At 46.1% G+C, this 72,089-nt stretch overlaps 1 protein-coding gene across 1 annotated transcript; it reads left to right on the top strand.

Annotated features, from left to right (window-relative positions):
• The first annotated feature begins 11,833 nt into the window (after positions 1-11,833).
• Positions 11,834-70,959, top strand: LOC140209582 (CD48 antigen-like). Its single transcript, XM_072277852.1, has 6 exons — positions 11,834-11,991; positions 34,948-35,271; positions 60,690-60,728; positions 65,292-65,435; positions 65,601-65,689; positions 68,821-70,959. The coding sequence occupies exons 1-6, from the start codon at positions 11,931-11,933 to the stop codon at positions 68,929-68,931; spliced, it is 768 nt and encodes a 255-aa protein (XP_072133953.1). The 5' UTR covers positions 11,834-11,930; the 3' UTR covers positions 68,932-70,959.
• The last annotated feature ends 1,130 nt before the right edge of the window (positions 70,960-72,089 follow it).

Raw genomic sequence — 72,089 nt, 5'->3', positions numbered from 1 at the left:
AAAAGAGTTGGTGCCTCGCTCTCACCTCTTCCTGTTACTGCCAAAGCCAGTTGAAGCCAAAGCCCTACACTCTGCTACCACTCACTCCGTTGCCCGCTCTGACAGCTGCCCGTTGTATAGGGTGGTCTCCTTTTTAAACTCGCCGCGCTGTCCTGTTACATCACACGCCTGCACAGTCTCATACTTCTTGCGCTCAAAGAAGTTTTTAAAAAAAACTGCCTTCCTTCAGAATTCAGCTCCATCTCTCCATCTTCCCAGGCCAGGCCATTCAGAACAATATCCACTGGTCCTAGGAGGTTACTTTTTTCTCTCTTAACCAAGAGAAGATGGCCCATTTTGGAATCAGAATCAGGTTTATCATCACTACCACAAGTCAGGAAATGTGTTGCATTATGTCAGCAGTGGAGTGCAGGCATGACAAATTACTATAGGTTACAATCACAATGAGTGCAAAAGAGGAATGATGGGGTAGTTTTGATGCGTTATGACAGTTCAGAACTCAGACAGCAGATGATAGAAGAGGAACTTCTAGGCTGTTCCTGGAACGTTGAGTGTGGGTCTTCAGGCTCCTGTACAGTAATAATGAGAAGGGTCAAGTTCCAGATGAGGAGGGTCCTTAATGATGGATGCCACCTCCTTGAAGCACTGCCTTTGGAAAACATCCGGGATGATGGAGAGGGGTTGTGCTCTACTGGGTCTACAACCTTCTGAACCCTTTTACACCCCTGTGCACAGTAACCTCCATACTAGACGGTGACACAACCAGTCAGCATGCTCTCCATGGTACAACTGCAGAAATCTGCTGGAGTGTTTGGTTTGGTGACATAACTTCCTTATAAAGTACAGCCACTGGCACACTTTCATCCTGATTGCATCAATATGGTGGGCCTGGGGCAGACAAATCCTCTGAGATGTTGACAGCCAGGAACGTGAAGCTGCCCACACTTTTCACTGCTGATCCCTCAGTGAGGACTGGACTGTGTTCTCCCACTTCTCCTTCCTGAAGTCCACAATCAGTTCCTTGGTCTTTCTGATGTTGAGTAGATGGTTGTGATTGCAAGACCACTCAAACAGCTGATCTACTTCACTCCTGTAATCGCCATCTGAGATTCTGCCAACAATAGCTGTGCCACTGGCAATTTATAGATGTGGTTTGAGCTGTGCACAGTCACACACTCACGAGAGGAGAGAGAACAGAGCAATGTGGGAAACTCCGTCTGCACCAGTGAGGGGTTGAAGAGGGGACAAGCCAGCAGAGTCCCCATTCAAGGTCTTCTTTTCCACTCCCACCCAAATGCATCTCCATCTCCTGTGCACTTGTTATTTTTGAGCATAGTTTTGCTTCACTTTAATTGTGTAATAGTCTGTGCAGGAGTGATCTGTGTCTCTGATATCTCCTGTGGTGGGGCTCTTAGTTGCATAGCTGTAGTGACTCTAGCCACTCCTAAAGTCCCGTCAATGTTCAAAACATTGACAATCCGTGGGGTGAAGAGCTACAGTATACGCATCCCAACATGAATACTGAGGCCTGTAGGAGACAGTGGTCAAGGTTGTCGGCCCTTCTGCCATTGTTACACATCACAAATGTACAGGGAGCCTATATGTCTACCCCCCCCCCCCGTGCTCCACCAACATCTTCTGGGGTAGGTGTTGGGCATCAGCCTAATCCTTGGTCTTTGAGATGACAGCTTCCATTGTGTCATCTTCTGCAGCCTGATGTTCATGCAGAGAAGCGGAAGTTGAGAATAGTGTTACGTAAACAGCAATAATGAATATCAATCGAGACAGGTTATATAAAAATAACCAAACATTTATTAAACACGGATAAACGATAAGGTAAAAAAAAACAAATGAAAACTTTAACCAGAAGTTAACAGACATGCAGCCGTTCACCAACTTGCCACTCAGCTCTAGTTCTGAAAGCGTTAAATGCGAAAACGGTTCTTAAAGCGTTAAATACGAAAACAATTCTTAAAGCCATAACTTCGAAAGTCCAACAGATTTACACGTTCAATTGGGAGAGACTTCTCTGGAGAAGGATTTCTTCACAGACGCAACTTTACTGCTGGTTCTGTCCACAGGATTCACGATGCCGAAAATAAACAGTTTAAATCAACTGACCTTAAATTCCTTTAGAGAGAGAGAGAGCACCTTTTTGCATGAGCTCCTTTCTCTTTCTGGCAAGAGTTATCTCGATGCAGGTTGCTACTCCAACGAAGACTCAATAAGGTCGATCCTTTATTAAATTGCCAAACGATGCCGACTCCTCTCGATCCTTTGATCCTGTAACTTCGATAAATTCTTCACTCTCCCTTCTAATGTTGGAATTGAGTAAATCAATACATCTAGCAAAAATTTCCAGTCCAAATAATAATGGTATCTTGCAACAGAACGCACAACCGTTTTAAAAAATGAAACTGTGTCACAAAAACAAACACGCAACAGAAACGGAGATACAGCACATTCTACCTGGAATCTACAAACTCAAAAACCAACTGCGTCACCTGAGTTGACCCTTATATAGTCATGGGTCACATGTCATCACGTGACCTCACATCGGCCGGAAAATCACACCAGGTGACCTCCAAAAGACCATTACATCATTCTCACAAAAAAAAAACAGATCTCCTTGAGCATGTAACAACTCCCTCCAGAAAAAAAAATGTTGGTCTCTTGAAGAACAAAATTTTAACAGTTTATACAAAAAAAAATACAAATGTATAAAATTTACAAAATACACAATACATACAATCTTATCTTTCAGCCCTTTACAAACTAATGTACAGTAGGAGTGTTACAAATGTTAAAATATTGCTCCAAAAAAACAAATTTTCATTGTACATTTAACATCTAGACAAACAATCATTGATTGACAAACATTGTCTTTACCCTTAATAAGAGTGATCAAAATATTGTACTCCTGTAACATTAAACTGTGGTATTAAATTGGAGTCTAATTTCCCTAACCTTTTTCCTTAACTGTCACAGTGGCATGACCAAATTCACTTTCAGCTAAGTTAATAGTTAAGTTAGCTTTTGAAAGTCTCTCAAATAATTTCTCCACCACCATAATATGTGCTTTCTACATGTTATTTCCTGTAACCAAATCATCAATATAGGCATCTGTATCTTTTAATCCCTGAATCATGCTATTAATCATCCTCTGAAAAGTACCTGGTGCATTCTTCATCCCAAATGGAAGAACATTATATTCATATAACCCAAATGGGGTTACAAATGCTGAAATCTCTCTACCTCTATCCGTCAATGGAACACACCAATAACCTTTTAATATATCAATTTTTGTAACGAATTTGGCCTGTCCAACTTTATCCACACAATCATCTACCCTAGGGATTGGATATGCATCAGTCTTTGTCACAGCATTCACCTTCCTGTGATCCGTACAAAACCTAATACTATTGTCTGGCTTAGGCACCATAACATATGGTGAACTCCAATTCAAATTAGAATGTCTAATAATATCATTCTCTAACATATACTTAATTTCTTGTTCAGCAAGTTCACATTTTTCCCTGTTCATTCGATATGGATGTTGTTTTATGGGTTTTGCATCTCCAACATCTACATCATGTGTAGCTACGGTGGTTCTTCTAGGGATGTCTGGAAATAAATCTCTATACTTAAAAATTAACTGTTTCATCTGTTCTCTCTGCTCTGGCTGTAAATGAGCTAATTTCTCATCAATATTTTCCAGAATTTTTGAATTTGGTAACCTGGCTGAAATAATGTTGGGTTTAACATGAGTTTCGGATGAATCCTCCAGTAAGTTTTCATCAAGATCAGACTCATTATCGATCACCACAGTCATAGTAGCAACTTCTCTCTCATAATACGGTTTTATCATATTTATATGACACAGCTGTATTGTCTTTCTCCAATCTGGGATTTTTACCACATAATCCACATCATTTACCTTAGATTTAATCTCATAAGGACCATGGAATTTGGCTTGCAATGCATTTGTTTGCACTGGGAAGTGAACCAACACCTTACCTCCAGACTTAAATGACTTCATCCTAGCTTCCTTATCATACCACGTCTTCATCTTCTCTTGAGCTAACTTTAAATTTTCCTTGGCCAAGCTACAAGCTTTGTACAATCTGTCTTTAAATTTCAAAACATAATCTAACAAACTAGTGTGCACTTCTTTATTAATCCACTGTTCCTTCAACTAAGCTGAAGGTCCTCGAACTCTATGTCCAAACACAAGTTCAAAAGGACTAAAACCTAATGATTCCTGTACTGCCTCCCTTACTGCAAAAAGTAGTATATGTATACCTTCATCTCAGTCCTTTTCATTTTCCACACGATATGTCCTAATCATAGTTTTTAGTGTAGAATGAACTCTCTCCAAGGCTCCTTGTGATTCTGGATGATAGGCTGAGGAAATAATCTGCTTTGGTCCCAGTTTATAAACTATCTGCTGAAACAACCCAGACATAAAATTACTACCTTGATTTGATTGTATTTCCTTAGGCAACCCAAAATAAGTGAAGAATTTTATAAGAACCTTTGTCCCAGTTTCGCCTGTTATATTCCTAAGAGGTACGGCTTCTGGATACCTAGACACTGTACACATAATAGTTAATAAATATTGATGTCCAGTTTTAGTTTTTGGCAAAGGGCCTACACAGTCTACAATGATTTTTGAAAACGGCTCACCAAATACTGGAATTGGTTGCAGTGGGGCCACTGGAGTAACCTGATTAGGTTTACCAACAATTTGACACGTATGACACATTTTACAAAATGTCACCACATCTTGTCTTAAACTAGGCCAATAAAAATGTTTAGAAACTTTGTGCATAGTTTTCTTTACACCTAAATGGCCACCCAAAGGAATACTATGAGTCATAGTTAAAATCTCATTTCGGTAAATTTTAGGAACTACTACCTGATTATTAACTTCCCATTCCTCACAAGCAGGAATTGTAGGCGATCTCCACTTTCTCATTAATACCCCCTTTTCAAAATAATATCCAACCGGTACTTTTTCAATTTCACTATCTGGAAGAGCTTGTTCTTTTAATTTAACTATCTCAGGATCTCTACCCTGCTCTGCTATCATCTCCTTCCGAGATAAAGACAAATCTTCCTGGTCAGGCTTACCCCCAAAATCCTGATCAAATAATGTAGGTAAGAAAGTTTCTGATACATCCTCAATACTTGAATCCTGATTGGAACTGTCATGGGTAACAACCTCATCCTTTACATCAGTCTTTTTAGCCATAGCTCTTGTTACAACACAGGACGAATCTGTGTTAGAATCCCTCTGTGGTTCCTCAGAATTTGAATTTATTGTCAAATGCACTTCAGGAAAAACTTGTCCATCTGCTAAATCATTCCCTAACAAAAGAGAAACATCATTCACAGGTAAACTGGATTGTAGCCCTACTTTAACAACCCCTGTAACTAATCCTGACCTTAAATTTACTCTATGTAAATGTACTGGCATAAGGGCACTCCCTACCCCTCTTATTTAGTTTACCTCACAAATGTCAGACTCATCACTAGACCTTAGCACACTCTCTAATATTAGTGATTGTGAAGCTCCAGTATCTCTAAGTATCCCTATCAGTACTGCATTGGATCCTTCTTTCAAGGATACAAATCCTTCTGTTATAAAAACCTCATATTCCTTCTCAACTTGGTCAGACTCTGACACACCTTCATCAATATTTTCTAAACCCTGTGATTTTACAGGTTTTTCAATATGCTGCACACAAGCATCTGGGGCCACTTGTTTCTCTTTCCGTTTCAATCGGAAGCAATTAGCTACTACATGTCCAGGTTTCTTACAATAATTACAAATAAGACCAAAATGTCTTTCCTTCATGTCTCCCTTCATCCTTACTTTTCTCACTAACTTCAGATTTAATGTCTGATTTACTTTGACTCTCTGTGCTAGTTTTCCTTTTAAAAATTTTACCTGGAGAAAATTTATTCTTGTGAATTAAAACATACTCGTCAGCCAACTTAGCAGTCTCCTGCAATGTAGCAGTGTCCCATTCATTTAAGTATGTTCTCACTTCAACGGGAATGCTTCTTTTATATTCCTTCTGCAAAATCAACTCTTTTAATTAATTATACTCCCCATTCACATTTTTAGAGGAAACTCATCTCTCAAAACACATAGATTTCTCATAGGCAAATTCCACGTAAGTTTTTTCCACCGATTTCTTCAAACTTCTAAATCTTTCTCTATACGCTTCTGGAACCATCTCATGTGCCTTTAATATGTGCCGTTTAACAATATCATAATCCAGTGTTTGTTCAGCATTTAAAGCTGTATAAACTTGTTGTGCCCTGCCTTTAATTACACTTTGTAACACCACTGGCCATTGCTCTTTCGGCCACTTTAAACTCAGAGCAACTGTTTCGAAATGTTGGAAAAATGTGTCCACAGCACCTTCATTAAATGGAGGAGCCAAAATAACCTCACGACTAGCAATAAACTGTTTCATAGAACCAGAAGACTGACTCTCGAACTTTAATTTCTGTATCTCTAACTCGGAATTCCTCTGGTTTTCAGCTTCTCTTTCTGCAAACTCACTTTTTTTAAGAGCTTCTCTTTCTTCAAATTCTCTTTTTTTAAGGGCTTCTCTTTCTTCGAATTCCCTTTTTTTAATAGCCTCCATAGCCTCGAATTCCTTCTGTTTATTTACAGCTTCTAACCGACTCTTTTCCAAATCAGCTTCTAATTGCTTTAACTTTATTTGTTCAAGATGTAAATGCATTTCCAGATTACTCATTGGAAACTTATCTAACACCTCCTCATCAAATAAATTCAATGTAATATAATGTTCAGCAATTTTTCTTTGTATGAAAGCCTTGGTAGAATTTCTCGTAATTCCTTTAATATCCAACTTTTTAGCAATCTCCAATACCTCAGGTTTTCTCGCATTCTCTAAAAATCCCGAGTCAGGCGTCTTCAAAAACCTGTCAATATCCATTGTTGCTGAATACAACACACACAGCAATCAAACCAAAAAAAAATCGGGTATTCCCCTTATCCAAATCAAAATGGCAATTACCAGCACTTAAACTCAAAATCAGAACATATCCCATGAGCCCCAACATTTATGTTACATAAGTGGCAACAATGAATATCAATCAAGACAGGTTGTATAAAAATAACCAAACATTTATTAAACATGGATAAACGATAAGGAAAAAAAACCAAAAACTTTAACCAGAAGTTAACAGACATGCAGCTGTTCACCAACTCGCCACTCAGCTCTGGTTCTTAAAGTGTTAAATGCAAAAACAGTTCTTAAAGCGATACAGTCAGATATAGTTCTTAAAGCGATAACTTCGAAAGTCCAACAGATTTACACGTTCAATTGGGAGAGACTTCTCTGGAGAAGGATTTCTTCAGAAACGCAACTTTACTGCTGGTTCTGTCCACAGGATTCACGATGCCGAAAATAAACAGTTTAAATCAACTGACCTTAAATTCCTTTAGAGAGAGAGAGCACCTTTTTGCGTGAACTCCTTGCTCTTTCTGGCAAGAGTTATCTCGATGCAGGTTGCTACTCCAACGAAGACTCAATAAGGTCGATCCTTTATTAAACTGCCAAACAATGCCGACTCCTCTCGATCCTTTGATCCTGTAACTTCGATAAATTCTTCACTCTCCCTTCTAATGTTGGAATTGAGTAAATCAATACATCTAGCAAAAATTTCCAGTCCAAATAATAATGGTATCTTGCAACAGAACGCACAACCGTTTTAAAAAATGAAACTGTATCACAAAAACAAACACGCAACAGAAACGGAGATACAGCACATTCTACCTGGAATCTACAAACTCAAAAACCAACTGCGTCACCTGAGTTGACCCTTATATAGTCATGGGTCACATGTCATCACGTGACCTCACATCGGCCGGAAAATCACACCAGGTGACCTCCAAAAGACCATTACATTATTCTCACAAAAAAAAAACAGATCTCCTTGAGCATGTAACAACTCCCTCCAGAAAAAAAAAATGTTGGTCTCTTGAAGAACAAAATTTTAACAGTTTATACAAAAAAAAATACAAATGTATAAAATTTACAAAATACACAATACATACAATCTTATCTTTCAGCCCTTTACAAACTAATGTACAGTAGGAGTGTTACAAATGTTAAAATATTGCTCCAAAAAAACAAATTTTCATTGTACATTTAACATCTAGACAAACAATCATTGATTGACAAACATTGTCTTTACCCTTAATAAGAGTGATCAAAATATTGTACTCCTGTAACATTAAACTGTGGTATTAAATTGGAGTCTAATTTCCCTAACCTTTTTCCTTAACTGTCACAGTGGCATGACCAAATTCACTTTCAGCTAAGTTAATAGTTAAGTTAGCTTTTGAAAGTCTCTCAAATAATTTCTCCACCACCATAATATGTGCTTTCTACATGTTATTTCCTGTAACCAAATCATCAATATAGGCATCTGTATCTTTTAATCCCTGAATCACGCTATTAATCATCCTCTGAAAAGTACCTGGTGCATTCTTCATCCCAAATGGAAGAACATTATATTCATATAACCCAGATGGGGTTACAAATGCTGAAATCTCTCTACCTCTATCCGTCAATGGAACGGGGGGGGGGGGGGTACATGTCATCATGTGACCTCACATCGGCGGGAAAATCACATCAGGTGACCTCCAAAAGACCATTACATCATTCTCACAAAAAAAAACAGACCTCCTTGAGCATGTAACAGTAGAGCTAGAATAGAGTTGTGGACCTAAAGGAATCAATGACTAGGATTGTTCTTTTACTCACATCAGTGAACTCCGTCCCCATCCCAATTGCTCAGCGCAGGTCAGCTGGGGCTGTCTGAGTGAGAAAAATGTATTCAACATCTAGAATGGTTGACCTGGGTGAAGAGGCGAAGTGCCCAAAATGTCAACTGATTTTTTCTTTTCCATTAATGCTGCCTGACCTGTTGAGTTCCTCCAGCATTTTGTGTGTGTTGCTCTGGATTTCCAGATCTACAGATTTTCTCATGCTTACTCCACTGCAAAGTCTCTCTGAGGGATGCCTACCCTGAAGAAATTTAAATCTTCCCTTCAATGAGAGTTCAGTGAAACCCTCTCTCACTGGTTCTGCTCTGTGGTCTCTGCTGCCCTCCAACTCTTCGACCACATGCTCACCCAGACCGGCTACCACAGCCATTTATCCTTCCTGGGAGCTCGCCTTCGTCGCCATCTTGTGCCACATGACTTCCAGATCTGCTTTCGGCCTTCTCTGTTCTGATCCACCGAGGACCCCAGTCACTCACATTCAATTGACTGCTTCTCCCTTTCTGCCACCCTTTCTGCTATTTGGAGATATCTGGTGGTCCTATCTTAGTCTCTTACGCAACTCTGGGCCTCTTTTTCCTCCGCCTGCCATAGACCTCTCCAATATTTTATCCTCTACCAGATCCATGCCTTCAACCGCCGGTTCTTTTCGCCCCTCGCATCCAGCAAGGATCGGATGGTCACCCGTCCCTAGATCTCAGATCCCACCATCTGCGATTCCGACGGCCCTGGAACACCCCTCCCCCCCCCCAGATCACGATCACTGCTGACTCCCAGTCAGAGCTCAGTTCCATCCGACGTCCCCAGATGATGAATCTCTCAGACTCCACTGCTTGCTCTGACGGCTCTGGGCACCTCTGGAGCACGACACTACCATCACCAACACTAGTTCCAATGAACCTGAACAGATTTAGAACCAGGATTCCATATAACCACGTGACCATGTTACAGTTACAGCAGGGAAACAGGCCCTCGCGGCCCTTCTAGTCCGTGCCAAACTCTTACTCTCACCTAGCCCCACCGACTGGCACTCAGCCCAGAACCCTCCATTCCTTTCCTGTCCATATATCTATCCAATTTAACTTTAAATGACAACATCGAACCTGCCTCAACCACTTCTGCTGGAAGCTCGTTCCACACAGCTACCACTCTCTGAGTAAAGAAGTTCCCCCTCATGTTACCCCTAAACGTTTGCCCTTTAACTCTCATGTCCCCACTCTCAATGGAAAAAGCCTATCCACGTCAACTTTATCTATCCCTCTCATAATTTTAAACACCTCTATCAAGTTCCCTCCGCCAACCTTCTACACCCCAAAGAATAAAGACCCAACTTGTTCAACCTTTCTCTGTAACTTAGGAGATGAAACCCAGGTAACATTCTGGTAAATCTTCTCTGGACTCTCTCAATTTTCCTGACATCCTTCCTATAATTCGGTGACCAGAACTGTACACAATACTCCAAATTTGGCCTTACACCACTATCAATGCCATTCCTACAACCCCGGGCTCCTTCAAACTGCTAATTGTGTGACCCCCTAGCTCCAGTTCCAGCTTGGACTTTGACCACCAGTACCTCCAGGTCGAGACTTTACATGCTGCCACTAGACGTCTAGAGCCCCTTCCCCCACCACAACTCTGCAACCCCGTATCCCTCAAACCTCACTGTCAACTCTTGGGTCCTCAGAACATCTACCTCCCTCCCACCCTACCTTCCCTGAACACTCCAGCCTTCCCCTCCGCTCTAATATCACCAGCTCTTGGGAAACACTCCTGAAGTTGATCTGGGGGGACTGTCCCCACACAACCAGTCACTGGGGTAAACTGTCCCTCCCTCCACACACAGTCATTTGGGCCACTAACCCACAGACACCGAGTCACAAAGGTACATTGAACCCACACAACCAGTTACTGGGATACACTGTCCCCTCACACAGTCACTGGGATACACTGTCCCCCCCACACCCACAGTCACTGGGGTACACTGTTCCCCACACACCCTGTCACTTGAGTACACTGACCCCCACACTTAGTCATTGGTGTGAACTGTCACCACACACCCAGTCACTTGGGCACACGTTTCCCCCACACCCAGTCACTGGGATACACTGTCACCCCCACACACCCAGTCACTGGTGTGCACTGTCCCCACACACACAGTCACTGGTGTGCACTGTCCCCACACCGAGTCACTGGGTACACTGTCCCCCCCCACACACCCAGTCACTGGGATACACTGTCACCCCCACACACCCAGTCACTGGGGCACACTGTCCCCCCACACACAGTCACTGGTGTGCACTGTCCCCACACCCAGTCACTGAGTACACTGTCCCCCCCACGCCCAGTTACTTGGGTACACTGTCACACACCTGTCCCTGTGAGGCCATGTTATTCCAGTGTGTCCTGCCTGTTGACCCCATCTCACTGTGATCCCTGCTGCCTTCTTGTCCTGGCAGTAATGGCTCTCAGGGGATATGATTACATCCCCTGCCTCAGTTGATCTAAAATCTTTTAACATCCAGAGAAACACAGCAGGCGATGAGCACAGTGAGATCCCACAAACAGCATTGTGCTAATACATTCTGTCCCATGGAGAGAGATGAAGCAGGAGGTGACTGTCCTCTCTGTAATTTTGAAACCCGAGAGGTAATCTCACTGAAGCATCCAATCTCTAGGCCTTGAGACGGTGTGTCTAGAGGGAATGTTTTTCCTGGCAGGGTTGTCTAGACTAGTGGTCACACTCAGAATGAGGGGTTGGCCGTTCAGGACAGAGATAGGGAGCGTTTCTTTTTACACCCGGGATGGTGGAGGGTTGACTTGGAATTATCTCCCTAAGATACTGTAGAATTTTATTTCTGAGTGGGGTGGGGAAGAATAATTAGTTCCTCTCTCAGAAACACTGTCGTCAGATAGTTTGCTCTTGACATCCAATACTGTGGCTTTCTACTTATGAACACACCTCCTCCAGCTCACTTCTCTGCCTCACACTGTGCCTCTACGTTCTTGCCACACAAGCGAGCTGCACACCACCAGGGACCCACAGCGAGAAGAATATTCCTGCGGTCGCCCACCAGCCGCTGACCCTTCCCTGAGAAAGATGATCACTGGGCCACTGCTGATCTGTTCCTGCCTGACTCTCTCCATCTCCGTCTTCACATGTGAGTTTTATTCATAACATGTCTTTGTGTTTCATTTCCTTCTCTCCAGGGTCTGTGTTACTTGTTGGCTGGGTATTTCTGCATCACAAATTCCCAGGGAGAGACAGAGCGGGGTAAATGGAGAGTGAAACCCCTGTACAATGTCTACTTCACACAATGTAGACAATATCCCATTGTTGTTGCCGATTAACTGGACACTGAAGATTCAGTCGTTCTTCAATCACACTGTGCCTCTTGGAGAACAACACGGGTCCGTCACTAAACCTTATCAATTCAATTTATAATGAATCAACAAGCAGTTACAGATATTGACCATTTGGTAAACTGTGTCTGGTCAAGCTCCTTATCTGCAGGATCAATCACCATCCACAATGCAGATGCTAAAAGTTAATGAGAACTACAACCGAGAAACTGATGAGACCTTGATGTTAGTTAAGTCGTCGTCCCCTAGTTGATGTGTGTGCCTTGAATCCTTGTGCCTAAGTGGCTCTAGCTCCCTGTATGCAAAGGGAAGCTATGACCTTCAATGATCTTTCTTGCCTGGGCTGTTTGCACACATCTGCTTAACCCTCACCTTGCCACAACAGTCACACTATCACATTCCGAGGGCACGGGTTAGATCCAAAGTGCAGCTCCCTCTGTGCTGTCAGGGTAGGGGTTAGACACAGAAAAACAGAAGCCTGCTTATCAGTGACTACGAGGGAAGAGGAAGTTGCTCAGGCTGTAACCGCAGAGTCAACCTGTTGCTAATTCTGGAAATGGAGCAGTCCAGCTGTTCAACTGTTTGGAAGTGTGTGGCCCAGGACCCTTCCAGAGCCAGCAACTGGGATCAGGTCCAGGGCTGTTTTGTGGGGAAGGAAGGAAGGAAGTTGACGAGGATGCTGAGTTGGAGGAAGGACAAGAGGGAAGAAAGGGGATAGCGATGAATTACCAGGCAACATTAGTTGGGCACCTTGGATCTGGCTCTCTCTGTTTCTGTGGTGAGGCATGAGAACCTTATCAAATGGTTTATCATGATCCATGTAAACAGTATTCACTGCCCCACCATCACCAGTTATCTTCATAATCCCCTCTGAACACTCAATGCTTGTCTTCTCTGTTTGAGCCTTAGAGTCATACAGAAGTACAGCATAGAAACAGGCCCTTTGGCCCTTCTAGTCCATGCTGACCCATTTAAACTGCCTACTCCCATTGACCATAGCCCTCCAAAACTCTACTGTTCAAACTTCACTTCAATGTTGAAATCAAGATTCTGGTTGTGAAAACTGGGAAATCATGTTGCAGCTGTATAAAACTTAGTTTGAGCCCCATTTGGAAGATTTGTGCAGTGCTGTTCACTGCTTTACAGAAAGATGTGGAGCCTTTGGAGAGGGTGCAGTACAGGTTCACCAGACTGTTGCCTGGATTAGAAAACAGAAGGCATAAACAAAGGTTGAACAAACGGGTTGTCTGGGGAGTGACGATTCCTCACACAAGTATTGTCCTCATTCCCCTTAACAGTTTCAATCTTTTGATGTTGTAATTGCCCGAAGCAATATTGCAAAACACTCACAATTTTATCAAACACTTCTCATCTCACAAAAATAACAGTATACATTTCCTTTAAAAAAGATTCCAACAGATTTGCAATAACATTTATCAAAACGGAGTCCCTGCTTTCAGAGTGAACGCAGAAAATTCTTGTAAACGTTACAGATGTGTTCTACATCTTTATTCTACATGTTCATTAATCTCATTGTCTTTTGTACAACACTGTGTATATTACACCAATAACAGAGTGAGCGAGATGTTTTCTTAGACCTTCTGCTAGTTCAATTCAAGGTACTTTTACATCAATTTTTTTCTGATCCCCTCTGCGTCAGCCCACCTTCCGTCTCCCATGGTGCTACTGAGAGCTTCCATCTGTGGCAAGGCACTGGCTGATTTTGACCTCAGCGAGTACCCAGGAGACGCCATTTGGCATGGGCATTGTTGAAACCGTGCCTGAGGAAGGCAGGGGTGGAGCAGGTAATAATCATCTTGTTCATCCTGAGACTCCATAAGACCATATGAATAGAATTGGGCCATTCAGCCCATCGAATTTTGTCTGCCATTTCAACATGGCTGATATATTTCCCCCTCAATCCCATTCTCCTCCCCGTATTTCTTCATGCCCTGACTAATCAAGAAACTATCAAACTTCACCTTAAATACACTCAATGACTTGGCCTCCACAGCCAACTGTGGCAATGAATTCCACAGATTCACCACTCTCTGGCTAAAGAAAATCCTCCTCATCTCTGTTCTCAAGGAACACCCCTCTATTTGAGGTTGTGCCCTTTGCTCCTAGACTTCCCCCAGCACAGGAAACATCCTCTCCACATCTACTCTCTCTCTAGGCCTTTCAATATTTGATACATTTCAATGAGATTCCCCACTCATTCTTTTAATTTCCAGCGAATACAGGCCCAAAGCCAACAATTGCTCCTAATATGAGAACTCCTTCATTCCCAGAATCATTCTTGCGAACCTCCTCTGAACCTTCTCCAATGTGAGCCCATCCTTCCTTAAATGAGGGCCCAAAACTGTCGAATTGAATTGACTTTATTACTTACATCCTTCATCTACATGAGGAGTAAAGTTCTTTACATTTAATGTGCAATGTGCAATTTATAGTAATTTACAATAAATAGTACGGACAACTGGATAGTCAATATAACATAGAAATACAATTGTAGCAGCATGAGTTAATCAGTCTGATGGCCTGGTGGAAGAAGCTGTCCCGGAGCCTGTTGGTCCTGGCTTTTATGCTGTGGTACTGTTTCCTAGATGGTAGCAGCTGGAACAGTTTGTGGTTGGGGTGACTTGAGTCCCCAATGATCTTTCGGGCCCTTTTCACACACCTGTCTTTGTAAATGTCCTGAATAGTGGGAAGTTCACAAGCTGGGCTGTCCACACCACTCTCTGCAGAGTCCTGTGGTTGCGGGAAGTATGGTACCTGTACCAGGCAGTGATGCAGCCAGTCAGGATGCTCTCAATTGTGCCCCTGTCGAAAATTCTTAGGATTTAGAGGTCCATACCAAACTTCTTCAACTGTCTGAGGTGAAAGAGGCACTGTTGTACCTTTTTCACTACACAGCAGTGTGTACAGACCACGTGAGATGCTTGGTGCCGTGGATACTGAGGCACTTAAAGCTGTTCACACTCTCAGTCCCAGATCCGTTGATGTCAATAGGGGTTAGCCTGTCTCCATTTCTCCTGGAATCCACAACTAGTTCCTCTGTTTTTGCAATATTGAGGGAGAGTTTGTTTTCTTGACTCCACTGTGTCAGGGTGATGACTTCTCTGCAGGCTGCCTCATTATTATTTGAGATTAGGCCAAGCAGTGTAATGTCATCAGCAAATTTAATTAGCAGATTGGAGCTGTGGGTGGCAACATGGTCATGGGTATACAGAGAGTAAAGGAGGGGGCTTAGTACACAGCCCTGAGGGGCACCTGTGTTCAGAGTCAGAGGGATGGAGGTGAGGGAGCCCACTCTTACAACCTGCCAGTGATCAGATAGGAAGTCCAAGATCCAGCTACAGAAGGCAGGGTGAAGGCAGAGGTCTCTGAGCTTCTTGTTGAGCCTGGAGGGAATTATGGTGTTGAATGCTGAACTGTAGCCGAAGGACAGCATTCTCACAGAAGCATCATTCTCCAGATGTGTAAGGACAATGGTTAGAACTGTGGCTATTGCGTCATCTGTCCATCAGTTGTGTTGGATGGCCAAATGTAGGAGGTCCAGTTTGGGTGGTAGCTTGCCGCAGATGTAGTCCTTGACCAGCCTCTCAAAGCATTTGAGGTGCTCATTATTGAGGTGAGAGCGACAGGACACCTGTCATTAAGACATGTAACCTTGGTCTTTTTAGGTACAGGGACAATGATGGATGGTTTGAGGCAGGAGGGCACTCTACACTGGGAGAGGGAGAGATTAAAAGTGTCTGTAAACACACCTGACAGTTGTGGTGTGCACATCCTGAGTATCTCCCCTGGGAAGCTGTCTGGTTCCGCAGCCGTGCGACTGTCCACCCGTTGGAAACACCTGTGTACTTTAGCCTCAGAGATGACCAAGCTGCTGGTTGTGTCATCTGCGTGTCTCCCCAGGGGCTCAGTATTGGCAACATTGAATCACGCGAAAAAAGATTTAGCTCATCTGGGAGAGGGGCAGCGATGTTAGAAACCCCACTGAGTTTAGCTTTGAAGTCTGCGATGGTGTGCAGATCTTACCATAAACTGCGTGTGTTGCTGGTGGAAAATTGTGTCTGGATCTTGTCCTTATTTTGTTGTTTCGCTGCCTTGATGACTTTGCGCAGATCATTTCTTGAGCTCCTGCTGATTGCTGGCAACGTAAGCTCTGCGTCGTGCGGTAAGTGCTGCCCGTACGGAAATGTTGATCCAAGGTTTCCAGTTTGGAGAGACCCTGACCGAGTTTTGGGGGTCAACGTCCTCGATGCATTTCCGGACGAAGCTTGTGACCGCTTCTGTGAACTCGAACACGTCCTCATCATGGAAGACATTCCAGTTGATGCTATCAAAGCAGTCCTGTAGCATGGAGTCTGATTGATCTGACCAACAGTGGATGGTTTTAACTACGATTGCCCTTGTTTCAGCTTCAGCCTAGACTTTGGCAGCAGGAAGATGGAGGAGTGATCCAATTTTCCAAATGGGCAGAGCAAAGAATTGCTTTGTAAGCATGGTGGGAGGGAGAGTATCCATGGTGGTGTATGCTTCCCCGACCCCCCCCCCCCCCACCGTGTGCTCACCTGGATGTGTTGGCAAAACTTCGTAGAGACTTGTTACGTGACCACGGTTTCGTTTACTGTGGGTGTCACTTTAAAACACCTAAATGAGGCGGAACTATGACCTCAGTATAACAAGCTACATGCAGGCCACTGGGATTTTCAGAAAGAAAGGTGGGGGGGTGGAGGAAGGAGGGAGGGAGGGGGAGAGAGAGAGAGAGAGAGAGAGAGAGAGAGAGAGGAAGCTTTGGATTGCACACTGCTGGCAGTAGCTTGCTGCAGCAATGGATAAAGTCTGATACTTCCCCTTGCCCTGAGAATTGGGTTGATCAACAGCACCCAGTGCAGAGTGAACCTGTGACTGTCACTTCGTATGATCCACACGTGGATTTTGTTGGAGTACCCTGTGGCGACCGCCTTTGTTAACCCTTACATGTTTTGGGTATGTTATGTGGCAACCACTTATGCTAAGGAATATTTCGTGACTGTTACCTTGTGATATTTCTATGTGGATTTCGGAATGACTCGATGGATAAGATCTTCGGTGACCGTTACTTTGTTTTCCCAGTGTGGAACCTGTGGAATTCTTCCTAGTCACCTCCTCTCTACATTTTAATGTGGATTTACAAGCTTCTCCCCTCACTTACTCTGTGGATTACTGGACCTTTTGTAGTTTGCCATCTTAAGACTTTAAGAACTGTTTCTAAGTTTGACAGTTTGTGAGCCACACACACACATAACACTGTTAACTTCTGTTTACTTCATTTAATTTTCTATATTTTTGAGTAGATACTAATAAATATAGTGATTTTAACATTAAAATCTGACTCATTTTGTCAACTATTGCTGCTGGTACGTAACATAAATTGGGGGCTCATCCGGGATTTGAACAAAATTGGAGCTTATTGATTGATTGATTATCAATTTGATTGGTTACTTCCCTTTTGATTGACTTGTGTTTGGAAACCAGCAGCAATGGATATTGATACATTTATGATATCACCAACCTCTGAGGCATTAGTGGAAGCCAAAAAGAAAGACTTGCTGCTCATTGCTGAAAAGCTGGAACTTACTGCGGTAAAGTTGGCTATGAGAAAGGCAGAGATTCAGAGGAGAGTAGCTGAGATTTATGTATCTACAAAGGTGTTTGAAGAGACGGTGTTAGAATTGTTTCCTGAAAATAAACCAGATAACCCTGAGCTCCAGTTATGGCTGGAACATTTAAAGTTTGAGCAGGAGAAAGTTAAATTAGAGGACAAAGGCGGTTTGAGATAGAGAAGTTAAGGCTCGAGAGTCAAAGGGAGTTCTGGATCTAGGGATAAGTTTGTTGCCAGTCGGGAAGTTAAATTGGTCCCTCCATTTGATGAGGCTGAGGCTGACAAATATTTTCAGCATTTTGAGAAAGTTGCTCAGAGCCTACAGTGGCCAAGGGGGTGTTGGGCTCTCCTGTTGCAAAGTGTAATTAAAGGTAAAGCTCAGCAAGCTTATTCTTCCCTACCAGTTGATGATGCAGCTAGCTATGAGACAGTAAAACAAGCTGTGCTTAAAGCCTATGAACTGGTTCTAAAGCTGATAGGCAAAGGTTTAGGAATTTGAGGAAATCTGTGAACCAGACTTGTGGAATTTGCTTATGAGAAGTCTATGTGTTTTGAACAATGGTGCACATCTAAAAATGTGAACGATGATTTCAGCAAATTGAAAGAGTTGGTTTTAATTGAAGAATTTCAAAGGTGCATCCATAATGACATAAAGACATATTTAGATGAGAAGGATGCGGCCACTTGGCAAAAATCTGCTAAATTAGCAGATGAGTTTGCCTTAACCCACAAGTTTAAGTTTACCCTGAGTAAGACTTTCCAAAAGAGTAGTATGGATAGTCAGGGTAAACCAGAAATTAAAACTGGGACTAGTGACAAAGGTAAAGATGAAGGGAGGCATTCTGGTCCTATTTGTCACTATTGCAGGAAAGCTGGACATGTTATAGCTAACTGTTTCCTCCTAAAGAAGAGGAAGGAAAAGGAGGCAGTTCCAGATGCCTGTGTTCAATATGTTGAAACAACTATAAACCCATAGGGTTCCGGACCTTCTGATGAAGCTCTGTCAAAGGCTGAGACGCCTGACCTGGTCAGGAAAGAGTTCATGCCTTTTGTGTCAGAGGGGCTTGTTTCAGTGAATGAAGGGTCATCACCGGTACCAGTGAAAATTCTTCAAGATACTGGGGCTTCTCAATCACTCTTGTTAGACAGTGTTCTAAAGTTTAGTGATGAAACTGCCATTGGTGAGGTAAATCTTATTCAAGGCATTGGGGATGATATTGTTTCTGTACCTCTGCACAAGGTAATTTTGAAGTCAGAGTTAGTTTCAGGACCTGTTAAGATAGGACTACGACCCAGTTTACTGGTGTAAGGTGTTTCTTTGTTGTTAGGGAATGACCTAGCAGGTGGCAAAGTTGTCCCTGCTGTGCAGCTGATAACTAAGCCAACCACTGATGATCCAAAGATGGTTTGTAACATGTATCCATCCTGTGCAATAACTCGAGCTATGGCTGAGAAGCTTGCAAACGCAGATAGTTCTGTGCAGCATAGTTCCGCTACCCAGGTTTTGATGACTTGCAGTCACTTTCCTTCTTTCATTATTGGACCATGATCCTTGTGTTAGGACTGACAATAAAGATTTGTCTTTTTCCAGGACGGAGTTCATGGCAGAACAGACCAGAGACCCTGGGATTGTTGCATTGAGAGAAAAAGATCTCCCAGGTGATGAGATTGAGAAAGTACCAGTTTCGTATTATTTTAAGGATGGGGTGTTAGTGAGGAAGTGGAGACCATCTGATATTCCTGCAAGCGAGAAATAGGAAATTGTTCACCAGGTTGTGGTTCCTAGAGTCTATAGGAATGAGATTTTAACTTTGGCCCATAGTATGCCCTTGGGTGGCCATCTGGGTGTGAACAAAACTGTGGACAGGGTTTTGAAACAATTCTTCTGGCCTAGTTTGAGGAAAGATGTTGCGACATTTTGCTGGGCTTGTCACACTTGGCAGGTTGTGGGTAAACCTAATCAGCTCACCCCAGTGGCCCCACTGCACCCTATTCCTGCATTTGGTGAAGCCTTTGCAAAAGTTATTGTGGATTGTGTTGGCCCATTGTCCAAGATTAAAGCCGGCCATCAGTATTTGCTAATCATTATGTGTACAGCATCTAGATTCCTGGAAGCAATACCTCTCAGGAATATAAAATCTCCAACCATGTCAAAGGCTCTCAGAAAGTTTTTCACCCTATTTGTTTTGCCTAAAGAACTCCAGTCTGATCAAGGAAGTAATTTTTATGTCAGAATTATTCCAGCAAATAGTTTACAAACTGGGAACCAAACAAATTACATCATCTGCATACCACCCAGAATCCCAAGGGGCCTTAAAAAAATTTCATTCTAGCCTCAAAACCAGATGAGGACATTTTGTATTGAAAATGAGAAGGATTGGGATGAGGGAGTTCACTTGCTTCTATTTGCAGTAAGGGAGTCAGTGCAAGAGTCCCTAGGCTTTAGCCCCTTTGAACTTGTGTTTGGACACCAGGTCCGAGGACCTTTGGCATTATTAAAAGAGCAGTGGGTTAATAATGACCTGCATATTAATTTGTTGGACTATCTTTTAAAATTCAAAGACAGATTGCAAAGGACTTGCAACTTAGCAAGGGAAAATTTAAAATTAGCCCAGGAAAGAATGAAAACTTGTTATGATAAGGAAGCCAGAATGAGGTCATTCAAGCCAGGAGATAAGGTATTGGTTCTTTTCCCTGTGCAAATGAACCCTCTGCAAGCTAAGTTTCATGGTCCCTAAAAAATTGTGTCTAAAGTCAATGATGTGGATTATGTCATCAAAATACCAGATAGACGAAGGCCAAGTAGCTTTGTCACGTAAACATGCTTAAACTGTATCATGAGAAACAAATAGCAGCTGTGATGGTTGTTGTCAATAACACTGAATCTGAACTCTCTGGAAATTCACCAGCGCTTCCATCTGAGGCCTATTTTAAATCAAACATTATTTCAGCCAGATTGACAAATTCGACTGTTTTGGAAGGTCTTGATGAGAAATTGGCTCATTGACAGCCACAGCAGCGGCAGCAGATGAAGCTGTTGATCATGAAATTTAGCGATTTATACCCTGATATTTCAAAAAGAACCACAGTAGCATCACATGATACATAGAAACATAGAAAATAGGTGCAGGAGTAGGCCATTCGGCCCTTTGAGCCTGCACCGCCATTCAGTACGATCATGGCTGATCATCCAACTCAGAACCCTGTACCTGCCTTCTCTCCATACCCCCTGATCCCTTTAGCCACAAGGGCCATATCTAACTCCCTCTTAAATATAGCCAATGAACTGGCCTCAACTGTTTCCTGTGGCAGAGAATTCCACAGATTCACCACTCTCTGTGTGGAGAAGATTTTCCTCATCTCGGTCCTAAAAGGCTTCCCCTTTATCCTTAAACTTTGACCCCCCGTTCTGGACTTCCCCAACATCGGGAACAATCTTCCTGCATCTAGCCTGTCTAATCTGTTTAGAATTTTATACGTTTCAATAAGATCCCCCCTCCATCTTCTAAATTCCAGAGAGTATAAGCTGAGTCAATCCAATCTTTCATCATATGAAAGTCCTGCCATCCCAGGAATCAATCTGGTGAACCTTCTTTGTACTCCCTCTATGGCAAGGATGTCTTTCCTCAGATTAGGGGACCAAAACTGCACACAATACTCCAGGTGTGGTCTCACCAAGGCCTTGTACAACTGCAGTAGTACCTGCCTGCTCCTGTACTCGAATCCTCTTGCTATGAGTGCCAGCATACCATTCGCCTTTTTCACCACCTGCTGTACCAGCATGCCCACTTTCAATGACTGGTGTATAATGACACCCAGGTCTCGCTGCACCTCCCCTTTTCCTAATGATGTAGATGTCGGTGATGCCAAAACCTATAAAACAGCATCCGCATCACAGGAGTATTGAAAAATGTAGACTTGCTGAACAAGAAATTGAGTATATGTAAGAAAATGGTATTATTAAGCATTCTACTTCAAATTGAATCTCACCTTGTGTTATGGTACCTAAAGCAGATGGTAGTATCAGGTTTTGCACTGATTACAGAAAGGTGAATGCTATAACAAAAACAAATGATTATCCCATCCCTAGAGTGGATGATTGTGTAGACAAGGTTGGAAAAGCTAAGTTTCTTACAAAAATCGATCTGTTAAAAGGGTATTGGTGTGTTCCATTAACGGATAGAGGTAGAGAAATTTCTGCATTTGTAACACCTTCAGGATTGTATGAATACAATGTTCTGCCATTTGGAATGAAAAATGCTCCAAGAACATTCCAGAGAATGGTTAATTCTGTAATTCAGGAGTTAGAACACACAAATGCCTATATTGATGATTTGATCACAGGGAATGACACATGGGAAGGCCATATCTCTGCAGTGGAAGAGCTGTTTGACAGGCTCTCAAAGGCCAATCTTACAGTTAACTTAGCTAAGAGTGAATTTGGCCATGCCACTGTGACCTATCTCGGTTATGTTGGAGGTCAGGGCAGGGTGGCTCCTGTTCAGGCAGAAGTTCAGACAATTTCTGAGGTTCTCATTCCAACCGGTATAAAAGCTCTTAAGAGATTCCTGGCAATGGTCGGATATTATCGCAAGTTCTGTAAAAACATTGATGATATTGCTCTCCCATTGACTAACTTCTTGAAGAAGCGTGGAAAGTTTGTTTGGACGGAGCCTTGTCAGGAGGCGTTTGATAAATTGAAAGCCATCTTCTGTCACCAACCTATGCTCAAGTCACCTGACTTTGCAAAGCCATTCTCCATAGCTGTGGATGCCAGTGATGAAGCTGCAGGAGCAGTGTTGACCATCCTGTGGCTAACTTTTCAAAGAAATTGAACAGGCATCAAAGAATTTATTCCACCATCGAGAAGGAATTATTATCACTTATTTTGGCTTTGTAGCATTTTGATGTGTATGCTTGCCCAGCTCAAACGTACTTGTGGTTTATACAGATCATAATCCATTGGTGTTCTTGAGTAAGTTAAAAAAAAAGAACAGACGGTTGTTGAATTGGATTTTGATTTTGCAGGAGTATGATCTCATGATAACTCACATTAAAGGCAAGGATAATATAATTGCCGACTGTCTTTCTAGATGTTAAGCTTGCAATGCACTTTTAACAGTGGAGTGAGATTGACTATTTGTACACACTTCTGCAGTATGATATATTAGTCTGTAGTATGCTATATGGTAACTGCAAATGTATTGTTTCACATATTGAAGTCTGCAGTTAAAATTTTACTCTTACAGATCAGAATTTTCTCTTTTTGGGGGAGGTGTTACGTGACCACGGTTTCATTTACTGTGGGTGTCACTTTAAAATACCTAAATGAAGGGGAACTATGATGTCAGTATAACAAGCTGCAGACAGACAGTTGGGATTTTCAGAAAGAAAGAAAAGGAGAGAGAGAGAGAGAGAGAGCGCGTGCGCTTTGGACCGCAAGCTGGCAGTAGCTTGCTGCAACAATGAGTAAAGTCTGATACTTCCCCTTGCCCTGAGATTTGGGTTGATCAACAGCACCCCGCGCACATTGGATGTGTGACTGTCACTTCGTATGATCCATACGTGGATTTTGTTGGAGTACCCTGTGGCGACAACCTTTGTTAACCCTTACATGGTTTCAGGTATTTTATGTGGTAACCACTTATACTAAGGAATATTCCGTGACTGTCACCTTGTGATATTTCTATGTGGATTTTGGGACGACTCGACGGATAAGATCTTCAGCGACTGTTACTTTGTTTTCCCAGTGTGGAACCTGTGGAATTCTTTGTAATCACCTCCTCCCTACATTTTAATGTGGATTTACAAGTTTCTCCCCTCACCTAATCTGTGGATTATTGGACCTTTTGTAGTTGCCATCTAAAGACTTTAAGAACTGTTCCTAAGCTTGACAGTTTGGGAGCCACACAAACACATAACACTGTTAACTTCTGTATATTTCATTTAATTTTCTAAATTTTTGAGTAGAGACTAATAAATATAGTGGTTTTAACAATAAAATCTGACTCATTTTGTGATCTATTGTTGCTGGTACATAACAGACTTTAGTCAGCCATACTCAATTAAAGTCACCGGTGACAATGAAGGCAGCCTCTGGGTGTGCGATCTCCAGGGTGCTGATGGTCTCGTGCCGTTCCTTGAGAGCCAGGTCAGTATCAGCTTGCAGCAGAATATACACCGCTGTGATGATAACAGTTGTGAACTCTTCAGGCAGCCAGAAAGGTCTGCACAGTAGCACCAGGTATTCCAGGTCTGGGGAAAAAAAGGATTGTTGACCATGAAGCATATCCTAACTCCCTTACTCTTCCCAGAGAGGTTTCTCGATCTGTTCACCCGGAACAGGGAGAGACCAGAGGGCCCAATGGCATGATCCGGTATCTCCTCCATCAGCCAGGTCTCCACAAAGCACCAAACGTTGCACACCTTTGTTTCCCGTTGATAGGAGATTCTGGCTCTCAGTTTGCACCGCTTGTTCTCTAGCGACTTAATGCTAGCCAGGAGTATGTTAGCGAGTGATGGACGATTTGCACGCCTTCTCAGTCTCACCAGGACACTGGGCCTTCTCCCTCACCTCCGATGCTGCTTCCGAGGTAACGGCGGTGCAGTAGGTGAGTTTCACATGGATCGCGCAAGCAGGGGTTTCCAGTGTAGGAAAGGCGGCACATCGTGGGTAAGTGCCATCTTCCCAATGTTCAGGAGAATCAGTCTATCATATCTGATGTGACTATTGGGTACTTGAACAAGAAATGTGAAGGAAATTGCAGAACTTAGCAGTATACTGTACAGTGGGATCAGAGCTTGCAACATGGCCACTGTATGCAGCACCATCTTGAAGCTGTTCACAGTTCTCCTAGTGAGGCCTCACCAGTTCCTTATAAAGCTGCAGTATTACATCCTTGCTTTTCTAGTCTAGTCCTCTAGAAATGAATTCTAACATTACTTTTGTCTTCCTCACTACTGACTCTGCCTGAAAATTAACCTTTAGCGAATCCTGGTACCAATTTTTTTTGAAACACAGAGGTAGTCACTATTATCCTTTGCCTGTTCTTTCTATGTTTTGTGCTCCCTTAAGTTTGAGACACATTTCTCTGCTCTTTTCATGGGATTCATCTAACCATTTTTTGCATTTCCCATCCACATTGAATAACTACAGAGCCAACCTGTTGCTAATACTGGACAGGCAGCTCATCTGTTTGGAAGGGATGCAGCAGTAAGGGAGAGTGGGCCAGGAACTGGGACCAGGTGCGGAGACGTTTTGTGGGAAAGGAACATGACAAGGATGTTGGGTGGATTGGAGGGATGGTTGGAAGAGGCACGGGGGGAAGACAGGGGGCAGAAATGAGTTAGCAGGCAACGTTAGTCAGGCACCCTGGCACTGGCCCTTTGTCTCTGTGGTGTGACTGCCTTGAGCAGCTGGCCGTGAGAAACTTTTCAAATTCTTTTCCATGGTCCATGTAAACAATATCCACTGCCCTACCTTCATCAGCTACACCATAAGATCATTAGATATAGGAGCAGAAGTAGGCCATTTGGCCCATCGAGTCTGCTTCACCATTTCAGTCATGGCTGATCCAATTCTTCCAGTCTTCCCCACTCCTCTGCCTTCTCCCCATACCCTTTGATGCCCAGGCTAATTAAGAACCTATCTATGTCTGCATTAAATGCACCTAACAACTTGGCCACCACAGCCGCTCGTGGCAGCAAATTCCACAGATTTACCACCCTCTGACTAAAGTAATTTCCCACATCTCTGTTCTAAATGGACGTCCTTCAATCCTGAAGTTGTGCCCCCTTGTCCTAGACTCCCCTACCATGGGAAATAACTTTGACGTATCTAATCTGTTCAGGCCTTTTAACATTCGGAATGCTTCTATGAGATCCCCCTCATTCTCCTGAACTCCAGGGAATACAGCCTAAGAGCTGCCAGATGTTCCTCATACAGTAACCCTTTCATTCCTGAAATCATGCTCGTGAATCTTCTCTGAAGCCTCTCCAATGTCAGTGTATCCTTTCTGAAATAAGGAGCCCAAAACTGCACACAGTATTCCAAGTGTGGTCTCATGAGTGCCTTATAGAGCTTCAACATCACATTCCTGCTCTTATATTCTATACCTCTAGAAATGAATGCTAACACTGCATTTGCCTTCCTCACCACCGACTCAACCTGGAGGTTAACCTTTCGGGTATCTTGCACAAGGACTCCCAAGTCCCTTTGCATCTCTGCATTTTGAATTCTCTCCCCATTTAGATAATAGTCTGCCCATTTATTTCTTCCACCAAAGTGCATGACCATACACTTTCCAACATTGTTTTTCATTTGCCACTTCTTTGCCCATTCCCCTAAACTATCTAAGTCTCTCTGCAAGCTCTCTGTTTCCTTTATACTACCCGCTCATCCACCTATCTTTGTATCATCGGCACATTTAGCCACAAATCCATTAATCCAATAGTCCAAATCATTGACAGACATCGTAAAGAGCAGCGGTCCCAACACCGACCCCTGTGGAACTCCACTGGTAACCAGCAACCAGCCAGAAAAGAATACCTGCATTCCCACTCTCTGCTGGTAACTCCCCTGTAATTCCATGGGCTCTTATCTTTCTAAGCAGCTTCATGTGTGGCACCTTGTCAAAGGCCTTCTGAAAATCCAAGTACACCACATCCACTGCATCTCCCTTTTCTACCCTGCTTGTTATTTCCTCAAAAAATTGAAGTAGGTTTGTCAGGCAGGATTTTCCTTTCAGGAAACCGTGCTGGCTTTGGCCTATCTTGTCATGTGCCTCCAGGTACACCATAATCTTATCCCTAACAATCAATTCCCACAACTTCCCAACCACCGATGTCAGGCTAACAGGTCTATCATTTTCCTTCTGCTGCCTCCCACCCGTCTTAAATAGCAAAGTGATAGTTGCAATTTTCCAGTCATCCAGTACAATACCAGAATCTATCAATTCTTGAAAGATCATTGTTAGTGCCTCCGCAATCTCTCCAGCTACTTCCTGCAGAACCCGAGGGTGCATTCCATCAGGTCCAGGAGATTTATCCACCCTCAGACCATTAAGCTTCCTGAGCACTTTCTCAGTCATAATTTTCACTACACATACTTCACTTCCCTGACACACTTGAATGTCTGGTATACTGCAGATGTCTTCGACTGTGAAGACTGATGCAAAATACGCATTCAGTTCCTCTCCAGTGTCATTTTCTACTCGTCCTGTATCTACCCTCAACTCTCTTTTACCCCTTATGTACTTAAAATACTTTATATACTTTTAGTATCTTCTTTGCTATTGGTCACCAGCTTCCTTTCATAATTCATCTTTTCCTTCCTAACAACCTTCTTAATTTCCTTCTGCAAGTTTTTAAAAGCTTCCCAATCCTCTGTCTTCCCACTAGCTTTGGCTTCCTTGTATGCCTTTTCTTTTGCTTTTACTTTGGCTCTGACTTCACTTGTCAGCCATGGTAGTGTCCTTCTTCCATTCGAAAATGTCTGCTTATTTGGAATATATCTATCTTGCACTTCCCTCATTTTTCTGCAGAAACTCCAGCCATTGCTGCTCTGATGTCCTTCCTGCTTGTGTCCCTTTCCTGTCAACCTTGGCCAATTTCCCTCTCATGTCATTGTAATTTCCTTTATTCCACTGAAATATCGACGCATTGGAATTTAGTTTCTCCTTCTCAAATTTCAAATTGAACTTGATCATCTTGTGATCACTGGTCACCAAGGGTTCCTTAACCTTAAGCTCTCTTATCACCTCTGGATCATTGCACAACACCCAATCCAACACAGCCAATCCCCTAGTGGGCTCAACAACAAGCTGTTCTAAAAAGCCATCCCTTAGGCATTCTACAAATTTCCTCTCTTGAGGTCCAGTACTGGCCTAGATTTCTTAATCCACTTTCATGTTAAAATACTCAACGATTACCATGATATTGTTTTTCTGACACACCTTTTCTATCTCCTGCTGTAATTTGTAATCCACATCCCAGCTGCTGTTTGGAGGCCTGTATACAACTGTCATTAGGATCCTTTTACCCTTGCCATTTCTTAACTCAACCCATAGAGACTCTACACCTTCTGATACTATGTCATCCCTTTCTAATGATTTAATATTACTTTTCATACACAGAGCCACACCACCCCCTACTAACCTATCTTTCTAATACAACGTATATCCTTGGACGTTCAGCTCCCAATGGCAGCCATCCTTTAGCCAAGTTTCAGAGACGGCCACAATGTCATAATTGTCAATGTGTAGCTGAATTTCAAGATCATCCATTTTATTTCTTATGCTGCCTGCATTCAAATACAACACTCTCAGTCCATTATTTGTCGCTTTCTGTTTTAACTGCACCCTGACTCTATTGCCCTGTAACTCATCCCACTGGCTGTGATTATGCCTCATCTCCTGTCCGTTCTTCTATCATCTCTGTTGCACACTACCTTTTGATTTATTTCTGTTTTTCCTTTCCTAAGCCCTATCACTCTGGTTCCCATCCACCTGTCAAATTAGATTAAACCCTCCCCAACAGCTCTACTAAATGAGCCCGCTGGGATATTGGACCCCTTTGGGTTCAGATGTAACCCGTCCTTTCTGTACAGGTTGTACCTCGCCCAGAAGAGGCCCCAGTTATATTCATAATCTCCTCTGAACAACTCAGTGCTCATCTTCTGTGTTCAGCTGCTGGGTGTGAAAACCGGGAAGTCATGATGCAGCTGTATAAAACTTTGTTTGAGCCACATTGAGTGCAGTTCTGGTTGCTGCATTACAGGAAGGAGGTGGAGGCTCTGGAGAGGGGGTGGAAAAGGTTTGTAAGGCTGTTGCCTGGATTAGAAAATATGAGCAATGAAAAGAGTTTGGAGAAAGCTGGGCTGCTTTCTCTCAAGTGACTGAGGCTGAGAGAATAGTATTTAATATTATGAGAGAGTGGACCGTCCTTTACCCATGGTGGAAATGTCAAATACCTGATGGCAGGGCTTTCAGGTAACAGGGAGAAAGCTTAAACAGAAGTTACAAGGCAAGTGTGGTGGGCTGCAGGGACGTGCAGCCAGGTGATGTGGGGGAAGCAGACACTGTAATAACATTGAAGGGACATTTAGACAGACACATGAATCAATGGGGTAGAGGCCGATACCCATGTGCATGCAGATGGGATGAATTAAAATTGGCACAGATATGGTGGGCTGTGGTACCTGTTCCTGTGCTGTACTGTTGGATGCCCTAGGAGGCCTCCTCACTTATTTCCAACCACTGGCTGCCATTTCCTGTTTGCCCGTGTGGTGTTTCTTATCAAAGGAGCAAAAGGATGCATTCGACCATAAGACATAGGAACAGAATTAGGTCATTCGGCCTCTCAAGTTGCTGTACCATTCCCCCACGGCTGATTTACTTTCCCTCCCAACCCCATTCTCCTGCCTTCTCCCTGTAAACTCTGGCACCCTTACTAACTAAGAACATGTCAATCTCCACTTTAAATATACCCAAGGATTTGCCCTCCACAATCGTCTACAGCAATGAATTCCACAGATTCACTATCCTTTGGCTAAAGAAGTTCCTCCTCATCACTGTTCTAAGGGGACATCCTTGTATTCTGAGGCTGTGTCCTCTGGTCCTAGACTCCCTAAAAATGGAAACATGCTCTCCAAATCTACTCTATCTAGACCTATTCAATAGGTTTCAATGAGATCCCACATCCTTCTTCTAAACTCCAGCAAGTACAGTGCCAGAGTCATCTTCAATATGCAAACCTTTTCATTCCTGGGATCCTTCTCATAAACCTCCTCCTGACCCTCTCCAATGCCAGCACAGCTTTCTTAGACATGTGGGCCAAAACTACTGACCATAATCCAAATATGGTCAGCGCAATGAATTCCTTTTATATTGTAGTCCTGTCAAACCGAATGCTAACATTGCATTTGCCTTCCTTGCTTCTGACTCCACCTGCAAGTTACCCTTTAGAGAATCCAGCACAAAGAGTCCCAAGTCATTGTGCACCTCCGGTTTCTGAATTCATTGCCTGTGTAGAAAGTAGTCTCTGGCTTTATTTCTTCCACCAAAGTGTATGGCCATTCCCTTCCCTACACTTTTGCAAACTCCCTGCTACCTGCCCCTCCACCTACCTACGGTACGTATCAAGATTCCAGATGATTTGTCACAAGTACATCGAAACATACAGTAAAATGTCTCATTTGGATCAACAACCAACACAGCGAGAGTATGTAGAGGGCAGCCCGCAAGGGTCGCCACATATTCCTGCATCAACATAGCATGCCCGCAGTGCTCGACAGAACACAGAACACAGCAAGCAAAACAAACCCAGTTTCTCTGTCTCACCTACACACATACATAGTCTTCTAACTCTTTTCTAAGCAAGGACGTGGACCCCCTGCTATTTGCCTGTGCCATAATAGGTCGACAGAGGATGCAATTTCACTGGCTCTCCACTTGGTCTTGAATCAGCTGGATAATAGCAGCAGCTACGTCATGTTGCTGCCTATCGATTACAGCTCAGCGTTCAACACAATCAAACCCTTGGTACTAATCAACCTGGGCTTCTGTATCTCCCTCTGCAACTGGATACCGGACTCCTCCATTTGGACCCCCCGTCACCCAGGATATCTTCTCCATTGGGACCCCCGTCACCCAGGACATGGCTCTTCTCATTGACTTCAGGAAGGAGGTACAGGAGCCTGAAGACACACACTCAACACTTCAGGAACAGCTTCATCCCCTCCACCATCAGATTTCTGAATACCTCGTGAACACCACCTCAGTATTTTTTTCTCTTCTCTGTTGTCTTTTTGCACTACTTATTTACTGTAAGTTAATTTTAAATATATTTCTTATTGTAATTTGTCTTTTTTAAAATTACAGTATGTCTTGCAATGTACAGCTGCTGCAAAACAACAAATTTCACAACATATGCTGATGATATTAAACCTGAATCTGATTCTGATCAAGGCAGTCCATGTTCTTCAGCCTCCATCCTACAGTGGACTCGATCCGGATCCAGACTTGCAGATTACCCCATGGACTCGATCCGGATCCAGACTTGCAGATTACCCCATGGACTCGATCTGGATTTGGACATGCAGACATTGGTCCTTTGATTATCCCAGCAGACTCAGATCCAGACATGCAGGTTACCCTGGTGGACTCAATCTGGATCCAGACTTGCAGACATTGGTCCTTAGATTATCCCAGCAGACTCAGATCTGATCTGGATCTGGACATGCAGATTACCCCAGTGGACTTGCAGAGATCCGTAGATCTGGAGCTCCAGCCGACAGGCCCCTACTCCTGAAATTTGACTGTTAGGCCTCGATCCTCAGCATTGACCACAAGACCCACTGTTCACCGAACTCTGGGCTCGACGAGGACAGGACCCTGAATACTAGGCCTTGCACTCTGGTCTTACTGATTTGTAAAGCTAGGGATCATTGGATGCCATTTCTCCTGCTCAGACAGAACTCTGTCCCTGGAACCTGCCAACCACTTGGTGACCTTGAGAGAGCTATCAGCCGTCATCCACGTTGGTCTGCTGGTCTGACAGTCAGCCTGGCCTGCAGTTGTCCCCTGTCTGTGTCACCGTCCTTCAATCGTACAGCGGGAGACTTAAGATTCTGGCCTCTCCTCCAAGCCCCCTAATTCCCCTGCATCCCCGTTCCTAAAACCCAAAACAAGCCATGACGTCCACATAAATCCCAGCTCATTGCTATCTTGAGACATCATTTACAACCTTGGCCAGAAAGCCGTCAATTCTATCATTCAGATCGTGAACACATAACTGGATAAGTAATGAACCCAACGCCGACTCTGCGTAACACCAGTAGTCACGGCAGCCAGTAAAGCCCCCCTTTATTCCCCACTCCTTGTCTTTTATCCATGCTACTACCATGGAAATCTGTCCTGTTTAGTAGCGATTCATCAGGCAAGACTTTCCTTCAAGGAAACCATGCTGACATTGGCCTATTTCACTGGGGGATGTTACTGGGTCTGTGCAAGAGGTTATATTAGAGGGAAGCAACAGGGAATGGGATTGATAAGATCATACAGACTTGATGGACCAAATGGCCTCCTTCTTTGTAATGAGAAATATGTGAAGATAGGAACATATTTCAGAACAGGGCCACTGACTGCGGTATGTCCCAAATCCAAACGTGAACAGAGACCAGAGAAGGTTCATGTGATTCACATGTTGAAAGCATTCCCTTGTTGAAAGGAAGTAAAGTCAAGAGATAGACCAGTGGTCCGAGGAGGGGGAGTCAGATTCCGGGTGTGAGGGGTGGAAGATCGTCTACTGCTTATTTTAAATATGCTTCCACCACTAATCTGTGTGTGATTGAAGCCTGTAATTTATATTATGATAATGTGTTTTGGGCCGACTGAGTGATCTGGTGCTTTTGCTGTCTCTGAGGAAATTTGGCGCGGTTGAGAATAGAATATGCGGTCTAATGGCAGAGCACCAACCCATGATCGGTTCCAGTTCTCAACCAACTCATTGATTAAAGCGTCGAGCAAGGTTCAAATCAAGGAGAGCGAGAGCGGAAGGCGAGCAGGTGATCAGTGCTGTTTGCCTGTGTGTGGCTGTGACTGGACTTTCTCTCTCTCTCTCTCTCACTGGTGACTGCCAGAGGCTTAGACCTTGGGCAAGGTTTAATCGACACAGTTTGTGGGTTGGACTCTGTAGTTCATGGTATATTTGTTTCTGGTTACTCTTTTTATTGCTATTTTGTGTGATTTTGTTTGGGGTGGTCTGGCTCTGCAGCCTGCAGTCAATGAACAACACAGTGCTAAATTGAACTGAACTGAACTGAACTGAACAGTCCTGGACTGTTTCAAGGACCCTGTGGTTTGACGTTTTATGTTCTCTGTGTTATTCGCTCATTTTTTGCCGTTTGCAGGATTTGTTCTTTCTTTTGGTGCATTGGGTGTTTGATGCTCTCTTTGAACGGGTTCCATGGTGTTTCTTTGCTTCGTGGCTGTCTGTGAGAAGACAAGTCTCAGGGTTGTAGACTGCACACAAAAGTTGATAATAAATGTACTTGGAACCTTTGAACTTTGATTGGGGTCAGCGGGCAAAAGCCTGTCCTTTCTTGGTTGGGCTGGTGTGTTCCAGGGTGGGGGCTGGCAGCTCAGCTGACACAGGGGAGCAGGGCGCGGTTGGTAAGTGTGCTGATCACACACACAGCTCCAGAGTTAGTTGTGAAAAGGATGTCAGGAGACTACAAAGGGGTGTGGGCAGATTCCCTGAGTGGGGAAGGATATAGTGTGGAGTCCGATGTGGGATCCGCTCAGGGTGGGGAGAGGAGGGGAGGATCGAGTAGGAAAGAGACACTAGAAATGGCTTGGACTCTGAGCTGAGCTGAGCTGAAGTGGATTTTCCGGAGTGCCTTCAAACACCTCGTCTTTCCAACTCTCAGTCATGAGGGAAGAGGATATTGTCTCCGAGGTAACAACCTGAGCTCGTCCCACTCTGGGGTAACACAGGAACAGTCTGCACACTCCAGGGGTCCTGGGCCGAAGACAGGTGGGGAAGGGGGTTCCTGTACACAGGGTGAGAGGACCCCAGCCTCTCTGTAACACTGGGCAGCCCCACCCTCAGTCTCTCCCATACCAGCAAAAAAAACAAACTGCTGGAGGAACTCAGCTGGCTGAGCAACATCTGAGGAGGCAGAAGGATGTTCGACATTTCAGATCAGGACTCGGCAACTGAACTGAGGGCATCGAGGGGAGGGGGCCAAGGGAAAAGGGCAAGAGGGAGGGGTGAGGCAGGGGCTGACACCTGATTGGTGGAGCCAGTGGAGGATGTGATGATGTGCATGGGGAGGGGTGAGAAAGGGACTGACATGTGATTGGTGGAGCCAGCTGAGGAAGGGATGATGGGCATTGATGGGGGGGAGGGGTGAGAAAGGGACTGACACATGATTGGTGGAGCCAGCTGAGGAAGGGATGATGGGCAGACTGGTGGTTGATGGTTTGAAACTCAGGCAGAAAAATGACAAAAATCAAAAGAACTGCTGAAAAATTGCTCCATATTCCAGCATCTTCAGTCACTTGTGTCTCTTGTCCCCACACATTCCCATGCTGTGAGGAACCCAGCTTGGTTCCCCTCCTGTCTGGGAAAGTCGGTCCTGTCCTCTCTCCCACACCAGCACAGATGGTGAGGGGTCCCCCGGAGTCCTCCTGCCCCACTAAGCACCACCGTCTCCAGCTGATGACAGATGCAGCTCCCCTTCACACGGGGAACAGCTGGATCCAGTCCAGGTTGTTCTGACCTTTCTTTCTAGACCCCATTGCGTTGGGGGGGGGGGTTTGGTGTTAGTATTATTTTATTGTACTCACCTCCTCCCCTCCCCACCGGGGACAGTGGGGCTGAAGAACAGCCCTTCAGATACTCACAAGGAGCTGCAACCTCTTGAACTTCGTAGGGAAATCTGACCATGCCACCCCCCCCTCCCCCAGGACCACAGTAATCTGCCCAAAGCCTGTAGCACCGGACTGTCCACGCGGGGTCCTGAGGTAGACGGGGAGGGCTCCTCACAGACAGAGACTCACCGGGACCCTCCTCATCACCTGTCACGAGTGGTCCAGACGCCAGAGAGATTCAGACAGTGCAGACTGGGGAGGGGTGGTGCACCCGGTGGGACATTTCCCGAGGATGGTTCAGGGTGTGATGAGCCACCTCTGGAGGAGGGTTTGGGGACCCGGGTCCAGTGACAATTCCAGCTGAGTGGTGGTCACCTCGAGTCTAATCACTCTATCTCCTGACCCCTGACCCCTGCACACCCACAGTGAGGTGTGTCCCAGTGTCAGCCCCCCAAACTTCCCAGGATATGTCTGAGCACATCCCCCCCCCCCCCGCCTGCAGGCTGCGATTTCTTCCTCAGGGCGGGGTACAGAGAGTCTTCATTCTGTTCCCCCACCCCCCCCATGGGCTCACTGTGTGATGGAGGATCTGTGGGCCAGCTCTCTCACAGGGCTGGGAGACAGACGATGGGCCGTACGGCCTGTTGCTATATCTATGATTCTCACAGCTCTGATTCCTCCACCAGTCACTGAGCTGATCTGCTGACTGTCTCCTCTTGTCTCCTCAGCTGGGACTGGGGCTCCCCCGACCACCGTGAACAGAGCTCGGGGACACTCGGTCTCCTTACATCCTGGGATCCCAGTCGGACCGGACGTTGCTGATGTTGTGTGGAGACGGGTATCACCCAGAAACATGATAGTGAAGTACTCGAAGGGTAACGTTAGCTACTTCGGTCCTGACGAGTACAAGCGACGGATAACCTTTCATCCTGGGAACTTCAGTCTGGAAATCCATGATCTACGGAGAGAGGACTCTGGTGATTACGAGGTGATGTTTGCAGCAGCAGTTTCAGGAGCTGAAAGTATAACAACAGTGCGACTGGAGGTGTACGGTGAGTAAGACACTGCGGAGGGGCTCAGGTTTCACCGGTTCCTGAAACACTCCTAATTACTGGCTGAGGGCAGATCCTGTGTGTTCCCCTGTTTACTGAGCCCCACTGACTGTCCGTGTCCAGAGCTGGGCTCATAGAAACATAGAAAACCTACAGCACAATACAGGATCTTTGGCCCACAAAGTTGTGCCAAACATGTCCCTGCCTTAGAAATTACTAGGCTTACCCATAGGACCTTACCCTATTTTGCTAAGCTCCGTGTACTTATCCAAAAATCTCTGAAAAGACCCTATCGTATCTGCCTGCACCACTGTTGCCGGCAGCCGATTCCACGCACTCACCACTCTCTGTGTAAAAAACTTACCCCTGACATCTCCTCTGTACCTACTCCCCAGTACCTTAAACCCGTGTCCTCTGTGGGAACCATTTCAGCCCTGGGGAAAAGCCTCTGACTATTCACACGGTCCCAGTGTAGTGAGGCTGAGTCAGTGTGAGTTTGGAGGACACACCCGTCACATCCACCGAAACTGAGACAGGAGCCGGAAGGGATCGAACCAACATTGGGGAATCTCATGTACCTGAGACGGAGGGAGCTCAGCACACAGGGAGAATGGACCTGGTGTGAATGGCCTGAACAGTCTGTATCTGTTTTCACACACTGTATCTCCAGTCAAAGGCCTGGTCTGTCATGTTCAGGGATCCCATTTTCCGAGGGCACTGCTTGTGACTTCTCCAGACTGAGGTCTGAGCTCAGCAAAGTGTTTGTTCCTCAGCCTTCATGCTGTGCTGTGCTGGGTGAGACCCTGTGTGTTCATTACTATCACGTGACCGGCAACAATGAATATAGAATTGAGTTGAGTCAGGTTTTATAAAAACAATCAAACATTTATTAAATTCTGCTCAATATAAAAAAAACAAACGAAAATCTTAATCGGAAGTAAACTACCATGCGGCCATTTAACAAACCGCCACTCAGTACTAGTTCTTAAAGTGATAAATGCGAGAACAGTTCTTAAAGCAGTAAATTCAAACACAGTTCTTAGAATGGTAAATTCGAAAGTCCAAGAGATTTATACAGTCAATTAGGAGAGACTTCCCTGAAGCAAATAATTCCACGAAGACACGACATCAGGCCAGTCCCATCCAGATCCTGCCTTATCCGCAGGATTCACGACAACGGAAATAAAACGGTTTAAAGGCACTGACCTATCCTTCTGGATACTAGATCCTGCACAGCCTTTCCTGCCACTTTTAGCAGAGGCTATCTCATGCAGATCAGTCTTTCTTGAACAAATTCAATAATGGTCGATCCTTTCAACCGTCGAACAACTCCTTCAGGTCCTTGTCTTCACTCTCCAACACTACTGGAGAGATACATCAACAAACCTGGCAGCAATTGATTAAACTGCCAGCCCAACACTGTTGTACCTTACAATAGAACCCAAAACTCCGTTCTAAATGGAAACTGTGTCATAAAACAAATACGCAGTGGAGCGGAGTATCTGGCTAACGTTCTAACTGGAAAACTAACTGCGTCACCAGGGATCCACACTTACATACCTGGTGAGAACAGGTCATCACTTGACCTGACATCGGCGGGAAAATTACATCATGTGACCTCCGCAAGACCATTACATCATCCTCATAAAACAATCACAAGATATCCATGAGGCATGTAACATTACACTGAATATAGTGTCCCAGTGAGTGACACAGCACACTCACACACAGCAATATGGTCCCTGACTCAGAGGCCTCCATTGGCCAGGGTTGACCATGGATATTGCCTCCTAGCTGTCTGGATACACAAGCCTGGACAGTACAATATGGAGAGCAAGCTGTTGCCCGTGCAGCAAGATCCCTCTCCACACATCTGATGAACCCAAAGGAATGGCAGATCCAATACAGTTTGGCACCAGCAGTGTCGCTGGGGTTACCAGACATTAAAGTCAACAGCCTTAGGCACTCCAGCTCCAGACGTTTCCCTGAAGCCTTCCCCATGAGTGGGTATAGTCGCAAATCCGTTGAGGTTTGAGATCAGACTTTTCTTTCTCCATCTGCCAAAGCCACTGGTTTAACCTGCTGAATTAACCCACCTTTACCCCTTTACCTGTCGGTAGAAACTGTTCCACTGAGCTTAGTAGCTGACCCACACGTGAAGGTCAGGAGCTGGACTTGGTTGTCAGAGGTATTTGAGACACACACCATTGGGAGCATTTCATAGGTGGTGGAAGATTATCCCCACTACCAACCCCGGCCATAACAACTTCAACAAATCTCTGCTGACTCACTCTTCCAGTAATTCATCATGATGTTAAAATGTTTCCTTTACTCCCTCTTGTTGCCTGTTTCCAATCTAAACAAATGTACCACAACCCAAGATCTACCAGTTAGTAGGTTAAAGTTCAAAATACATTTATTATCAAAGTATTTTTATTATATATATATCTCTTTGTGATTCGTCTCCTTACAGGCAGCCACAAAACAAAGAAACCCAATAGGACCCATTAAGAAAAGACCGTCAAACACCCAATGTGCAGTAAAAAAAATTGTGTGAACAATGAAAGTAAGCAAATAACATTCAGAACGGAAGATCCTGAAAGTGAGTCCACAGCCACGAAGCCAGGCATCACTGAAGCTGATCCAGGAGCCTGATAATTGTAGGCCGCAGCCTCAGTTCAGCACAGAGATGAGTAAATCTCACTGTGCAGCGTGGTGAACACTGGCCTGTACCTTACCTTTGACCCCAACACCCTGACCTTTACAATCTGGCCGGCACGTAAATCGTCCAAACATCAGCTCATTCCTCACTCTTGGACAAGATACTGCTGTTTGGATACACCCTCGGGTCCGTGCCTCACTGCCTCGAGTTGGCCTGTACCCAACCTTTCCAATTCAGCCCGGCACTTAAATTGGTCAAACCTCGGGTCGTCCTTCACTCTCGGGCCGAGGCCCTGCCACCTCGATACAGTCATAACTGGAATCAGATTTAACATCACTGGCATATGTCTTGAAATTTGTTAACTTTACGGCAGCGGTACATGGTAACACATGATAAATAAATATAGAGAAAAAAACTGAGTTACATTAAATATATACACGTCTATTAAGTAGTTAAGTTAAAATAAGTAATGCAAAATAAATAAAAAAATATAGTGACAGTAGATAGTGTTCACGGGTTCAATATCTATTTAGGAATTGGATGGCAGAGGGGAGGAGGCTGTTCCTGAATCGCTGAGTGTGTACCTTCAGGCTCCTGTACCTCCTACCTGACGGTAACAGTGTGAAGAGGGCCTGTCCTGGGCGGTGGGGATCCTTAACGATGGATGCCCACCTGAAGCACCTTCAATTACTCCAAAAGACTGAGGTTGGGTAAAATACTGAAAGGCTTTTATTCACTGTACAATACGACCTCCACAGTGAGTGTCTGCCCCCGGACTGAGGGGGAGGGGCAAGACGAACACCTTTATACAGGACTCTGTGGGAGGAGCCACAGGGGCAGTCAGCAGAGGGGTGCGTCCAGACAGGTAACCGAGTTACAACATATATACATGGTTTACCACATTCACCCCTCCTTTTTTAAAAAAGAGTCCCGCGGGGTGAAGTGACTGACAATATTTACAAGAAGTATATTTACAGGTCAAGTCTATCAGGCGGTCGAGTCCGTCGCTGTGATCTACGTAGCACCGGCGATGGCGGTTGTGCTGGCTCTGGCCTGACTTCAGGTGCCAGCACGTTAGGTGTCAGTAATCCCTCCTGCGTGTGCGTTGCTCCCGGTGTGGGAGTGTCGTGCGGTGTCTCATGGGTATATACATCGGTGGATACGGGGTTAATAGTCACCACGGAGTGTTCAGGGTAGGGGCCCGGAGCTCCTGCGGGCGCCAGGTCGCGGATGGAGACCGTGTCCTCCCGCCCATCAGGTAAAACCACGTAGGCATACTGGGGGTTCGCATGAAGTAAGTGAACCCTCTCGACTATCGGGGAGTATTTATTGCTCCTCGCATGTTTCCGAAGCAGCACTGGCCCCGGGGACGTCAGCCAAGTTGGTAGGGTGGTTCCAGTGGTCGATTTTCTGGGAAAAGAAAAGAGCCGCTCATGAGGGGTGGCATTGGTGGACGTGCATAACAGGGAGCGGATGGAGTGGAGTGCCTCGGGAAGGACCTCCTGCCAGTGGGAGACCGGCAATCCCTTTGACCTGAGGGCTAAGAGTGTGGCTTTCCACACCGTGCCAGTCTCCTTCTCCACCTGTCCATTCCCCCAGGGATTATAGCTCGTGGTCCTACTGGTTGCAATTCCCCTAGCCAGTAGATATTGGCACAGCTCGTCACTCATAAACGAGGACCCTCTGTCACTGTGGATATAGCATGGGTATCCGAACAGAGTGAAGAGCTTGCGCAGGGCTTTTATAACTGACGTGGTAGTGGTGTCGGGGCAGGGGATGGCGAAGGGAAACCGTGAGTACTGGGCAATAACGTTAAGAAAGTACACATTGCGGTCGGAGGAGGGAAGGGGGCCCTTAAAGTCAACACTCAGTCGCTCAAAGGGGCGGGTGGCCTTGATGGGTGGTGCCTTTTTGGGTCAGTAGAAGTGCGGTTTGCACTCTGCGCAGACTTGGCAGTCCCTGGTCATCGTCCTGATCTCCTCAAGGGAGTAAGGCAGGTTCCGGGCTCTCACAAAGTGGAAAAGCTGGGTGACCCCGGGTGGCAAAGACCTACATGTAGGGCGTACAGCCGGTCGATCTGCGCGCTGGCGCACGTTCCCCGGGATAGAGCATCGGAGGGCTCGTTGAGCTTCCCAGGCCTGTACATGATGTCATAGTTGTAGGTGGAGAGTTCGATTCTCCACCTCGGAATTTTATCATTTTTGATTTTGCCCCGCTGTTGTTTGCTAAACATGAATGCGACTGAGCGCTGGTCAGTTAGCAGGGTGAACCTTTTGCCGGTGAGATAGTGCCTCCAGTGCCTAATAGCTTCCGCTATGGCCTGGGCCTCTTTCTCCACTGCAGAGTGCCGAATTTCAGGGCCTTGAAGGGTACGGGAGAAGAACACCACCGGTCTTCCCGCCTGGTTGAGGGTAGCAGCCAGTGCAAAGTCGGAGGCGTCACTCTCTACTTGGAAGGGAATGGCCTCATCCACCACATGCATTGCTGCTTTGGCAATGTCCCCTTTTATGCGGTTGAAGGCCGCGTGGGCCTCGGCTGAGAGGGGGAATGTGGTGGACTTGACCGGGGGCGGGCCTTGTCTGCGTAGTTAGAGACCCATTGGGCGTAATATGAAAAGAAGCCCAGGCACCTTTTGAGGGCTCTGAGGGTGTTGGGAAGAGGGAGTTCCAACAAGGGGCGCATACGGTCGGGGTCAGGGCCAATGACTCCTTTCTCCACGACACACCCAAGGATAGCAAGCCGGGTGGTCCCGAATACACACTTGTCCTTGTTATAGGCTTTGGCCGCTTGGAGAAATATTTGGAGGTTGTTGTCATGATCCTGCCGGTCCTGACCACAGATGGTGATGTTATCCAGATATGGGAACCTGGCCTTCAGTTGGCACTGGTCCACCATCCGGTCCATTGCCCTCTGGAAGACAGATACACCATTCGTGACACCAAAGGGGACGCGCAGGAATTGATAAAGCCTGCCGTCTGCCTCGAAGGCAGTGTAAGGGTGGTCCTCCCGGTGGATGGGGAGCTGATGGTAAGAGGATTTTAGGTCTATGGCTGAGTACACCTTGTACTGTGCTATCTGATTGACCATATCCGCGATGCGGGGTAGGGGGTACGCGTCGAGCTGCGTGACCCTATTGATGGTCTGGCTATAGTCCACGACCATCCTATTCTTCTCCCTGTTCCGAACAACGACCACCTGCGCCCTCCAAGGACTTGTGCTTGCCTCAATGACCCCCTCCCTGAGCAGCCGCTGCACCTCCGACTTAATGAAAGCTCTGTCCCCCGCGCTGTACCTCCTGCTTTTAGTTGCCACAGGTTTACAGTCGGGGGTCAGGTTGGCGAACAGCGGTGGGGGAGGGATCCTGAGGGTGGAGAGGCCGCAAGTGGCGTCGGTAGTGTGGCAGTTGGCATGATGTTGGGTGGGATGCGCGGGACGGTGTGTGTGTGCGGTCAGTAGCGGGGTACGTGACATATCTCTACAAAACCGGGAATTTACATAGAACATAGGATAGTACAGCACAGTACAGGCCCTACGGCCCACTATGTTGTGCCGACCCTCAAACCCTGCCTCCCATATAAGCCCCCACCTTAAATTCCTCCATATACCTGTCTAGTAGTCTCTTAAACTTCACTAGTGTAACTGCCTCCACCACTGACTCAGGCAGTGCATTCCACGCACCAACCACTCTCTGAGTAAAAAACCTTCCTCTAATATCCCCCTTGAACTTCCCACCCCTTACCTTAAAGCCATGTCCCCTTGTATTGAGTAGTGGTGCCCTGGGGAAGAGGCGCTGGCTATCCACTCTATCTACTCCTCTTAATATCTTGTACACCTCTATCATGTCTCCTCTCATCCTCCTTCTCTCCAAAGAGTAAAGCCCTAGCTCCCTTAATCTCTGATCATAATGCATACTCTCTAAACCAGGCAGTATCCTGGTAAATCTCCTCTGTACCCTTTCCAATGCTTCCGATTCCTTCCTATAGTGAGGTGACCAGAACTGGACACAGTACTCCAAGTGTGGCCTACCCAGAGTTTTATAGAGCTGCATCATTACATCGCAACTCTTAAACTCTACCCCTCAACTTATGAAAGCTAACACCCCATAAGCTTTCTTAACTACCCTTTCTACCTGTGAGGCAACTTTCAGGGATCTGTGGACACGTACCCCCAGATCCCTCTGCTCCTCCACACTACCAAGTATCCTGCCATTTACTTTGTACTCTGCCTTGGAGTTTGTCTTTCCATAGTGTACCACCTCACACTTCTCTGGGTTGAACTCCATCTGCCACTTCTCAGCCCACTTCTGCATCCTATCAATGTCTCTCTGCAATCTTTGACAATCCTCTACACTATCTACAACACCAACAACCTTTGTGTCGTCTGCAAACTTGCCAACCCACCCTCCTACCCCCACATCCAGGTCGACAGTAATTGGTGGGAGGGGTCCATCATACTCCATTGTCACTCTTTTCAGGTGGCTCTGGAAGTCGAGCCCCAATAGCACAGGGGCACACAGTTGAAACATGACCAGTAACGTAAAGTCTCGATATTGTTTGCCCTGCACCACTAGCGTCGCTACACAACCACCCCCCCGGATGTCTGTTGTATGCGACCCGGAAGCCATGGTGACCCTTTGACTTACCGGCCATATCATGAGTCCGCAATGTTGCACCGTGCCTGGGTGGATAAAATTCTCCGTGCTGCCCGTGTCAAACAGGCAGCTTGTCCTGCGCCCCTCCCCCAGGATGTCCATCATTGAGCTGGTGGAGAGCGCTTTGGTCGAGGGTCACGGAAGCCAGGGTTGGGCCGCTGTCTTGGTCCGGTGCGGTGGGGTGCCCCGTGAGCACCGTTGGTCGTAGGCAGTGGGAGGTGGCGCCGACCAAGATGGCTGCCCCCATGTGTCGCACGGCGGTTGTGCTGGCTCCGGCCTGACTTGAGCTGCCAGCACATTAGGCGTTGGTAATCCCTCGTGCGTGTGCATCGCACCCAGTATGGGAGTGTCGTGTGGTGTCTGTGTAGGGTTTGGAGTGCGCGGTGTCTCGTGGGTACGTATATCGGTGGGTACGGGGTCAATAGTCACCACGGAGTGTTCAGGGTAGGTATAGTTGATGTCTTGACTGGGAGAAATTCAGAGTTCAGCAGAGGAGGACAAAGGGCTTAATTAGGAAGGGGAAAAAAGATTATGAGAGAAAACTGGCAGGGAACATAAAAACTGACTGTAAAAGCTTTTATAGATATGTAAAAAGGAAAAGACTGATAAAGACAAATGTAGGTCCCCTCAGACAGAAACAGGTGAATTGATTATGGGGAGCAAGGACATGGCAGACCAATTGAATAATTACTTTGGTTCTGTCTTCACTAAGGAGGACATAAATAATCTTCCAGAAATAGTAGGACACAGAAGGTCCAGTGAGATGGAGGAACTGAGCAAAATACATGTTAGTAGGGAAGTGGTGTTGGGTAAATTGAAGGGATTAAAGGCAGATAAATCCCCAGGGCCAGATGGTCTGCATTCCAGAGTGCTTAAGGAAGTAGCCCAAGAAATAGTGGATGCATTAGTGATAATTTTTCAAAACTCGTTAGATTCTGGACTAGTTCCTGAGGATTGGAGGGTGGCTAATGTAACCCCACTTTTTAAAAAAGGAGGGAGAGAGAAACCAGGGAATTATAGACCGGTTAGCCTAACGTTGGTGGTGGGGAAACTGCTGGAGTCAGTTATCAAAGGTGTGATAACAGCACATTTGGAAAGCGGTGAAATCATCGGACAAAGTCAGCATGGATTTGTGAAAGGAAAATCATGTCTGACGAATCTCATAGAATTTTTTGAGGATGTAACTAGTAGAGTGGATAGGGGAGAACCAGTGGATGTGGTATATTTGGATTTTCAAAAGGCTTTTGACAAGGTCCCACACAGGAGATTAGTGTGCAACTTAAAGCACACGGTATTGGGGGTAAGGTATTGATGTGGATAGAGAATTGGTTAGCAGACAGGAAGCAAAGAGTGGGAATAAACGGGACCTTTTCAGAATGGCAGGCGGTGACTAGTGGGGTACCGCAAGGCTCAGTGCTGGGACCCCAGTTGATTACAATATATATTAATGACTTGGATGAGGGAATTAAATGCAGCATCTCCAAGTTTGCGGATGACACGAAGCTGGGCGGCAGTGTTAGCTGTGAGGAGGATGCTAAGAGGATGCAGGGTGACTTGGATAGGTTGGGTGAGTGGGCAAATTCATGGCAGATGCAATTTAATGTGGATAAATGTGAAGTTATCCACTTTGGTGGCAAAAGTAGGAAAACAGATTATTATCTGAATGGTGGCCGATTAGGAAAAGGGGAGGTGCAATGAGACCTGGGTGTCATTATACACCAGTCATTGAAAGTGGGCATGCAGGTACAGCAGGCGGTGAAAATGGCGAATAGTATGCTGGCATTTATAGCGAAAGGATTTGAGTACAGGAGCAGGGAGGTACTACTGCAGTTGTACAAGGCCTTGGTGAGACCACACCTGGAGTATTGTGTGCAGTTTTGGTCCCCTAATCTGAGGAAAGACATCCTTGCCATAGAGGGAGTACAAAGGAGGTTCACCAGATTGATTCCTGGGATGACAGGACTTTCATATGAAGAAAGACTGGATGAACTGGACTTGTACTCGTTGGAATTTAGAAGATTGAGGGGGGATCTGATTGAAACGTATAAAATCCTAAAGGGATTGGACAGGCTAGATGCAGGAAGATTGTTCCCGATGTTGGGGAAGTCCAGAACGAGGGGTCACAGTCTGAGGATAAAGGGGAAGCCTTTTAGGACCGGGATTAGGAAAAACTTCTTCACACAGAGAGTGGTGAATCTGTGGAATTCTCTGCCACAGGAAACAGTTGAGGCCAGTTCATTGGCTATATTTAAGAGGGAGTTAGATATGGCCCTTGTGGCTACGGGGATCAGCGGGTATGGAGGGAAGGCTGGTACAGGGTTCTGAGTTGGATGATCAGCCATGATCATAATAAATGGCGGTGCAGGCTCGAAGGGCCGAATGGTCTACTCCTGCACCTATTTTCTATGTTTCCATGTTTCTATGTTTATATTTGTATCAATATGTTGGGAGCAGGTTAGGATCTCAGTGATATTGACACCCAGGAACTTGAAACTGCTCACTCTCTCCACTTTGGATCCCTCTGTGAGGATTGGTCTGTGTTCCCTCGTCTTACCCTTCCTGAAGTCCACAATCAGCTCTTTGGTCTTTCTGACATTGAGTGCAAGGTTGCTACTGCGACACCACTCAACTGACCCGTATATCTCGCTCCTGTACGCCCTCTCGTCACCACCATCTGAAACTCTGCCAACAATGGTTGTTTCAACAGCAAATTTGCAGATGCTGTTTGAGCTATACCTCGCCACACAGTCAAGGGAGTGGAGGGAGTACAGAAGTGGACAAAGCACACATCCCTGTGGAGCGCCAGTGTTAATTGTCAGCGAGGTGGAGATGTTGTTTCCAATCGGCTCAGATTGTGGTTTTCCGGTTAGGAAGTCATGGATCCGGTTGCAGAGGGAGTTACAGAGGCCCAGGTTCTGTAGCTTTTCTATCAGTACTGTGGAAGTGATGGTGTTAGACGCTTAGCTATAGTCAATAAACAACATCCTGACATAGGAATTTGCATTCTCCAGGAGATTCAAGGCAGTGTGGAAAGCAATTGAGATCGTATCTGTCGTAGACCTATTGTGGCGATAGGCAAATTGCAATGGGTCCAGGTCCTTCCTGTGACAGGCGTTGAGTCTGACCATGAGCAACCTCTCAAAGCATTTCATCACTGTAGATGTGAGCACTGTGGACGACAGCTGTTGAGGCAGCTCACGCTACTCTTGGGCACTGGTATAATTGTTGCCCTTTTGAAGCAGGTGGGAACTTCCGACTGTAGCAGTGAGAGATTGAAAATGTCTTTCAATACTCCTGCCAGTTGTGTGGCACAGGTTTTCAGGGCCTCACCAGGTACTCCATCGGGACCTGCTGCCTTGCGAGCGCTCCCCCTCCTGAAAGACAGCCTGACACCGGCCTCTGGGTCAGAGATCACAGGGTCACTGGGTGCAGCAGGGATCCTCAGAGCTGTAATTTTATTCTCCCTTTCAAAGCGGGCATAAAAGGTGTTGAGCATGTCTGGTAGTGAAGTATCGCTGCTGTTCATGTTATTGGGTTTCACTTTGTAGAAAATAATGTCCTACAATCCGGCCAGAGTTGATGTACATCCGATGTCACCTCCAACCTCACTCAGAATTGTCTCTTCCCTCTTGAAATAGCCCTCAGCAAATCATACCTGGCTTTCTTGTACAGACATGAGTAACCAAACTTAAATAGACTTAAATAGCATCAAATAGCATCAGCCCTCAGCAGACGACAAACCCCCTGGTTCATCCATGGCTGTTGGTTTGGGAATGTACAGCAAGTTTTCGTAGGCACACACTCATCCACACAGGTTTTGATGAAGTCGGTAACAACTGCAGCATACTCATCCAGATTCAAAGATAAATCCCTGAATACAGTCCAGTCCACCAATTCAAAGCAGTCCAGCAGGTGCTCCCGTGCTCCGCTTGTCCAAACCCACTTGGTCCTCACTACTGGTGCTGCAGTCTTCAGGCTCTGCCTGTACTCGGGGAGTAGGTGATCAGACTTCCCGAAGTGTGAGTGTGGAATAACACAGCAGGCACTTTTGAACTTAGTGTAACTGTGATCCAGAGAGTTATTTCCTCTGGTACTACTGGTGATTTCTTGATAATAATCACTTAGTGACTTTATCAAGATGGCCTCTACTTTTGAGAGACTTGACTGACTTACTTGACAATATATTGTGAACCCGTCTATTTGAATCACTGTGTCTGGCATGGAAAGGGTTAACCAAGATTCCATAAAACAAACGAGAGAAAATCTGCAGATGCTGGAAATCCAAGCAACACACACAAAATGCTGGCCAGGCAACATCAATGGAATAAATACAGTTGACGTTTTGGGCCGAAACACTTCAGCAGGACTGGAAAGTAAAAGCTGAAGAGTAGAGTTAAAAGGTGGGGGGAGGGGACAGAGGAACACAAGGTGCTACGTGAAATCGGGACGGGGGGATGGGGGGGTGAGGTGAAGTGAAGAGCTGGGAAGCTGATCGGTGGATGAGATACAGGGCTGGAGAAGGGGGGGAAGTCTGACAGAAGAGAATGATGGCCATGGAAAAAGAAAAGTGGGGAGGAGCACCAGGGGGAGGAGATGTGCAGGGAAGGAGATAGGGTGAGAGTGGGAAAACGGGAGGGGTCATTACTGGAAGTTTGGGAAATCGAATTTCATGCCATCAGATTGGAGGCTATCCAGACAGAATATAAGGTGTCGTTCCTCCAACCTGAGTGTGGCCTCATTAATACAGTAGAGGAGGCCATGGATAGACATATTGGAGCGGAATGGGAGGTGGAATTAAAATGGATGGCCACTGGGAGAAGTTGCTTTTTCTGGTGGATGGAGCATAGGTGCTTGACGAAGCAGTCTCCCAATCTACATCGGGACTTGCTGATATACAGGAGGCCACACCAGGAGCACTGGACACAATATATGTCATTGGACAATGTCTCCTATCCACCACATAATGTACTGGTTGGGCACAGGAATACATTCAGCCAGAGACTCATTCCACCGAGATGCAGCACAGAGCGCCATAGGAAGTCATTCCTGCCTGTGGCCATCAAACTTCACAACTCCTCCCTTGGAGGGTCAGACACCCTGTGCCGATAGGCTGGTCCTGGACTTATTTCACAATTTTTCATATCACTATTTAACTATTTATGATTCTATTACTATTTATTATTTATGGTGCAACTGTAATGAAAACCAATTTACCCCGGGATCAATAAAGTATGACTATGACTATATGACCCCAACGATCTCACAGGTGAAGTGTCACTTCACCTGGAAGGACTGTTTGGAGCCCTGAATGGTAGTGAGGGAGGAGGTGTAGGGGCAGATGTAGCACTTGTTCTGTTTGCAAGGATAAGTGCCAGGAGGGAGATCAGTGGGGAAGGACGAATGGACAAGGAAGTCGTGTAGGGAGTGATCCCCGCAGAAAGCAGAAAGTGGGGGGGAGGCTTGGTGGTGGGATCTCATTGGAGTTGGCGGAAGATCTGGAGAATTATATGCTGGACACGGAGGCTTGTGGGGTGGTAGGTAAGGACAAGAGGACCCCTGTCCCTGACAGGGTGGCAGGAAGATGGTTTAAGAGCAGACGTGTGTGAAATGGAAGGGATGTGATTGAGGGCAGTGTTGATGGTGGAAGAAGGGAAGCCCCTTTCTTTGAAAAAGGAGGACACCTCCTTCATTCTAGAACCTGTCTCTGAATGTGAACAAAACAAAAAAGATAGTTGTTGACTTCAAGAGTGCACCGAGCAACCACTGTCCGCTGAACATTGACGGCTCCTCCATTGAGATCGTTAAGAGCAACAAATTTCTTGGTGTTCACCTGGCAGAGAATCTCACCTGGTCCCTGAACACCAGCTCCATAGCCAAGAAAGCCCAGCAGCGTCTCTACTTCCTGCGAAGGCTGAGAAAAGTCCATCTCCCACCCCCCATCCTCACCACATTCTACAGAGGTTGTATCCATAGCATCCTGAGCAGCTACATCACTGCCTGGTTTGGGAATTGCACCGTCTCGGATCGCAAGACCCTGCAGCAGATAGTGAGGTCAGCTGAGATCATCAGGGTCTCTCTTCCCGCCATCACAGACATTTACACCACATGCTGCACCTGTAAAGCCAACAGCATTGTGAAGGACCCCACGCACCCCTCACACAAACTCTTCCCCCTCCTGCCATCTGGCAAAAGGTACCGAAGCATTCGGGCTCTCATGACCAGACTGTGCAACAGTTTCTTCCCCCAAGCCATCAGACTCATTATTACCCAGAGTCTACACTGACATCTACATCATTTATTATTATATTGTAATTTTTCCTCTACTGTGCCTCTTGTCTTGTTTATTATTTACTGTACTGCCCTGCACTGTTCTGTGCACTTTATGTAGTCCTGTGTAGGTCTGTAGTCTAGTGTAGATTTTGTGTTGTTTTACATAGTCTAGTGTAGTCTTATGTTGTCTCACTCAGTCTGCTGTAGTTCTGTGTTGTTTCATGTAGCACCATGGTCCTGGAGGAACGTTGTTTCGTTTTTACTGTATACTGTACCAGCAGTTTACGGACAAAATGACAATAAAAGCGACTTGACTTGGAAAAGCCTCATTCTGAGAGCAGATGTGATAGAGATGGAGGAGATGGAGAAATTGAGAGAAAGGGATTTCTGATTTCTCAAACTTCCGGTAATGGAAGTTGCCCTCTCCTTCACTGGTCCCCATCTGCTTTTCCTTCTCTCACCTTGCCTCCTTGCCTGTCCATCGCCTCCCTCTGGTGTTCCTCCCCCATTTGGATGAGTTGGATGATCAGCCATGATCATACTGAATAGCGGTGCAAGCTCAAAGGGCCGAATGGCCTACTCCTGCATCTATTTTCTATGTTTTCCATGTTTCTATTTTCTTTCTTCCATGGCCTTCTATCCCCACCTATCAGACTCCCCCTTCTCCAGCCCTGTATCTCTTTCACCAATCAACTTCCCAGCTCTTTACTTCACTCCTCCCCCTCCCGGTTTCACCTATCACCTTGTGTTTCTCTCTCCCTCCCCACCTTTTGAATGTATTCCTCATTTCTTTTCTCCAGTCCTACAGAAGGGTCTTGGCCTGAAACATCGACTGTACTCTTTTCCATTGATGTCGTTAAATTGATATGCATTGCATGAAGTTTTAAAGGTGACATGTGCATTAAAAATCCCTGATACAGCGGGACAATTCACTCTGTATGTTCTTAAGAAACAGTCTTAAATCAAGAACCTGGAGCCGAACAGCATCCTTCTACTTCTTTCTCCCCTCACCCACCTCCCTGCTCCAACTTCTCATCTTTTTTCCAGTCCTGATCAGAATCAGAATCAGGTTTATTATCACCAGCATGTGACGTGAAATTTGTTAACTTAGCAGCAGCAGTTCAATGTAATACATAATCTAGCAGAGAGACAAAAATAATAATAAAACAAGTAAATCTATTACGTAAACAACAGGAATTCTGCAGATGCTGTAAATTTAAGCAACACACATAAAAGTTGCTGGTGAACGCAGCAGGCCAGGCAGCATCTCTAGGAAGAGGTACAGTCGACGTTTCAGACCGAGACCCTTCGTCAGGACTAACTGAAGGAAGAGTGAGTAAGAGATTTGAAAGTGGGAGAGGGAGGGGGAGACCCAAAATGATAGGAGAAGACAGGAGGGGGAGGGATGGAGCCAAGAGCTGGACAGGTGATAGGCAAAAGGGATACGAGAGGATCATGGGACAGGAGGTCCGGGAAGAAAGATGGGGGGGGGGGACCCAGAGGATGGGCAAGGGGTATATTCAGAGGGACAGAGGGAGAAAATGGAGAGTGAGAGAAAGAATGTGTGTATAAAAATAAGTAACAGATGGGGTACGAGGGGGAGGTGGGGCATTAGCGGAAGTTAGAGAAGTCGATGTTCATGCCATCAGGTTGGAGGCTACCCAGACGGAATATAAGGTGTTGTTCCTCCAACCTGAGTGTGGCTTCATCTTTACAGTAGAGGAGGCTGTGGATAGACATGTCAGAATGGGAATGGGATGTGGAATTAAAATGTGTGGCCACTGGGAGATCCTGCTTTCTCTGGCAGACAGAGCGTAGGTGTTCAGCAAAGCGGTCTCCCAGTCTGCGTCGGGTCTCGTCAATATGTAAGAGGCCACATCGGGAGCACCGGACGCAGTATATCACCCCAGCCAACTCACAGGTGAAGTGTCGCCTCACCTGGAAGGACTGCTTGGGGCCCTGAATGGTGGTACGGGAGGAAGTGTAAGGGCATGTGTAGCACTTGTTCTGCTTACACGGATAAGTGCCAGGAGGGAGATCAGTGGGGAGGGATGGGGGGGACGAATGAACAAGGGAGTCGCGTAGGGAGCGATCCCTGCGGAAAGCAGAGAGAGGTGGGGAGGGGAAGATGCGTTTAGTGGTGGGATCCCGTTGGAGGTGGCGGAAGTTACGGAGAATTATATATTGGACCCGGAGGCTGGTGGGGTGGTAGGTGAGGACCAGGGGAACCCTATTCCTAGTGGGGTGGCGGGAGGATGGAGTGAGAGCAGATGTACGTGAAATGGAGGAGATGCGTTTAAGAGCAGAGTTGATAGTGGAGGAAGGGAAGCCCCTTTCTTTAAAAAAGGAGGACATCTCCCTCGTCCTAGAATGAAAAGCCTCATCCTGAGAGCAGATGCGGCGGAGACGGAGGAATGGCGAGAAGGGGATGGTGTTTTTGCAAGAGACAGGGTGAGAAGAAGAATAATCCAGATAGCTGTGAGAGTCAGTAGGCTTTTAGTAGACTTCAGTGGATAAGCTGTCTCCAGAGACAGAGACAGAAAGATCTAGAAAGGAGAGGGAGGTGTCGGAAATGGACCAGGTAAACTTGAGGGCAGGGTGAAAGTTGGAGGCAAAGTTAATAAAGTCAACGAGCTCTGCATGTGTGCAGGAAGCAGCGCCAATGCAGTCATCGATGTAGCGAAGGAAAAGTGGGGGACAGATAACAGAATAGGCACGGAACATAGATTGTTCCACAAAACCAACAAAAAGGCAGGCATAGCTAGGACCCATACGGGTGCCCATAGCTACACCTTTAGTTTGGAGGAAGTGGGAGGAGCCAAAGGAGAAATTATTAAGAGTAAGGACTAATTCCGCTAGACGGAGCAGAGTGGTGGTAGAGGGGAACTGATTACGTCTGGAATCCAAAAAGAAGCGGAGAGCTTTGAGACCTTCCTGAGGGGGATGGAAGTATATAGGGACTGGACATCCATGGTGAAACTAAAGCGGTGGGGGCCAGGGACTGGACATCCATGGTGAAAATAAAGCTGTGGGGGCCAGGGATGGGACATCCATGGTGAAAATAAAGTGGTGGGGGCCAGGGACTGGACATCCATGGTGAAAATAAAGCTGTGGGGGCCAGGGATGGGACATCCATGGTGAAAATAAAGTGGTGGGGGCCAGGGACTGGACATCCATGGTGAAAATAAAGCGGTGGGAGCTAGGGATGGGACATCCATGGTGAAAATAAAGCGGTGGAGGCCAGGGACGGGACATCCATGGTGAAAATAAAGCGCCGGCCCCCATTCCTCTTCTCACCCTGTCTCTTGCAAAAACACCATCCCCTTCTCGCAATTCCTCCGTCTCCGCCGCATCTGCTCTCAGGATGAGGCTTTTCATTCTAGGACGAGGGAAATGTCTTCCTTTTTTAAAGAAAGGGGCTTCCCTTCCTCCACTATCAACTCTGCTCTTAAACGCATCTCCCCCATTTCACGTACATCTGCTCTCACTCCATCCTCCCGCCACCCCACTAGGAATAGGGTTCCCCTGGTCCTCACCTACCACCCCACCAGCCTCCGGGACCAACTTATTATTCTCCGTAACTTCAGCCACCTCCAACGGGATCCCACCACTAAGCACATCTTTCCCTCCCCCCCCTGCATTCCACAGGGATCGCTCCCTACACAACTCCCTTGTTCATTCGACCACCCATCCCTCCCCACTGATCTCCCTCCTGGCACTTATCCGTGTAAGTGGAACAAGTGTTACACATGCCCTTACACTTTCTCCCTTACCACCATTCAGGGCCCCAAACAGTCCTTCCAGGTGAGGCGACACTTCACCTGTGAGTTGGCTGGGGTGATATACTGCGTCCGGTGCTCCCGATGTGGCCCCTTACATATTGGCGAGACCCGACGCAGACTGGGAGACCGCTTTGCTGAACACCTACGCTCTGTCTGCCAGAGAGAGCAGGATCTCCCAGTGGCCACACATTTTAATTCCACATCCCATTCCCATTCTGACATGTCTATCCACGGCCTCCTCTACTGTAAAGATGAGGCCACACTCAGGTTGGAGGAACAACACCTTATATTCCGTCTGGGTAGCCTCCAACCTGATGGCATGAACATCGACTTCTCTAACTTCCGCTAATGCCCCACCTCCCCCTCGTACCCCATCTGTTACTTATTTTTATACACACATTCTTTCTCTCATTCTCCTTTTTCTCCCTCTGTCCCTCTGAATATACCCCTTGCCCAACCTCTGGGTTTCCCCTCCCCCCCCATCTTTCTCCCTGGGCCTCCTGTCCCATGATCCTCTCATATCCCTTTTGCCTATCACCTGTCCAGCTGTTGGCTCCATCCCTCCCCCTCCTGTCTTCTCCTATCATTTTGGATCTCCCCCTCCCCCTCCCACTTTCAAATCTCTTACTCACTCTTCCTTCAGTTAGTCCTGACGAAGGGTCTCGGCCTGAAACGTCGACTGTACCTCTTCCTAGAGATGCTGCCTGGCCTGCTGCATTCACCAGCAACTTTGAAATCTATTATGTATATTGAATAGATTAAAAAATGTGCAACAACAGAAATACTGCATATTAAAAAAAAGTGAGGTAGTGTCCAAAGCTTCAATGTCCATTTCGGAATCGGATGGCAGAGGGGAAGAAGCTGTTCCTGAATCACTGAGTGTGTGCCTTCAGGCTTCTGTACCTCCTTCCTGATGGTAACAGTGAGAAAAGGGCATGCCCTGGGTGCTGGAGGTCCTTAATAATGGACACTGCCTTTCTGAGCCACCGCTTCTTGAGGATGTCCTGGGTACTTTGTAGGTGATTACCCAAGATGGAGCTGACTAGATTTACAACCTTCTGCAGCTTCTTTTGGTCCTGTGCAGTAGCCCCTCCATACCAGACAGTGATGCAGCCTGTCAGAATGCTCTCCACGGTTCAACTATAGAAGTTTTTGAGTGTATTTGTTGACATGCCAAATCTCTTCAAACTCCTAATAAAGTATGGCCGCTGATTTGCCTTCTTTATACAAACGTAACTACATCGATATGTTGGGACCAGGTTAGATCCTCAGAGATCTTGACACCCAGGAACTTGAAGCTGCTCACTCTCTCCACTTCTGATCCCTCTATGAGGATTGGTATGTGGTCCTTCATCTTACCCTTCTTGAAGTCCACAATCAGCTCTTTCGTCTTACTGACACTGAGTGCCAGGTTGTTGCTGTGGAACCACTCCACTGGTTGGCATATCTCGCTCCTGTACGTCCTCTCGTCACCATCTGAGATTCTACCAACAATAGTTCTATCAGCCTGAAACATCGACTGTTTACTCATTTCCACAGATGCTGCCTGGCCTGCTGGGTTCCTCCAGCATTTTGTGTGTGTTGCTCAGATTTCCAGCATCTGCAGATTCTCTCTTGTTTGTGTTTTCATTCCATTGGCTTTGGCTTATCTGGTTGACCAGTCTGATGAAGGGTCTTGAGCCGAAACGTCCATGTTCCATTTCCCTCCATAGATGCTGCCCGACCCATTGAGTTGTTGCAGCATTTTGTGTGTCGTGCCAGGTTTTCAGCATCCGTCATCTCTCTGGTGATTCCACCCGGCTAACCTGCGTCACCCTCTCATTGCACCGAGCCCTCTGCAAGCGTAATTTCTCTATTGCTCTTCCAGCAAATATGTACCACTGTCTGTCAATTTCTCTCAGTTGATACTATCTGATCTACAGCTGCTGGTGTGACTACACATTGGAGCATCTGCAGTCTTGAGTCTCCCAAGAAGTAGTTGTGCCCCGTGACTCACTGTTCCACCTGAATCAGGGCAATATTTATTTATTTTCATAGCTGCTGCCAGACCTGCTGAGTTCCACCAGATTTTGTGTATGTTGCTTTGGATTTCCAGTATCCACAGAATTTCTTGTGTTTATACATCAGAGAACTTGGTGTTAGAGGCAAGGTACCAGCATGGATAGAAGATTGGCTGACTGGCAGGGGTGTGTGAGTGGGGACAAATGGGGCCCTTTTCAGGAAGGCTGTCAGTTTTGAGTGGAGTGCCTCAGAGTTCAGTGTTGTGACAAATTTTCACTTTAGGCATGAAGATATTTCACTTTAGAATGAAATGGATGAAGGAAATAGAGTCATGGAGCCATAGAACACTACAGCACAGAAAGAAGACCTTCAGCCCATCTAGTCCATGACAAAGCAGCCTGGTCCCATTGATCTGTACCCAGGCTATAGCCCTCCACACCCCTCCTATCCATGTACCTATCCAAATTTCTCTTAAAAATTCAAATCAAAATTGCATCCACCACTTGTGCTGGCAGCTCATTCCATACTCTCACCACCCTCTACGTGAAGAATCTTCTCCTTGTGTTCCCTGAAATACAATGGTATTTAAAAGATGGCGTTGTCACCAAATTTGTAGCCAAAACCAAGATAGGTTGAGGGACAGATGAACCTGTGAAATTACCCTTTTTCAGCATTACACAATGATTTAGTAATTCTGCTTGGGAAGAGAATTCAGATATTGGAGGTGCAAAGGGGTTTGGCAGTCAGAATTCATTTAAGGTTAACTTCGAGGTTATTTATATTTAATTTCTTGTTTGAGTCAGTCGTAAAGTGTCAAAAGCAGTATATGAGCAGGACACATGTGGGAATTTTCTCCAGCAGGAACTGAAGGGTGAAGGGAAAGTTAAACTGGTGGGTGGAAATGAGCGGGGATCAGTTTAGAGTTTACTTTGATCCTCAAGGGGTCCACGAAGATCTCCTTTACTCGTCTTTCAACTCTCCGTCACAGAGCCGGTGTCAGGAACAAACATCAAAGTTCAAAATAATACTGGAGTCTGTAACTTCATCCTGACCTGCTCGGTGACTTCAGGTGACAACACCAGCTTCAGATGGTGGAGGGGCGAAGAAGCTGTGGTGACCGACAGAACCCATAACCTCTGGGGAATTGGAGAGACATTGGAGATTTATCACACACCAGAGAGCATGGACCTTGTGTACAGGTGTGAAGCCAAGAATCCCGTCAGTGTGGGCACAGCGCAGATTCGGTTGTGGGAGATCTGCAAACTGCACACATTTGGTGAGCATCAGAGGAAGAAGTTGGGATTTAGAGAGGAGGGTGGTTACCCTGTCCCAGGAGTGAGTGACAGGACAGAGTAGAGGACCTTCAGTCTCGATCTATCCTGCTCTCTGACACTACCTGGTCGTGTACTGTAGAGCAGAGGTTACCATTGAGGATTGAGAGCTGTTGTACTATCAAAGCTGAGAGCTAAAGTGTTGGAGGAGATACATGCCAGTCATCTAGGTGTGGTGAAAATGAAAGCATTGGCTTGAATCTTTGTCTGGTGGTCTAGGATACATTAGCAGATTGAGCAAGTAACCATGGACTGTACAGGATGCCAACATATCCAGAAGATGCCAAGAGCTGCACACCAGCATCCTTGGGAATGGCCTGCATTGCCCTAACAGTGGATTCATGTGGCTTTTGCCAGATCATTCATGGGCACAAATTTCTTGGTAGTGGTGAATGCAGCTACAATGTGACTTGAAGTGTTCCTGATAGCCTCCACTGCAGACTCTACACTGTTGGTCTATTGAGAAGCCTCTTCACAAAGACTGACAAAGTGTTTGCTTGGGCTCGACAGGAGGCAAGTGCAGAAATTGCCGGTGCCCTAGCAGAGGTATCTAAAACATGGTTAGTGACAGGAGAGGTACCAGAGGACAGGAGGATAGCCAGTGTTGTTCCACTGTTTAAGAAAGGCACTGAACATATACCAGGAAATTATAGGCCAGTGAGTCTGACATCAGATGTGGGAAAGTTATTGGAAGGTATTCTGAGGGACTGGTTATGTAAGTACTTGGATAGACAAGGACTGATTACGGATAGTTGGTATGGCTTTCTGCATGGTAGGTCATGTCTATTTTTTAAGCTCTATGTACCCATCTAAGAACCTCTTAAAGGACTATTGTAGCCCACTGAGGAGTGTGGTGGAACAAAGCCCCATAATTCATTGAAAGCGGCATCACAGCTTTTGGCACATTGACCTTCATAAATCAAAGTATTGAGTGCAGGATATGGGATGTTACGTTGAAATTGTATAAGACAGTGGTGAGGCCTAATTTGGAGTATTATTTGCAGTTTTGGTCACCTATCTATAGGAAAGATTTTAGTAAGTATGAAAGAGTGCAGAGAAAATTTACAAGGATGTCGCCGGATCTGTAGTACCTGACTTATAAGGAAAGATTGAATAGGTTCTCAGAACATAGAAGATTGAGAAGAGATTTGCGAGAGAACAAAGGGCATAGAACATAGAACACAGAAATCTACAGCACACTACAGGCCCTTCGGCACACAATGTTACGCCCACCATGCAACCTACTCTAGAAACAGTCTTGAATTTCCTTACGGCATTGCCCTATATTTCTCTAAGCTCCATGTACCAATCTAAGAATCTCTCAAAAAACTCTGTTGTATCCACCTCTACCACCTTCACTGGCAGTGTATTACACTCTGCGTGGAAAAACTTACTCTGACATCCCCTTTGTACCTACTTCCAAGCACCTTAAGACTATGCCTCCTTGTGCTAGCCATTTCAAACTTGGGGAAAAGTCTCTGGCTATCACACAATCAATGCCTCTCATCATCTTATATACAAAATTCTGAGGGGTAGAGATAGGGTTAACGCAAGCAGGCTTGTCCCACTGAGATTGGGTGGGACTACAGCCAGAGGTGATGGGTTAAAGGTGAAAGGTGAAAAGTTTACAGGGAACATGAGGGAAAACCTCTTCACATGGAGGGTGATGAGTGTGTGGAATGAGCTGCCGGAATGAGGGGTGCATGTGAGCTCAATTTGAATATCTATGAGAAGTTTGGATAGGTGCATGGATGGTAGGGGTATGGAGAGCTAGGGTCCCAGTGCAGGTAGATGTTTAAATGTTTTTGGCATGGACTGGATGGGCTGAAGGGCTTGTTCCTGTGCTGTACTTCTGCATGACCCTGTGATTCTATGACTGCAACTCCAGAACAGTTAGTCATCGACACATGGATCACACAGTAGCAGCAGCAGCGAAGCAGGCATTTCAGAAGTTTCACCAGATGTTCCTCTGTGCTCTCACGTCCGTCTCCATCAAATCAGGATTGTGCACAGCACCCTACTTGACAAATAACAGATATAATTCACCGAAGTGGCCGCTGCAAGCTGCGTCGCGCCGCCATCTTCTCCTCCCCTTGAATGTCTATGAGAATTTTGGATTAGGTACATGGATGGTAGGGGTGTGGAGGACTAGGGTCCCCGTGCAGGTCGATGTTTAAATGTTTTTGGTATAGACTAGATGGGCATAAACTACAGAGGTGATCAAAAGTGGATATTTGGAAAGATTAAGGACAGAACTAGACCACTCCAGAACCTGGTTGCAGAATGGTCATATTCTGCATGGTGGTTGTAGACGGGTCATATTCTGCATGGAGGTCGGTGACTAGTGGTGTGCCTCAGGGGTCTGTTTTTGGACCACTTCTCTTCGTGATTTTTATAAATAACCTGGATGAGGAAGTGGAGGGATGGGTTAGTAATTTTGCTGATGACACAAATGTTGGAGGTGTTGTGGATATTGTGGAGGGCTGTCAGAGGTTACAGAGGGACGTAGGTTGCATGCAAAACTGGGTTGAGAAGTGGCAGTTGGAGTTCAACCAAGTGTGAGGTGGTTCATTTTTTTAGGTGAAATATGATGGCAGAATATAGTATTAATGGTAAGACTCTTGGCAGTGTGGAGAATCAGAGGGATCTTGGGGTCCGAGTCCATAGAGCACTCAAAGCTGCTGTGCAGGTTGACTGTGGTTAAGAAGGCATACGGTGCATTGGCCTTCATCAACTGTGGGATTGAGTTCAAGAGCCAAGAGGTGATGTTGCCGCTATATGGGACCCTGGTCTGACCCCACTTGGAGTACTGTGCTCAGTTCTGGTCACCTCACTACAGGAAGGATGTGGAAACTATAGAAAGGGCGTTGCTTGCATTGGGTAACATGCCTTATGAGAATAGGTTGAGTGAACTTGGCCTTTTATCCTTGGAGCGACGGAGGATGAGGGTTGACCTGATAGAGATGTATAAGATGATGAGAGGCATTGATCTTGTGGATAGTCAGAGGCTTTTTCCCAGGGTTGAAATGGCTAACACGAGAGGTCACAGCTTTAAGGTGCTTGGAAGTAGATACACAGGAGATGTCAGGGGCAAGATTTTAGGCAGAAGGTGGTGAGTGCATGGAATGGGCTGCCAGCGATGGTGATGGATGCGGATACGATAGGGTCTTTTAAGAGACACCTGGATAGGTACATGCAGCTTAGAAAAATAGAGGGCTATGGGTAACCCTAAGTAATTTCTAAAGTAAGAATATGTTCGGCCCAGCATTGTGGGCCGAAGGGCCTGTATTGTGCTGTAAGTTTTCTATGTTTCACTCTCCTACACAAATGGAAGTTGAGTCTGATATCATCTGGAGATGACGTATTGATCATTTGAGGAGAGCAGAGTCAATATTTAGAGAAGAAAGTTGGCTACCGCTATCAGAACCACTCCCTGCAGTCCCAGAGTCCACTCCCACAATGAGCACTGACAGAGCCCCAGAGCCTGAGATTGTTTCACAGCCACAAGTCTCACCTGTTAAGCAGAGTGACCCCCCCCCATCAGGAAAAACACTATCCCACAAGAATAACGAATCCTCCACAGCAAGTAAATCTTTAAGCCCGAATAAGAGAATGTAAACTTTACTCTGCTAATGTCTGCATATAGTAGTTGTATTATATAATGTACTGAGAATATTGTTGGAATGCCTTCTCTTTTGAGTTGAAGTTCATAGATGAACAGGGAGGGGTGCTGTGTATTTAATATTTCAGTAATATTTGAGTAATCTTCTGTTTGTACATGTAAGGGGATTTCGTCTTTTATGTTACTGCGTAGGCTAATTAAAATGGCTTCTTTGTTATGTTATACTTGGGAATGCTTCTTTGTTATGTTAAATGCTGAGAAAGTCCCTCCCGCTAGCAGTTTGTTGAATCACGTTACTGATAAGGTGTTATGAACTAATTGCAATGGTTGTTATATTTTTGGTGTATCTGGAAGTTTTTGTATGCGCGGGGTTTTGGGGGAGAAGGCGGGAGAGAGAGACAGAGGATGGACCAGGTGCTGTGAGTCCGCTAACGGGGTCAGACCCTGAGCGGGGTGTTCGGCGAGGAGGGGAGATGGAGACGGACTCGTGTGGAGCATCTGGTCGACCACCGTTGTTGGTCCCAGGCGGCCGGTCAAGGTGGTCCGAAGGATTGCAGGGTGAAGAAGAAGGGTCCTGAGCTCCAACTGCTTGTGCACGAAATGATTGAACTTTGATAAGTGTGGCACCTTTTATTTTCCTTTTATATTTTATGCTCTATTGATTATATAGTTCCAGTAATATCTATAAACTGTAAATCATTTAATCGTATCTGGTGTATTGTCTGTTATTTGGGTGGGGTGGGGTACATCACACAGCAACCACACAAACGAATTATCCAGTTTGGCGGGGCCGAGGGTTGTTTCCCTTGGCGACAGCGAGCCGAGCGACCCTGAGGCTGGCCGGGGGGGCTATATATACATATATATAGTTTGATTAAGCATTCTTCTTCACTTAATTAATTACAGATTATATGTCATTTACGCTACCACATGATACGTGCGTGCCTCACTTAAAGTAAATATGATGTTACAGCCGTATTTTCTGACTCCCATGAGTTTCTTAGAATTCATTTAATGTTTTGAAGTTACAAAACATAGTATCTTTGTCCAGTCATGGAAATATTTTCTAAATATCCTGATATCACATTCATTATCACAGATTCCACCACTGTGCCAACTTCCAGAGTCAACCCAACAGGTCAGTAGTTCCCTGTTTGTTCTCTCTATGTCTGTCTCCTTTCTGAAACAGTGACATTAAATTCTTTCCAGTCAGCGGAACCGTTCCAGAACCTGTAAATGTTTGGAAGATGATAGCTAGGTCATTCAGTACCCCAGCAGATCCCTCACCCAAGCTCTGTGATTAGATTGTTGTGACCGTGGTATTTATCCATCTGTATTAATACTGTAGACACCAGGCATCTATTTTAATCAGCATTGTAGCCCGTGTTGCACGGTTATTATGTTTGTCATGGTAGCTATTCACGTGGGAGGGTGTGGTGAAAATGAAGGGTTTAGATATATGTTCAGACTTTGTTGTCGGCAGTTTATAGCTGGGGACTGCATTTAATTACATTGCTCCAAGATTGTATAGAAACCATAGAAACCACAGAAAAAGTACAGCAGAGAAACAGGCCTTTTGGCCCTTCTTGGCTGTGCCGAACCATTTTCTGCCTAGTCCCACTGACCTGCACACGCACCATATCCCTCCACACACCTCCCATCCATGTATCTGTCCAATTTATTCTTAAATGTTAAAAAAGAACCTGCATTTACCACCTCGCCTGGCAGCTCATTCCATACTCCCACCACTCTCTGTGTGAAGAAGCCCTCCCTAATGATCCCTTTGAACTTTTCCCCCCTCACCCTTAACCCATGTCCTCTGTTTCTTTTCTCCCCTTGCCTCAGTGGAAAAAGCCTGCTTGCATTCACTCTGTCTATACCCATCATAATTTTATATACCTCTATCAAATCTCCCCTCATTCTTCTACACTCCAGGGAATAAAGTCCTAACCTATTCAACCTTTCTCTGTAACTGAGTTTCTCAAGTCCCGGCAACATCCTTGTAAACCTTCTCTGCACTCTTTCAACCTTATTTATATCCTTCCTGTAATTTGGTGACCAAAACTGAACACAATACTCCAGATTCGGCCTCACCAATGCCTTATACAACCTCATCATAACATTCCAGCTCTTATACTCAATACTTCGATTAATAAAGGCCAATGTACCAAAAGCTCTCTTTACGACCCTACCTACCTGTGACACCACTTTTAAGGAATTTTGTATCTGTATTCCTAGATCCCTCTGTTCTACTGCACTCCTCAGTGCCTTACCATTAACCCTGTATGTTCTACCTTGGTCTGTCCTTCCAACGTGCAATACCTCACACTTGTCTGTGTTAAACTCCATCTGCCATTTTTCAGCCCATTTTTCCAGCTGGTCCAAGTCCCTCTGCAGGCTCTCAAAACCTTCCTCACTGTCTACTACACCTCCAATCTTTGTATCATCAGCAAATTTGCTGATCCAATTTACCACATTATCATCCAGATCATTGATATAGATGACAAATAACAATGGACCCAGCACTGATCTCTGTGGCACACCACTAGTCACAGGCCTCCACTCAGAGAAGCAATTCTCTACTACCACTCTTTGGCTTCTTCCATTGAGCCAATGTCTAATCCAATTTACCACCTCTCCATGTATACCTAGCGACTGAATTTTCCTAACTAACCTCCCATGAGGGACCTTGTCAAAGGCCTTACTGAAGTCCATGTAGACAATATCCACTGCCTTCCCTTCATCCACTTTCCTGGTAACCTCCTCGAAAAACTCCAATAGATTGGTCAAACATGACCTACCACGCACAAAGCCATGTTGATTCTCCCTAATAAGTCCCAGTCTATCCAAATGTTTGTAGATTCTGTCTCTTAGTACTCCCTCCAATAACTTACCTACTACCGACGTTAAACTTACTGGCCTATAATTTCCCGGATTACTTTTCAATCCTTTTTTAAACAATGGAACAACATGAGCCACTCTCCAATCCTCCGGCACCTCACCTGTAGACAGCGACATTTTAAATATTTCTGCCAGGGCCCCTGCAATTTCAACACTAGTCTCCTTCAAGGTCCGAGGGAACACCTGTCAGGTCCTGGGGATTCATCCACTTTAATTTACCTCAAGACAGCAAGCACCTCCTCCTTTTCAATCTGTACAGTTTCCATGATCTCACTACTTGTTTCCCTTAATTCCATAAACTTCATGCCAGTTTCCTTCGTAAATACAGACGCAAAACACCTACTTAAGATCTCCCCCATTTCCTTTGGTTCTGCACATAGCCGACCACTCTGATCTTCAAGAGGACCAATTTTATCCCTTACAATCCTTTTGCTCTTAATATACCTGTAAAAGATCTTTGGATTATCCTTCACTTTGACTGCCAAGGCAACCTCATGTCTTCTTTTAGCCCTCCTGATTTCCTTCTTAAATATTTTCTTGCACTTCTTATACTCCTCAAGCACCTTATTTACTCCCTGTTTCCTATACATGTCATACAACTCCCTCTTCTTCTTTATCAGAGTTGCAATATCCCTTGAGAACCAAGGTTCCTTATTCCTATTCACTTTACCTTTAATCCTGACAGGAACATACAAACTCTGCACTCTCAAGATTTCCCCTTTGAAGGCTTCCCACCTACCGATCACATCTTTGCCAGAGAACAACCTGTCCTAATCTACGCTTTTCAGATCCTCTCTCATTTCTTCAAATTTGGCCGCCTTCCAGTTCAGAACCTCAACCCTAGGACCAGATCTATCCTTGTCCATGATCAAGTTGAAACTAATGGTGTTATGATCACTGGAACCAAAGTGCTCCCCTACATAGACCTCCGTCACTTGTCCTAACTCGTTTCCTAACAGGAGATCCAATATTTCATCCGCTCTAGTTGGTCCCTCTATATATTGATTTAGAAAACTTTTCTGAACACATTTTACAAACTCTAAACCATCTACACCCCTAACAGTATGGGAGTCCCAATCAATATATGGAAAATTAAAATCCCCTATCACCACAACTTTATGTTTCCTGCAGTTGCCTGCTATCTCTCTGCAGATTTGCTCTTCCAATTCTCGTTGACTATTGGGTGGTCTGTAATACAATCCCACTAATGTGGCCATACCTTTCCTGTTTCTCAGCTCCACCCATAAGGACTCAGTAGACAAGCGCTCTAATCTGTCCTGCCTGAGCACTGCTGTAATATTTTCCCTAACAAGCAATGCTACTCCCTCACTTTTCATTCCTCTGCCTCGTATATTTTGTCAGTTGCTAATAAAAGATCAAATACATATCTTCGACTTTCTGGAACATTATTATCAGATTGATCGAAGGGTGTGTCTGACAAGATAACTGTCCATGTGGTCAGAACAGCTGCATTGGTGTGTTTGAGTTTCCATTACAAATACCATCAATAGGCCACTGGGTCTTCAGTGTGTCTGGGATAGTTTGTGCTTTTGTTTGGGAATACAGACAAGTATTTGTGTAATTCCCCGGCCATTTCCTTAATCACCGTCACAAATCCTGACCTGTTAGAGTATGAACCCTTCGATCAAGGGTCCTTTATCTAAGATTAAACAGGATTGGGAAAAGAACCTTAATTTGACTTTTATGACGGAGGATTGGATGCGGATTTTGAAGTTGGTTAACTCTTCTTCAATTTGCGCGAGCCATTCATTGATTCAATTTAAAATTGTACATCGTTATCACTTGACGAAAGAGAGACTTTCTAAAATATTTTCTAATGTTGATAATTATTGTGATAGATGTAAAACTGAGATAGCTACACTGACACATATGTTTTGGTCTTGTTCTTTATTGGAACAGTTCTGGAAGTCAGTTTTTTCAACAATTTCTAAAGCACTTAAAATTTATCTGCAACCTAATAAATTAACTGTGCTTTTTGGAATAATTCCTCAAAATATTCATGGTATTTCTGTGTCTGACCAAAATGTTATTGCATTTGGTACATTGATAGCTAGGAGGGCCATTTTGTTGAAGTTGAAGGATACATCAGCTCCCAATTTGTCACAATGGTTCTCTCAAGTGATGCTATGTCTTAGTTTGGAGAAAATTAGAAGTCGAACCTTTGAACCTTTGTTTGATTTTCAGAAAAGATGGGGCTTATTTGCTCGTTATTATCATTTGAGCTAATTGATAGATTTTTTCCACGATCTAATTGTAAATTTTTTTGGTATATTTTCTTTTCTTGCTGGCAGTTTGATGTTTATCTTTAGAAGCTTTTTATATGAGGCATGGCTCCGGGGTTGAACACCTAATGGGTTCTTTCCCCCACTTTTTCTGCTTAGTAGGTTTTTTTTGTTATCACAATTTTTTTTCAGTCTTTAAGATAATGTCTTTTTTGAGACATTGTAAGTGTTGTTACTTCAATGTACTCATTTTTTTTGTATAATATAACAATAAGAAGATTTGAAAAGAAAAATAAATTAGTCTAAAATCTCTCTTTGTGTATCATGGGAGCACCATAGTGTAGGAGGGGTTGGAGGGGAGTGATGCGAGGGGAATGGCGGGGGATTGAGGGGATAGGAGAACGGAATGAGATGGGGTGATTGGAGGCGATTGATGTACAGTGTTTGGGAAACAAAGAATATTATCGGGCCTGAGATGGGATGGAATGAATCCATTGGTTCTGCGTCTCTGGGAATGTGAGGTTGGGATTAATCACAGAGTCCTCTCTGCTTCCCAGATGCAGATCCTGTGTCCTCGAGACTGACCCTGGTGATCGGACTGTCCATAGTGGGGGCCCTCCTGGTCTCCACTCTCATTGTGATTCTCTTGGTCACGTGGAGGAGAAGAGCTGCTGGAAAAGAAACGTCTTCAGGCACTGAAGGCAAGTGGATCCAATCCGTGAGGCTGGTGGTTGTGGGGAGGGAGGGAGAATGGGTGGGGCAGGGTAGGTCGAGGAAAATGATGACATTGGAGGGAGGGGTGAGATAAGGTACAGTGGGGAAGGGTTTCCGTATGGAGCCTCTCACCTCTACTTTCTGTCCCGCAGACCCGGCAGCGGAGAACACTGTTTACGCAAATATTCGGTGGAATGCAAAGAGTCGCACTGGCCAGCAGCCCCCCAAGGGGAACGAGAGGGTAATGGCAGACATGATAAGCCAGAGACAGGGAACAGGCAGCCTGAATCACTCAGGCCACTGACACCACCATCAGCATCACCATCACCCATCACCGTGCCATACCAACCAATCACTCCACATGCCCAACACCACCCCCACCCCACCCCCACGTGCCCAGTTGTCAGGGCACATCAACCCCCTCATGCGCCCAGTCACTTGCATACACTGTACCCCACACCCCACACCCAGTAACTGGGCTGAATTGTCCCCCACACACCCAGTCACTGGGGTACACTGTCCCCCCCATATACATTGGGGTGCACTGTCTCCCACGCACACACAGTCACTGGAATACACTGTCCCCACCCATCCAGTCACTGTGGGAAACTGTCCCACACACACCCTGTCACCAGGGGGTGCACTGTCCCCCCCACACCCAGTCACTGGGGCACACTGTCTGCCACAGCCAGTCACTGAGGTACACTGTCCCCTCCCACACAGTAAATGGCATACACTGTCCCCTCACACACCCAGTCACTGGGGTGCACTGTCCCCAAACACCCAGTCAGCAGCGGGCACTGTCGTCCCACACACCCAGTCACTGGGGTGCACTATCCCCCCACACACCCAGTCACTGGGGTGCACTATCCCCCCACACACCCAGTCACTGAGGTACACTGTCCCCCATACATCCAGTCACTGTGGGAAACTGCCCCACATGCACCCTGTCATCGGGATGCACTGTTCCCCCCACATCCAGTTACTGGAGTACACTGTCCCCACTCACCCAGTCACCGAGGTACACTGTCCCACACACACCCAGTAACTGGGGTACATTGTCCCCACACCCAGTTACTGGGGCACACTGTCTGCCACAGCCAGTCACTGGGGTACACTGCCCCCCCACACAGTCACTGGCATACACTGTCCCCTCACACACCCAGTCACTGGGGTGCACTGTCCCCCACAGGCCCAGTCACTAGGGTGAACTGTCCCCCCACACACCCAGTCACTGGGATACACTGTCTCCACACATCCAGTCACTGTGGGAAACTGTCCCACACACACCCTGTCACCAGGGGGTGCACTGTCCCCCCCACACACCCAGTCACTGGGGCACACTGTCTGCCACAGCCAGTCACTGAGGTACACTGTCCCCTCACACACCCAGTCACTGGGGTGCACTGTCCCCCACAGGCCCAGTCACTGGAGTGAACTGTCCCCCACACATGCCCAGTCACTGGGATACACTGTCTCCACACATCCAGTCACTGTGGGAAACTGTCCCACACACACCCTGTCACCAGGGGGTGCACTGTCCCCCCCACACACCCAGTCACTGGGGCACACTGTCTGCCACAGCCAGTCACTGAGGTACACTGTCCCCTCACACACCCAGTCACTGGGGTGCACTGTCCCCCACAGGCCCAGTCACTGGAGTGAACTGTCCCCCACACATGCCCAGTCACTGGGATACACTGTCTCCACACATCCAGTCACTGTGGGAAACTGTCCCACACACACCCTGTCACCAGGGGGTGCACTGTCCCCCCCACACACCCAGTCACTGGGGCACACTGTCTGCCACAGCCAGTCACTGAGGTACACTGTCCCCTCACACACCCAGTCACTGGGGTGCACTGTCCCCCACAGGCCCAGTCACTGGAGTGAACTGTCCCCCACACATGTCCAGTCACTGGGGTGCACTGTCTCCCCACACACCCAGTCACTGGGATACACTGTCTCCACACATCCAGTCACTGTGGGAAACTGTCCCACACACACCCTGTCACCAGGGGGTGCACTGTCCCCCCCACACACCCAGTCACTGGGGCACACTGTCTGCCACACCCAGTCACTGGGGTGCACTGTCCCCCACAGGCCCAGTCACTGGAGTGAACTGTCCCCCACACATGTCCAGTCACTGCGGTGCACTGTCTCCCCACACACCCAGTCACTGGGATACACTGTCTCCACACATCCAGTCACTGTGGGAAACTGTCCCACACACACCCTGTCACCAGGGGGTGCACTGTCCCCCCCACACACCCAGTCACTGGGGCACACTGTCTGCCACACCCAGTCACTGGGGTGCACTGTCCCCCACAGGCCCAGTCACTGGAGTGAACTGTCCCCCACACATGCCCAGTCACTGGGGTGCACTGTCTCCCCACACACCCAGTCACTGAGGTACACTGTCCCCCACATATCCAGTCGCTGTCGGAACCTGTCCCACACACACCCAGTCACTGGGGTACACTGTCCTCCCCACACCAGGTTACTGGGGTACACTGTCCCCCCAAACCAGTCACTGGGGTACACTGTCCCCCCACCCAGTTACTGGGGTACACTACCCCACACACCCAGTCACCTGGGTACACTGTACCCATCACACACCCAGTCACTGGTGTACACTGTCCCCAACATGACCAGTCACTGGGGTACACTTCCTCCCATCTAGTCACTGGGGTACACTGTCCCCCCCACACAGTCACTGGAGTACACTGTCCCCCCACATACCCAGTCACTGGGGTACACTGTCCCCCCCACACAGTCACTGGAGTACACTGTCCCCCCACATACCCAGTCACTGGGGTACACTGTCCCCACACACCCAGCCACTGGGATGCACTGTCGTCCACCCCATATATGGCTCAGTTCTGATGAAGGGTCTCGGACTGAAACATCAACTGTTTTTTTTTCATTTCCATGGATGTTGCCTGACCTGCAGAGATCGTCCAGCAGTTTGTGTCCGGCTATGTGCATTTCCAGCATCTGCACAATCTTCTGCATTAATGTCCAGTTCTGTGTAATTTCTGATGATCAGACCGGGATGTAATGTTTGTACTGGTCAGCAGTTTGTTCAGATAGAAAGTTGTGTTGATGTTGGGTCAGTGTCGGTGTTTGGACTTTGTGATTGGTGATGTGGGGGTGACTGGAACTATTGAGTCTGTGTCCCGTTGTGTGTTTCTCTGCATTTGTTTTTCTCCCGATGTGCCCTGTCCATCTCTCCGTATGTCCAGTCCCGTGTCTCCTAACTCTGGGTGTTCCATCTCCTTGAAGTCCTCTCTATCTTTGTCCCTGCCTCCATGTCCTTCTCTGTGTAACCCTGAACTGGTGTGAGACTGACAGGCTTTCCTTCTGTTGCAGTTTGTTGATCCTGAGGTTCACCCCGAGACTCCCCACACAGTGTACGCTGCAGTCACGTTCCGTGCCAGACCACCCCCTGGATCGGCTGGAGAAGAAGCAGCCCGTAGATAACGTCCCGCAGTCTAGGATGGACCCTACCTCCCTTCGCTCAGGCACAAGGATGGCACTGACCCTCGAGGGGAGCCGAGGGTGGGTAGGGAGATATTGGGGATTCACTGTGTCCCGTGGTTGTGGCTGTTGATGTTGTTTCGTATGGCAGCTGTTTTTCTCTTCACACGTCTAATTGGTTTCTGTCAAGCCAGTCCTCCAACTCAATGGACCACAGCAAAGCCGTCTTGGACTTTGTTGAGAGGGCATGTTGGGACCAGGTGGAGTGTGTCCTGGGACGTGGCACCACAGGGGAAAGCTGGGGTTTGTCGAATGCCCCATGGGTGCAGAATTTGCGCTGTTTTGGCATGTCGACTTCTGAGTCTATTTGCGGCTGTCCAGTATTTTCTGATAGCTGTAGTAAAGCCCGTGAGGAGTGAGGTGGGGTCCTTGATCAGACCACCACTGGCAGGAACGTTGGTGTGCTAGTATTGGTGCTATTGTGTGTGTTCATCATAGGAATCGAGGTTTTTCAAGTTGTGGAAAGGTTTGTGGGATTTGTGTCGGGAAGTTGAAGGTTGTGGTGGGACTAATGGGACAACAATGTGGCTGCACATTCCTGCTGGACTTTGTAAGTGTTGGATATTAGTTTATCGACTTTGTTTGTGAGCTCCATCTGTACAAACGCCCCTGTCCGTAATCATCCCATGTGTACCCACACCTCTGTCCATAATCAACCTGTCTGCACCCACAACCCTGTCTTTCATCGACCCATCTGCACACACTCCCTAGCCCATAATCGACCTACCTGCCCCAACATTCCCCGTTTGTAATGGACCCGTATGCCCCCACATCCTCCGTTTGTAATCAACCCATCTTCACACACTTCCCAGTCTGTAATCGACCCGTCTGCAGCCACAACCCCATCAGTAATCGAACTGTCTGCACCCACAACCCCCGTTTGTAATTAACCTGTCTGCACCCACAACCCCCGTTTGTAATTAACCTGTCTGCACCCACAACCCCATCCATAATAGACCCATCTGCACCCACAACCCCATCAGTAATCGACCTGTGTGCACCCACTCCCCCATCCGCAATTGACCCGTCTGCAGCCACAACCCCATCAGTAATCGAACCGTCTGTACCCACTTCCCCAGTCCATAATCCCCCTTGTCTGTAACTTTCCCTGTCTAAAATTGGCCTGTTGACACCCACTTATCCAGTAGTTTATTATTAATTGAAAAATTGAGTTTGTGCCCAGCGTCCATCTTCTCACTGCTACCCCACCTCAGGCAATCAACCCTCAACACTGGTTCACAGCCAGGATGTGGCGTAATGGCCGGAAAAGGTCTCACCTATGACTTGTCCAGGTGTAAAATGACATCACGACTGCTCTCATTATTTTTTACAAGGTGGCACTGAGTTGTGATGCTCCTGTCACTTTGTGGTTTAGGTTCGCAGGGACAGTTAATGGTGACAGGGTGGGAAGTTTCAGGCTAGGTTAGCAGTAGTGACCTGGTGAGGGGAGTGAGAGGTCAAGGGCAGAAAGCGAGGAGTTAGGGGAAGGAACTGGACAATCAGTTCGGGCTGCTCTGAGGTTAGAGGTTAGTGATCCCCAAGAACAAGGGCCAGTGATTCCCGAGGTCAGTGAGTCCCAGGATTGGAGGTCCAAGGTCATTCAGCAAGTCCTGAGGTCAGCGGCTCTTGATTGGTGAGTCCTGGTGTTGAAGCCCAAAGATCAGAGTTTCCATGTCTGAGAGTCTGGGGACACAGTCTGGCTGTCAGAGGCCACGAGGTGGTCTGCCCTGGGGAGGGAAACCTGTCTGTGTGTGGGAGTGGGGGTTGGGAAAGGGTTTTTTTTGTTGTTTTTCCCAGTTCTATGTTGGTTACATGTTGTTCTACAAGACATTATGGGCATGCAATATTGTCGCCAGAACTTGTGGCGACACTTGCGGGCTGCCCTCAGCACATCCTCATGTTGTGTTGGTTGTTAACCTAAATGGTGCATTTCACTGTATGTTTCAATAAACGCGATTAATAACAAATAAATCTCAATTTCCATCTTATTCAATGTTCATCATCCTGTCTACCTGTGTTGTCACTTTCAGGGAATTATGGGAACTATGGACCTGTGTCCCTTGCTCGCTCAGTTCCATAACACACTCCAGAGCCGACCATTTGATGTGTATGTCCTGCCTCTGTGTGACTTACCAATAAGCAATACTTTATACTTCCCTAAACTAACCACCATTCGTGATTCTTCAGCCCACTTCCCCAGCTGATCAAGCTCAATAATTGTTTTCACTGTCCACTTTGCCATCAATTGCTAAGGTCCATGCAGACAACATCTATCTCAATAGCCTCGTTAATCATCTGGTGACATCTTCAAAAACTTCAATCAGAATTATGAGCCATGGTTTCTCAGGCACAAAGCCATGCTGACCACATCTAATCAGTCCTCACCTTGTGCGAGTCTAATAATTCCTTCAAGTAACATTCCCTGTACTGACATCAGACTTAAGAGTTCCCAGGTGCGTCCCTGCAGTCCTTCTGAGAAAAAGGCACAAATTAGCCTCCCTCCTGTATTTCAGATCCTCATCTCTGCAAAAGACAACACCAATATCATTCCAAAGGCCCTCACTTCCCTGGCCTCCCACAATATCTTGGGGCATACTTGGACAGGTCCTGGGAATCTATCCATATTTATGCTTTTTAAAACCTAGCTATGCATTGTAACTTTTGGATAATTCTGTTTTCTGCCTAATCACAGAACGACACTGACACTCCTAACATCTTATCTTAGTTACTAACATGTGTCACGTACAAACTAACCTGATGGGTTGTTGGATGTGCTACAGGGGAAGCTGGTCTGCTAGTGCAGCCTATAGCCCTGAACCAAAGTGAGTTTGATACTTTGATAATGAGACTGGAGCTGTGAAGGGAGCATGCAACGGCACTGCCCATAGGAATGACACCCGCCAATCAACTGTTTTGAAAGATGTAATCAACCTTCCTGCATAAACCCCCATCTCGGAAGCTGCTTCATGAGGATTCGGGTGAAGTCCCCTACTGTAAGCACAAAGAGATGAGACGAGGCTTAGGTAACAATATGTGAAATACGTTTATATGACTGGTGATCCTCCAAATCCCATTAATGGTTCTTACTGGACGTGTGACCA

Source organism: Mobula birostris, chromosome 14 (assembly GCF_030028105.1).
Source record: "Mobula birostris isolate sMobBir1 chromosome 14, sMobBir1.hap1, whole genome shotgun sequence".
Taxonomy (NCBI): domain Eukaryota; kingdom Metazoa; phylum Chordata; class Chondrichthyes; order Myliobatiformes; family Myliobatidae; genus Mobula; species Mobula birostris.
Note: the sequence above shows the minus strand (reverse complement) of the source record. Positions and strands in the feature narration are given on the sequence as shown.

Excerpts from the sequence above, each read along its gene's own strand:
- LOC140209582 (XM_072277852.1), top strand. The coding sequence starts at position 11,931 with ATGATCACTGGGCCACTGCTGATCTGTTCCTGCCTGACTCTCTCCATC. Across the intron at positions 65,436-65,600 it reads AACGTCTTCAGGCACTGAAG|ACCCGGCAGCGGAGAACACT; the intron begins GCAAGTGGATCC and ends TCTGTCCCGCAG. Across the intron at positions 65,690-68,820 it reads CCCCCAAGGGGAACGAGAGG|TTTGTTGATCCTGAGGTTCA; the intron begins GTAATGGCAGAC and ends CTTCTGTTGCAG.